Genomic DNA, 70,638 nt, shown 5'->3' with positions numbered 1-70,638 from the left:
TTAACGTGAAGGCGCACAGGAAATGTTCTGTTTGCACACGCGCTAACTTAACTGCGGTAATGTGCCGTCTCCTTCCGGTTATTACCTTTGGTGAAGTTTTTATACGCTAGAATCGCTGCTCGAGCACAGATCCCGAGGACACATATCTTTCACCAGCCAAAGTGGAGGTGGACTCAATAACTTACTTGCCTAAGACTACATTTACCCCCATTTGGAGAGTGTTAATGTAGAGCCCTCTAAGCAGTGTTTTGCAGCGCTCTTCTGTGTTTCAAAGACAGCCTCTCCTCATTAGCAGCCTGTCGCACTAGTGCGAATGGACTTGTATTCATCATCGCACGCAGAGCCGGCCCGAGGCATAAGCGAACTAAGCGGTCGCTTAGGGCCCCTGACCGCCAGGGGGGCCCCCTCAAAAAAAAAAAATTTTTTTTTATTTTTTTTTTATTTTAGTTTGTGTGTTTGATATTAACATCATATTATGCAAATGTGAGTTATCATACAAAAAAAGGAATAAAATGTTTTGGTCTAGATCAGGGGTTCTCAACCTTCTGCAAGCTGGGCCCCCCCAAAGCTGGGTCATTGCAGTTGGGCCCCCCCACCGACCCTGACAACCCCCCCCCCCCCCACACACACACACACACACCACCCTACACAGATAGATAGATAGATAGATAGATAGATAGATAGATAGATAGATAGATAGATAGATAGATAGATAGATAGATAGATAGATAATCTATTATTGTTATTATCACAAGGGCTAGGCCAGTGGCGCACCTTTGAGTTGAACATTGGGTTTAGGGTTGGGGTCCGGAAATTTCTTATATTTTAACGTTAAATTCTGGTGCACTTTAAAAGCTAATTATGAGATTGTATCAATGAGACACTGAGGAAATGTTTTTTTTTAAATCTCCTTAGAAGAGAAGAAAATAGTAGCCTAAATAGAACATACACAGAATAAATTCTACAATAGGTATACCTGTTGTGAAAAAGCTTCACAAAACAAAGTCTATGATCAATGGGAAACACTGCTGTCTGACAACCCAGTTCAGAGAATGTTTCAACTATTGAGTCTTGGATTTGGAAAGTGGCCAGATTTAGCTCAAAATGCTACCTGCGATTAATGTGCTGTGCAGCCTGAACGCGGAGTTGTGTGTGTCTCAGTGGCGATTCCAGGAAATTTTGACTGGGGGTGGCCAAGGTGGGCCACAGAGCTAGAGTGGGGTGGCCATCGCACCCCTGAATGAATAGCATGTGATATGCTGTACAACCAATTCAAAGATGATTTATAATCCCAAATGCCCAAATCATGTTAGTATCCATTGTAATGTTTGTCAGAAAACTAAACCCCTGAAGGAGGGTCTGGGGGCATCCCCCCCAGAAGATTTTTTTGTGTTTTTAACATGTAATCTAAGCATTCTGCTGCATTCTGGCGAAGATAATAAAGGAAAAAGTCAATATTCATTTCAGTTCAGATGAATAGTAAAATTAGCAAGACAACATAACTTGCTAGCAGCCAGATGCCTAACAACTGGACAGAGGGACGGATGACAACTAGCTTTTGACCAAATATCTTGCTAAAAAAATAAACCTTTATTTATGAAATTCTGCCCTAAGAACATGTTACACTTGCTAACTACAAACTTAAATTTTTTTATTCAGATTTCAAAAATCTGCTGGGACACGTGCCCATACACGTGTATGGGTGGCACGCATGTCACAAGCACACTTATGCTGTTTTCAAGACCTTTGCTGACCAGAGACCAGTTCTAGTGGCCACAGTCCTACCATTAATTCAGTACTTGAAAATTGCAAACTGATCTCATATCAGTGGATTGGAGTGTTTGTGTGATGAACTTGGCAACTACCTATCAAAAAAAGTTAAGAAAGAAAAAAAATACATATCATCTCTGAACTAGGCTACATATCAGGAAAAAAATTGAAATTACAAAAAAAAAAAAAAAAAAAAAAAAATTAAGATAATTTTTTATTTATTTATTTTTTCATCCCCCTCGCGCCCCCCCGGTAGAGTGTCCGCGCCCCCCCGGGGGGGCGCGCCCCACCGGTTGAGAACCACTGGTCTAGATAATTAATAGCCTAAAAATGTAATCAGTTCATCTGGGAGGTAATCCGAAATGATCTGATCATGTCACGTTCACATCCATGCACAGTGTGTATTGAGTTTATTTAAAAACAATTGGAAATGGGGCTGCCCTCAGTTGCCCATGCACTGTGTTTAGTCTATAGCCTATTTCAGCCTTGTCTGTGGAAAAAAAGATACAGTAGCTGGACAACAGAGTTCTTCTGCTTCGTTCCTCTCACTGCATTTAAATGCATTCATTATATTACAGAGAAATATGTCCCGTAAAAGAAAAAGAGCTCCAAGCCCAACCCAGAGGACCCTCCATAATATTTTATATTAATATTTTTATGGAAAATCCATGTGTCCTTCTTCAATAGCTTCTAATTCATCGGACCCAGTGTCTCCAAATTATTTGTTCACACAAAATTTCTCAGATTTAGCCTCTTAATTTTCCTCTCAAAGTGCACCAGATTCATGCATTTCACTTTAAAAAGGTTAAAAAAATCTCCCGGGGGGGCATACCCCCGGACCCCCCTAGGAGGGTCTGAATCTCGGCTGTCTAATATTTTCGCACAGCTGCACAGTGGAGGCACTAGCGGAAAACACTGGCTGTGTGAATGATATTTAACAAAGATCTATAGTTTCAGCAGCGCTAACATTGGAGAGGGGCCCCCTAATCATATTTCGCTTAGGGCCCCCTGAAGGCTTGGGCCGGCTCTGATCGCACGTGATCAATTTCAGTAGCAAATGCGATCAAAACTGTCGCACTGTACAGCCCTGTGTAAGAATTTAACTTACTTAAATTACATAACGTCATGCCAATAACAAAACGTCAGTGAGGAAGATTTTAAGCACAAACTTAGAAATGGATTGGCGAAAACCCAACCGAATGCATAAGCACATAAGTAGTTTATATTTACTTGATTGTTATTATGATGACGTTATGTTATTTTGATATTTTTGTTATTTCTAAATAATTAATACATCATTTTGAAACCATCTTTGTGTTAAACCTCTCCTTTCAGAGGAGCAGAATTGGACCAAATGTGCTTGTCGCTATAATATGTCCACTGGTGAATCTCCACCTGAACTGCTGTCTGTGGCCAAAGAGGTTGGAATATAATTATACTTAAATTCTCATCATAGTGGACACAAAATATATCAGCCGTTAGTTTTACAAAGCATAATTGTATTAACTAGTCTTCTAAATCACTTTTTCAGGGGAGCAGCAGCAAACTGACTGAAGAGTATCATGCATTGGAAAAGCTTTCGGATGAGCTGAGGGAGATGGAAAAAACACTATCCATGTTACTTAGCAACAGGATGGAAGAGGAGAAGCCCGGCTACTGGACCAGAGTGGCTGTAAGAGTCAACAGAGTATTCTTTATTTCATATGTAACATTGGTCGTTCTGTTTTTAATTTATATGTTTCTAGAATGGAACACAGAATAGACATGATCATCGCTATGACATGAAAACATTATTGAGTAACTTTTTCTTTTAAGCTTAAAGGCGGAGTCAGCGATTCTGGAGAACGCTTGTTGTCAAAACACTTTTTTGTCCAAATCAGTGAATATCTCCTCATGATACGCTACCTGTCAATAATGTGTGTGCACTGAAATAAAATCTGGTGTTATTACACAGCTTAGATTCTGTAAACTGGTATGAAAATAAATGTTGTCTTAAAAAAAGGGGCCCACCATAGCTAGCATTATGCCCGTTTATAGAGCCTAGCCTGTGTATTAACATTGTGAGGAGATATTCACTGATTTTGACAAAGTGATTTTGACAACAAGCGTTCTCCAAAATAGCTGACTCCTCCTTAAATGCCTGCTGTGCAATGGTAGGCCTGTGTACTGTTTGTAAGAAATGTGTATTACCAATATGATTACCAACAATACATACTGTATAAGAAAAATTTAAAACTTAAACTATGTTATATAGAGGCTTGTAGACGATGTGGACATAGTCATGTAACAGCATTTAAGCTTTGCTGCAAATGTCACTTTGGTCAATGCATAACATTAAGCTTGTTTCCTTACTCTTTCATACAGCTGCTCCCAAAACACACAACACTACCTGTTAGCATGTACTCTTTTTGCCTGTGAGGCTTACAAACCTCTTTTTTTAAGGATTTTTGACTGCAGACAACGACCACAGTCCGGATTCGAACCCGTAGTCTGCTGCTTTTGCGAACTCAGCCTCTATTGGCAACTGCTCTAACCACTACACCACGAGACCCCCCTTACAAAATGTAAAAATACGCATCTCTTCCATTCAATGGATTTTATGCATCGCCTCACCTAATCTAACAAATATACACAGTGTGAAATTGGTGTTTATGTATAATATGTAGGCCTACTAACCTAATATGACATCTACTATTTAAATGGCTGAGCCATTTATAATGCACAATCTTATTTATTGTATATAAAAACAGAGCACACATTTTCTAGGTTATTGCAGGAAACCAAAAGAGCTTTTATTATTTATTCCAATTTGTGTTTTCTTAGGAAATGCAGTGTAATGTGCTGTAAGGCTGTTATCTTCAGCATATGTTATTTCATGATGTATTTCACGATGCAGTTCGGTTAACTTGTTTGTACAGTAATGGTTTGAGAACATGTATCAGTGTCTTTGTGTCGCACAAATACAACTACAGTAAATGATGTATTTTCTCAGCAGTATACAGTATGTGGGGACTTGATTTGGGAACCGGAGTGTGGGTGGTTCAAGTCACATTGGTTTTGGAGTGTGTACTGGTAGCTGAAAAGGTGCCAGTTTTCTTCCTGGAAATTACTAAACTAATTTGTTGGAACTAATTGGACTTTTATTATTATGGATTTCTTCGCAAATTGCCTAATGGATGAATGGGGAATGTGCAAACCACAAAAGTGGGTGGATAAACTGGGAATTACTTCGGGCCCTTGCACAACACTGAGAGTGTCTGAAAGCCATAAAGTCATGGCTGAAATGATCAAACAAAGCTGATATTGATTAAATATCACAATTGAAATAATAAATCTATTAACAATACACCAGGATCCCCAACTGGGCAGAATCATATATGTGTTGTGTGAACAAATTAATATGGAAACGTTCTTTTATACCTCTCGTTAAGACTCTTTACTTTCTTTAAGATTCACACATACTGTAGGCTATAAGTGATAATGTATCATACCTTAAAGTTTGAATAAATCTACTCTTATTTAGCCAAATGTACCGTATGTCCGCAAAGTATAGTTGTTTGTGTGTGTGTGTGTTCCATCTGTAATTTTGTGTTCTTTCTTTCACTGAGTAAGGCACAATCCCTAACTGCTTGGGGTTCCATCCTACGGGGCAGCCACCCTATCTCAGGGTGTATTCACACATGCCGTGTTTAGTTCGGTTGAAACGAACTCAGATGCACTTCTGCCTTCGGTGCGCATCTTTCAGGCAGGTGTGAATACAGCAATCGCACTCGGGGGCGGACCAAACAAACGCTCCGAGACCCAGCTGAAGAGGTAGTCTCTGCTGCAGTTCGTTTGTGATGTGAATTTGTCCGAACTCGATCGGACCCAATTGCAGGACGCACTGTGCCTTTTCTTTCTTTTCTTTTTTAATAAATTGCAGTCAGCTTCACATTATGGGAAAGTGTTGTTGTCGCCATTGTTAGGACGATAAGTTGTGGTTTGACCGGGAGCCCAGAACAATATATTACATTTGATCGAGAGGACGCGTAAAAATGCTGAATGTGTTCAGCGATCAGATGCAGGAGAGGGGAGCGTCTCCTGCACAGTGCCAACAGGTTCACGCTGCGCAAGCCGCGCGTCCAGCACCAAAAATACAGTAAAAATTATGTTTCATATCGTAGGCTACAAGCCACATAACGTGGCATTGACATAGGGCTACATATTATAACCATATGAAACAACAATAATTTGATGTTTTTCCTCTTTATTTATAGGTTAGATGTAGGCCTTTTTATTATTTTTAACCCCATATTATATCAATGATATATTTCACAGTTTTAACTTCGTGCTTCCTGCTTCTCTCCACCCCAGAATGTCTGTCCAATGAATGAATGACCTCAGCTCACGTGTGGTTTTGCTTCGTAATGCTGGTTCACTTGCAAAAGGGGCAATATGAAAGTGGACCACACCAAACAAAAAAAATCAAAACTCAATTTGGTCTGGACCAAAGCAAGTGAACTAGAGGACTTTCCCAGTGTGAATACACCCTCAGACATCTCCATGACTGAGTGTTTTTCGGGCCTGTGTACACTATTCTTGTTTTTGTCAGATGTGGGGACCACTGTATTTGTGGTCACTTGTGGGGAACACCTAGCCACAATCAATAAACCTTCCCAAATCAAGGGGCAGCACCTACGCGTGCATTTCAAATACCACTGCACGCAATTGTATAGCACTACAAACAATCAGAGCAATGAACAAGGTGACGTATTAAGCCCCATTTGTTTAGTGAATAGCGGGTTAACTGTTAAATTAAACTTTTGCCGCGGTCGGTCGGCAAACCAGAACATTCCTCCTTCTTGCTAATTAAAGAAAGAGTGCCGTCTTCCAAATCGTTAAGTGTCGAGGCCAAAGACGTCTTAAACTCAAAAAACATATCCACAGCCATCTCTGTTGCAGAGCTTTGGGTTCTGTTGTTAACAAGTAAAAAATATGTAAAGACCTTGGTTATTCTACTTACTCTCAATTGTATGATGCATGTGTTTCTCCCATTGTCAATTATGCTGCTGGGGTATGGGGATTTAAAGAAAGAAGGATTTCAGATGCAGTACAAAACAGAGCTATACATTGTTTTCTGGGTATTCATAAATATGTTCCCTCTTTGGCTGCTCAGGGTGACATGGGTTGGATTCCTGGTACAATAAGGAGAAAGTGTGATATGATTAGACTGTGGAATCGTTTTATTAATATGTCAGATGACAGGATGTCAGAAAGTTTTCCTTTGGAGTAAAGTTCAGAACTCTCCATGGGCTGCAGAGATTCATGCTGTCTTGGAAGAAGCCGATTTTCAGTATATCTATAGAAATAATTTATCATGCAGCATCAACAAAATTTGAAAAAAGTTACTTGTTGCGTTCAATGAAAAATGGTTAAATGATATAATGTTAAAACCAAAATTACGGACATATATCCAGATCAAGCATAATTATGAAACAGAATTATATGTTAAAACTGTTTTACCAAGAAATCAGAGATCCTTGATTGCCCAATTAAGAATGGGAATCCTTCCCCTGGCACTTGAGGTTGGCAGATTTAAGAACATCCCAGAGGAACAGAGACTGTGTGAACTGTGTGACCTAGGAGAAGTGGAGAATGAATCTTATTTTCTTTTATACTGTCCCTTCTATGATGAACTGAGAGTACCTTTTGTAAATAAACTGTTTGCTCAAAACCCTGAAATATTTTGGAGTAATGATGATATCAGGATGGAATGTTCGTTTACCTTTAATGTTTATAAGTTGGCCTCTTTTGTTACTAAAGCCTGGATGAAACGTCAGGATGGTTTATATCGTTAATGTTAGTATTGTTTAGCATCTATTTTTGGTTTTTGGTCTGTCTGTGTTTTATAATGGTGTCTTGTAAGCCCTTGTGGGCTGGGCATGCTAATGCATGACACAATAATAAAATATTCAAATCAAATCAAATCAAAATCATGTTTACCATCACGGCTTGGACGGAGCATGCACAGCACTGTCGCCATCCGGTTCCGTCCGCCCCAGAGCACCATATATAGGGCTCTGGCCCGCCCATATCAGATAGAACCAATTGAAACGTAGCTCAGAATTTTCTGACATATTTAATTAGCTTCAATGGAGCGTGCCCTGACTGGATTTCGATTTAATTCCACTGTGTCAGTTTTCAGTGTGCTTGAAATTAAATGTTATTTACATTATAATTATTGTTATTAGCAGATAAGTGCAACTGACAGTGGCCGCATTTCCCAGATTCGATCGTTCTTTGGGACCAAAGAAGGGTCGAAAGAAGGGTTCGCCAAAGAAGGAGCGTTAAGATACGGGTGTTTCCCAGATGGCTTCTTAAGTGCCTTCTTTGGAGAACGCGTAAGACGAAGCGAAAGAAGTACTTTGGTGGGAGCTGTCCACCGCGGTCGTGCTGAAACTGAATAAATCGATGCCAGGCGAATCGATCACCCACCTCTTTATCAGCGCATAAGTCACACACAGTGCCCCGTGGTCACCCCCACACAGGTGGAATTAGGCTACGCATGTATCGTGTGTGTGTGGGTGCGGGGGGAGGGAGGGGGGGGGGGGGGGGGTGGCAACAAGTGTATCCAAGTAGTAATCAAGCCCATTGGGCGACTGTGGCTCAGTTGGTAGAGTGGGTCGGCTGATGATCAAAGGGTTGGAGGTTCGATCCCCGCCCTGCCACCTGTGTCACAGTTGTTGTGTCCTTGGGCAAGACACTTAACCCACCTTGCCTTGTGTGAATGTCGATAGTTAGCCTGCTATCGGTGTATGAATGTGTGTGTGAATGGTAACGTGGGAAAGGAAAACAGGTCTCCCTTGCAAAAGAGTCTTCGGTCTCAATGGGATTTACCTGTATAAATAAAGGTTAAAGAATATACCCCGTGGATAGGCACACACATGTGAGAGTGGAAGAAAGCGGCAGCAAAAGAAACAAGCGGGCACCGTCGTTTACCGCGGAGGAGATGGGCGTCTTAGTGGACGAGGTCTGGCAGCACCGGGCAGTTTTATTCGGGGGAACAAGGGGCAAAAAGAACATCACGGTGAAGAACCGTGTTAGGCAGGCCATAGCCGAAAATATGTCCCCCTCCATCCCATGTGGCCTGCGTGACTGGCGTGCTGTGAGGAAGAAGTGGCAGGAGTTCCAGAACCAAACAAAAAGGAAGAGTGCGAAGGTTTCACTAATCAATCTTCCTTCGTTGCAGGTGATGCAGACGCCCAGTAAAGACAGCGCGGAGTAACCCCTCCCCCATATGGTTTCAATAAACTACTTTGGTTTCCTTTTCAACCATGTATTGTGTGGATCATTTTGCATTGAAATGAGAGTGTCAAACCTATAGCAACAAAAAGTCCCAGGCAATTTGTAATTTATCTAAGCGTAGGTTAATGACGTGTGCGTATTGTGCGCCCTTTCAACAGCATTCCAGTGCCAGACTTTCAGGTAAAGCACTCGGACACTGCAGAAATACTCATAGTGTGCAGGACGTTACATGTAGCCTACATCTGCTGGTTCTGTTTATTTATTTCAGCCTACAGGCCTGAGAGTTGATATGGGTGATGTGGTGGTTGTGGGTTTATGGTTTAGTGATCAGTGCTTGCTTGGTGACTGGTGGTAAAGGGGTAGGGGCTGGGGGTTGTTGGACCTCAGAAGAGGTTGATATGTTCTTAAAAACGCAGCGCAGCCAGAAGCTGCATCTCCGGGCTGAAGGAAAAATTGCATGTGTGTGGAGACACCAGAGTGATCAGCCGTTGGATCTCCGCACGGCCGGGGCAGTCGGTACTTTGCCTGGACGGCCCGGTCTGATATAATAGCACGTCCAGTGGGGAGAAGTGCCGACGCACGTATGCATTTATGTAAACCGTCTGGCTTCGCGCACGGCGAGGCTGTTGTATTGCAGCCATGGTTTCTCACACGCGCGGACTTTGGCAACGCCTTTAAAGCAGGTGGAGCCGCTCTGGATGAGGTTCAGCTGAGTTCAATTAAATCTGTTTCTTTGATATCTGTCAAATGCCACAGGGTTGTGGATGTTTTTTTATGTGTAGTACTATAAACTCTTGTGTGTGGAAAACGTAAACGTGTAATTCATTAAAACATTTTTTTTCTCTACTATTAGTTTATGTTTATTGCGCCAGGTCCGCATTGAACATTGTTTTATTATTTCGAAAAGTGGAGGAAATAAATTTCCCTGACGCGGCATGATCACTGACGATTTGGTCGCTAAGAAGGTTGAAAGAGTGGGTCAGCGCCGTCGTACAGTTCCATCTTAGTGAAAGAGCTACTTTCGCTAAGAACGAATCTGGGAAACGCATTCTTCTTTCACAGCGTTCTTAAGAGCGCTCCAAAGAAGTACTTAGCCCAAAGAGGCTCTTAACTAATCTGGGAAACGCGGCCATTGGCGTTCACCCACATTTTTCCACCAAAAACATTTATTAATCTACATGGACTAAATTCCTGAACCAGGTACAGCTGTATGGAAGAGGATAAGTGAAAACATTGAAAATGTTTTATTCTCAGGCCCTAATCCTCTTCTGTACACCTGATATTAATTGTATATTTATAATAAATTCATCTGTACTTTGTTGGTCTATGCTTGGTATACTTTACATCTCCCTTCAGATGCAGCTCCTCCCTTTGAACTACTTCACTTGGGAAACTAAACCAGATCCAAATCAGAGGAAGTGAGAAGTAAACTGCTTTTGTTTAAATGGCAATCTTGATTTGTCTACAGGCGTGTCAAGGGAGTTGATAGTTCCGGCATCTTTGTTGCATTAAGTGAGTTTATTTAATTAGACAATAAAACACATAAACAACAGAACAAATGGTTGGTCATTAAATTGGCCCTGCCCTCCTCTGGAATAAGAAGTTATATATGTATTGCATCACACAATTCCAGAGAACAGAGAGAGGACCGGGAGGATTATAAACTGTACAGACCTCTCAAAGCCACCATGCTTGCTGGTTTTCTTGTTCTACTCCTCTTCACAGGTAAGCTTAGCTGGGACAATTATGCACAATGCATGTAGGTGTGCTCTGAAAAAACGCTATGCAGTTTGACCAAAACTATTTATTTGTTTACTTTGCTTTTTTTAAAACTTTTATAAAAACTTTAAAAACTTTTTTTAAATGGCATATGAAATGTGAGCGTTAGGACCAGAAACAATTGGCTGATCATCTTACCAAGACAGTAGCAACCACAGGCTTCAATTCCAGGGTTTTCAAGGTTGTACCAAAATCAGAACTGTGAAAGAAAAAATAGCATACAAATATAAATGGGACAGGAGGACACACAATTATAGAAAACAGCATAACTGTGTGAAACAACTGTAGCCACATTGAACAGAAACATTTAACAAAAATTTAAATAATAATAGCATACTTGCCTGTCTTTACAAAAATGTTGTGGATAGGATAACTGTTCTTGAAAGAGTTTTTTTTAATGAATAAGTAGAGCAGGAGAAAAGGTGGAGCTGAGAGGGAGTGCATTAAAAACAGAAGTGTTTTCTGAGGAAACTTCAGCTAAATTAAGGACAATTCCCAAGTTAAAAACCTTGTACATTTCAACAACAGTTAATTTAGCTGGAAAGCAGGAGTTGTGTGTGTGGAAATAATATTAAGCCATTACGAGTAACGTGGTCCGAATGAACGATAGACGGCAGTTAGTGTGGCTCACGATGAGGTAATGTGTTTATGTTGTTGTAAATAATGACTATTTCAGATAGTTTTGCTTCAGTGAAGCAAAGCAAACTTTGTGTTAGTACCAACTGCTCATTAATTTAGGAGTAAACACTGCAGTCTAGTTCGCTCCCGTGAAATTGTATACACGTTGCTTGGCAACGCCCTCGTCCCGCCCGTAGCCTATATCACTCTCCCTTTTAGCTTTTCTTCATTGAATTCTCATTTTTTTTTCTTTGATGGTTCAGCCCCGTTATCAGTCATTATGAAGACAAATAACTGTCTCAAACAAGGCTCCCGCTCCCCTTCCCTCACCTGGAGGGATAGGCTTCTCAAATCGCGTTGCTGCGCCACACTGAAATCTGCGACCAATACGGATATGTGACCATAGAGCCTGCACGCGCAAACCGAAAATCGTACTAGGTGTGCGACCAGACCAAAAGCAGTAATACAAACTATATAAAAACTTATTTCTTTGCACTGATGGTCTCGTTTGCTGTTAAAGGTAATTTATGTTTATAAGAGGAAACATGAGGCTGTTTAAAAGATATTTGAATGTTACTCGTAGCTGCTTTAAAGGTGAAGTAAGCGGTTTATTTATGTTAATATAATTGTTAAATCGCTCTGTATTGATACAGTGATCACTTACATAATGTGCGCGTTTCATAAAGCCGATCTCTCAGTCAGCTGCTTTGCATGTAACCAGCAAATTAACTTATTGTAGTATCCCAAAATTTTTATCCAATCAGAAGAGAGAACGCTACAAACCAACACTCGTCTCACTCATATATAGTATATACACTCCATGGTCTCACTGCCGGTGCATGCCAGAGCAACAGATGGGTGAATGTGTATGCGCCTACAATGGCGGAGCAGGTAAAACTCCTTCCCAATGTCTGTTTTGATGGTTTTTATCATGTTTTATCACACTTTTGGATCTGAGATGATGCTAGATAACTCACTGCTTGAAGACCGCAATGCATTAATGTGGTGACATAGGGACGAGCGAGGGTACTGCTAACTGCAGTAACTGACAGGAAGTTAGCTAAAAGAACCATTCCGCTTATAGCACCTTTAAATATAAAGACCTGTACACTCTTTCCTTTAAGGTTGGAGTGCCTCCAATGACATACAGCCTCTTGGTGATCAACAGAAGTCCAATCAATCCTCTATGGAAGGTAAACGCAGTACACGAACACTCCAAAGTGCATGCTTAATAAATGTATGCAAATTTAGTCTTGTAACTTGTTACTGTAGCGTTAATTAATTAAAGAAGTCTTGAGTCTGAAGATGCTCGGTTAATGTTGTTTCAAGCTATATTAGACATCATTTGAGGCAGTTTTCGTGTGGATTTATTCAACTTAAAGATATATTACTGGTACAAACAGTAAATGGTATATATACTGTACATGGTCTGTTTTGAATGCATGAAGACTGACGTTTGGATGAGCTGATTAGAAAAAATTTCTTGAGTTGACTTGGACAATTCACTTGGACAACTTGTAGCCGATTGATCTACACCCGAAGAGGTCTTTTCAAAAAAATATTTAAAAAGCTCACATTTAAGAATAATTCATCGACTGATGGGACAAAGCCCAAAGGGTCCTGCCAACGCCCACCTCATTATGCCCTTTCAGTGACCACAATCATTGGATATTACTGCGGGTGATTGTTTTTTAATGCATTCAGAGACAGCGGATAACAACCCACACAGACTAATGTTTGTAATTTCTAAATTATATTATACCAATTCAGAGCACACAGGGCAATCAGAAGTTTCTACAAATAATATTGACTTTTTTCCTTTTAAGAATAAACTGTGATAGAAAAGTGTCTTTAATATTTTACAGAAAATCCACAGAAAAACTGCAGTTATTGGGATGTTATAAACCACCTGAACATCATCAAAAACAAAGATATGTACACCCTAGTCCGGCCTGTTAAGAAGCACAACAAGATTACCGACGTATACATCCAAATGGAGATCTTTGGCATTCTAGATGTGGTAAACTTTAATTAAAGTATCACATTTTCTGTCAATGTTTTATTTAAAATGTTATAGATTATATCCTCTGCCAAGGTGGGTAGCCTATGCTTTCATTTTTAACAAGAGACACCAAATACTGGAAAAATGTTGACGCCATAGTTACGCTATAAGCTATAACCCATATTGATCCGAGAGTCAATGCAGCTTTATATTATTAAAGTATTTTCAGGTTATAGGTGGAGTCAGCAATCTGGAAAATGTCTGTGAATATTCCATACTGTGTGTGCGCTGAAAACAAATTCAGCGTTGTTTGGGCATGTTGCGAGCTTTAGTAGGCCCCTTTGTTTACATACCTATTTACAGAGTTTAGGCTGTGTATTGATATCAGATTTTCTTCCCCCAGCGCACACAGTACTGTGGGATTAGGTCAGGTATTTGAGGAGATATTCGCAGATTTTGACAAAAAGGAAATTTGACAACGAGCATTCTCCAGAATCCCTGACTCCACCTTTAATGCAGCTGATTCCTAAATGTCCAACTGATGTAGCACACATAGCTGAAGCTAATCAGGATGCTAAAATAAACAATTTAGAGCACTGTGCACCCTTGTGTAGGTTTGTCCATTTGTGCCCATCAATTGAAAATTATATATCAATAAACATATTTGAATCTGATGTTTGTGAACCTGTTTTTCATATTTAAACCATCCTAGTGCAATATTTTAAGTTTTGCTATGTGTTTGATCAGCAACAGCATTTTAATTGTGCTGCTTTTAACATACTGTATTTATTTGCACATAGAGAGAGATTGACCAGACTTTGGTTATGTACATTTGGGTTTATATGGTAAGTCCTGGGTAGCACATTTTGATCATTCTTACCTGGTCATTTTTAGTGGAAATTGCAATTATATACTTTGTCGTTTCATTCTTTCTTTTTGTCTTCCTGTTTAGAAATGGGACAATGCATACCTTTTTTGGGATTATGATGAATTTTGTGGACTTAAACATGTCTCAGTTCCTACTGGAATGCTGTGGAAACCAGACCTAACTATTGAAGAGATGTAAGTTTGGATGAATATTTCTTTGTTATTTCCATTATTTGGCTGCAGAAGCGCCAGCAGAGCTGATGCGCAAGATCAGTAACAAGATTTCCCTCGAAAAGGCACCTTTAAAGAAACAGGATGTGTTTCAGCCAGAATGTGATTTTTTTTTTAACAATACATCATGAAAACCGTTCCAAGTTCCTAAAATACAAATTTTGAACCTGAATACGAACATAATAAGAAGTCATGTTAAAGCATAAAGCTGTTGTCATAATATGTATATGTTTGTTCTCCTGCAGGATAGAAAAGGATAAGGCGCCTCCGAGTCTTTTTCTTACCATTAATTGGAAAGGTGACATCATATTTAGGAACGAGCAGGTGGTAGCCACCACATGCAAGATGCAAGTTTACAAATTCCCCTTTGACATTCAGACATGCAACGTCTCATTCAGGTCTTCTGTATACTCTGGTAAGACCGCCAGCCATTAATCTAAAATGGGTATGTTTTGTGTATGCACATGTGTACTGTTTTTCACTTTAACAATTGATTGCCACATGAACACACACCAGCATATACCACCACCTACATTCCTTCCTCTGATAAAAAAAAACCTTGCCATTTTATTTTTTTATCTACCAACCCAGATAAGGAATTAGAATTGTATGCCGTCACCGACTCTACAAAGGTCACAGAGTGGGTTCACCAGTCGATGCGGACCCAGTTCGAGTGGCTGTTCATGAACATAACAGTCGATAAAAGAACTGTCAACATTTTTGATTTCAACCAAAGCATGATAGTTTACACCGTAAGTATATCTGGATCTGAAGTACTTGTACTTTGGGTAATTGAGGACAGCTGATAGGCCTACCTGTTTCTTTCAGCAAATATCTAAATAGTTTTTCTATCAACCTGCACTCACTCTTTCGTTTAGTTGCACACCCTTACCAATATCCACACCTTGCAGGGTGGAGGTGAGCTGCAGATTCAGGTGGTAGTTCTCTGTAGGTTCTTTAACATGAGTACTGCCACTTTGTTTTGAAAATGTCATTTGATGCAATGCACGGCAAACATGAATAGAACACCCTGTGTTTGCAACCTTCGTAAAGTTTCCTTTGTCAAAAGTCAAACCACTTGTCCAATTGATATGATTTCACAGATTACCATGAAGAGGCGGTCCGTCCTCTACATCATCAACTTCTTGCTTCCCGTCATGTTTTTCTTGTTAATGGACTTCGCCACTTTCATGATCTCGGACGCCGGGGGCGAGAAGCTCAGCTTTCAGATCACTTTGCTGCTTGCCGTCACAGTGATGCAGCTAATTCTCAATGAAATCTTGCCTTCCTCTTCAGACAGAATTCCACTTATAGGTACAAAGAGCTCAGCATCTTGACTTCATTGGAATGCACTCCAAGCAGGAATACCACATACTGACTCAATGTGTAGTTATTCCACAATAATGATGTTGTCTTTTACATCTAGCGGTCTACTGCATCGGGATATTTTCTTTGATGATGATCAGCCTCATGGAGACTATTTTAGTGATGTATCTGTTGGAGAAAGACAAAAGTCAGAGTGAGGACTGTGGGGAAAAACAAGACAAAGTCAGAACCCGTAACTGTTTAACAGGTGATAATAAGCATATGTTCCACAAACCTCTGGACCTCAGTGTTCTTCAGTTTGCTACTGATCTTTTTCTATTTTAGTGCTATAATGCTGTACATCTTTGGTTATGATTTGAATGTTCACAGGCATATTACAACTTATAATACAAACTCGTATATCATTTTGAAAATGCCACAACCGTATTTGTGTCCAACATATCCTTTCAGATGTGAAGAAATGGACTCGCTGTGGCTATGATGTGTCAACTGGTGAAACTCCATCTGAACTGCGGTCGGTGGCCAAAGAGGTTAGAATTGGGTTGCAATTTAAATGTACGGTTAACCTTATTTAAAAATCCCCCCCAAAAAAGGAAGTATAAAAATGTGTGATATATTTGTATTATTCAGAGTGACAGTGATTATTAATAGTTTTTGGAAATTGGCTATTGTTATTTAATTTTTCAGATAGAAATTTCAGAGATGGACATCTCAAATGTGACAACTAACAACAAATGAACCAATCCCTTTAATTTGCATTATAAGGGACACACAAACCAGGATGTCAAATGTAGAAGCGTGCAATCTTGTACTGTCCATAATCTAATTTATCACCAATCCACTGAACCACTTCTGCAGGGAAGCGGCAGACAACAGATGGAGGAGTCCGTTGCTTTGGAAAAACTATCAGATGATCTGAGAGAAATGGAAAAAACCCTGTCCCTGCTCTTCAAGAAGGAAGAAGGGAAGCCTGGCTACTGGTGTAAAATGGTTGAACAAATTAACAAAGTTTTCTTTATTTGCTATGTCACAGTACTCATTCTGTTTTTAGTGGTTCTCTTTTCACTATGGATCCCTGCTGCAGACAAATAGTGCTAATGAGTAAACACATGAACATTACTCTACTTAATTCGGCATACTAAGCAATTTAATCTATAACACTTTTTGTCAAAATCAGCTTATATCTACTCACCATCCGCTACCTGTCCGTCGTGTTTGAGCGCTAAAAAAAAGTTGGGTTTTTACCAAGCCCAACCACAGCGATTTATACCAGCATCCAATGCGGAAGTGACACAAAGTGCAGTTCCCTGAGTGGCCACTAAGGGCAGGTATCAAAACAGAGCAATTTCTCATTGACTGATGTTAAATAGGCCGTTTTCCCAGCATTATTAAACCTATTCAAGGCCTGGTACAAAAATATATTTTGGTCTGTTTGTTTAAGTCATATCTCCATGACAACAATGAGGGGGGTGATTTTTTTTTTACCAGGCAAATTTTTATTCTATTGGTTAACATTTACGAATACTTAGGGGCGTGGCCTCTTGAGTTACAGCTAGCCGCCTGCTGGCCCTCACTTCGCTTTGGAGGTATACATCAGCTAGATGGGCGTATCTCCCTCCCCCCAACGGCACATCAATGCCCTTTTACGATAAGAGGAAATGAGGCAGAGTAAACATCTGACAAGATGGCGACCCGCATAGGCCAGGACGATTGGATGCAGTTGGAATAACTGAGGTCAGCAGATGCTACATCCATTGTATATACTATCTATCGCTTTTAATCACAGCTATGGTACCGCTAATGACGATCTAAAAAGCCTGGCTCAGAGCCAACAGCTGTTTATGTTTATACTAACCGCGTCCAGAACGTAACAGATTGACGTTTCGGGGAACAGGCCGGGCACTCGCTCTGAGGGTCATATAAACACGTTTAGTATAAACATATAAAAACGTTCGCCAAGCGTTTGCTGGAGATTAGGCCTTTAACCTGGACATTAACATTCAGTGTGTGCAGTTTGTGTTCACATCTGTAGTTCAGCTACATTGTTCTGGACCATTATGTTTGCAATCCATTGAAGTTCTATAGATCATTGTACAGTAGCCCTGAGAGCTAAATTCACTGCAACTGAAGACAACACATACAACAAATAAATTAAAGCCAAGTAAATTAAGAATACATCATCTAAAATTTGACAAGGTGGAGATTGTAGAAAAAAATGCTGCAAACTGAGAATACAAAACCAAATACAGAAAAGTGAAATGCACTGCAAACGAAGATGAAAATGGAAACTATTAAAAACTAAAATGTGATGCTCACGCGCGAACACTGCTTTCATCACAGCATGACTGTTAATTGTTTTTATTTCAGTATTTAGTTGTGTTTTCTGCATTATTTTCTGTATTTATCTTTATTTGTTTGTTTGAGGTTTGACTGCTTTGACTGAATAAATGATTTAGATGTGCTCTCTTCTTGTGTAATGGTGTACAGGCACCCAAGTGAAGAATTAGCACCATCAGTTGTGAATCCCTCGGTATTACTGTTTGCATATTTTACTCACTACTTCACACCTAACATGTATATTCTGTAATAGCCTATGAAACCATACTGGTCTTATTGTAAAGTCCTAGTAATATGCCTTCGATGTGTGATATCCACAATATTCAATGATACACTTTTTTATTTAATTTTGTATTATCTTAAAATTATTTTTCTTTGGAATTGCAATGTAAAGTAGTGCACCTATGTGTAAGTGTTGTTCTTTGCTCATCCATTGTACTAAGCATATAGACTATACTGAATATTTCATGAAGACATCTCAATGTTCTTCTTGGTTTGAGTAATTCAATGTTTTCCTTCATGGGGTTGTTTTACATCTGCATCTAAACTACATTATGTATTCACATGTTGGAATAAAATCCCTGTTATCTGGTGCTGAAAAAGTGCAGCAGATATTGTAATGCTGAAATAAAAAAAGACAATAATTTTATTTTGTTTGTGTGTGTGGCTGATTGAGAAAGTATCTGAATCATAGTCATTGGAATATATATATAGGGGAGAACGGGGTAATTTGTCACATGGGTTGGATGTCACATTCGTTATATCTCGCCACCAGAGCGCGCTAGCTCTGAAATGTTGATATAAAAAAGGTCCAGAATTGGGATAAGAGGTCACATACATAGACTTCCTTGGAGGAAGACAGCTGCATTTCAGGTGAGAGGATGTTTTGTGTTTTTCATGTCAAATTCAAAATATTTTGCTTCTCAGTATTTTTCTTCTAGGCTTTTACACAATGGGTTTATAACAAAACACTTGTTACCCTCAGAAAGTGTGAAGGGTAAACTATAGTTTAGATTGTGGTTAGCAAGCTAATTAGTTGTCAGATGGTTGTTGGCCTTGATGCTAGCAAGAAATTCAAGTTGGGGTTGGTCGTCAAATTTTTTGGGGGGTTGGTTGTCACATGTTATCTCAAGGCTGCAGCCAGAAAAGGAACCCAATAACGAAAGAAATTGTCAAGCTGTATCCTCACTGACACCCCAGAGAAGGAAAGAATAGAGCAGGAAAAGGCAGCTAGCAAGCAAAAGAAAAAAGGGCAACAAAATCAAAACAACCCAGTGCATCCCAAACTAGACCAGCTGCCAAGGCTACAGTAAGTTATGTAGGCCTATTTGTCAACTTGACAATGCAATTAAACATTCAAATTTGGTTCTGCCTCCTTGCCTTCTTTTTAAGATTTTTCCCATTAAGATAACATTGTGACAAACAACCCCATAGTGTGTGACAACCGACCCCTTGATGGGGTTGGTTGTCACAATGTGTCTGAGTGTCTTTGATGGTAAATTACTTCTTCATTACAATAAGTTGGAAAAAAAGAGAGACACACATTTCTAGCCAACACCTTAAGCTTCAATTTAATGTAGGAATGGCTATTGACAGATGTTTTGGTGATGAGCAATTCTCACTAGAGTAAAAAGTGTGCCTACTTACCCCGTTCTCCCCTATAGTTTTACAGTTAAAACATTTAGGCACATTAAACAATGGAAAACTGTTTCAAATGAAGATTCACGACCACTGCAAAATATGTTTGGGGGTAAACTGACTTTTTTATGGAAAATATAGACAAATATTTGCTGTGCAGTTGCACATGGAAGTTACTCAATAAACAAACTGTGACGGTCAAATACATGTTAAAAATTATTGTTACAGTCCCTACCAAATTATCTGCCGTTGACTATAAGGTCTCCAAAGGTGTGTGCTCGCTTGTGTCACTGTACTGCAACTGAATTAAGTTAATTTTAAAAAAAGACTTCAGTTGAGGACTTCAAATCCCAACCTAAAACTCATCTTTTTAACTTATCCTTCGGTAAGTTGATAATTCTTTGTTAAAAAAACCTTGTGTAGCAGATAAGGTGATATGATTGTCACGCCCAACCTCTGAATTCCTTCCAAAACAAGAAAAAAATCCGCCTAGGCTCATGCCCCAGGTGTGTTTTGTCAATGACTCATTTGTGATGAAGATGAATCTTTTCCCATCAATTGTTTTAATTAGGTCAGTGTAATTTACTTTTTGCTTTAAGTATAACGAACAGGCTTGGCAGGAGCCTAAGGAGAAAAACACCCACACATGTGTAACCATGAAGTGTTTTATTAACAGAAAATGTATTGGCATATATTTGAGTTCTACTTAATTTTGAAACTTTTCATGGTTCCAGATTTTCAAAATATGAAACATTTTAACTTTCCCTTAGTAATTATTACATTTAAATGTATCTTTCAGAAAATGGTAGTTTCAGCCTAAAAAAATTAAACAATCAATGAATTAATAGAGAAAATCATCAGCAGAGTCGTTACTTTTTACTACTATAAGACATGAGTAGGCAGCATACACTGCTCAAATGTTAGATGCTGTGATCACGTCTGCTCATTATTATGGTTCAAGTGGTGCCTGGTGCATGAGTGCACATGTTTGATTAAGACATTGGTGGGGACATAAAAGCAGTCTCCAGGCCTCCTCTGAAAAGCTTTTTGCATTGTTTACAGACTTCAGACTAATGTCATGACACAGATTTGATTTAAAAGAGCTGAGAGTTGCAGCAGACCTCAAGTTTTCTGGGAGTTTGTTCCAGATATGCGGTGCGTAAAAACTGAAGGCTGCTTCTCCTTGTTTAGTCCTAACTCTGGGGACTGTAAGTAGACCTGTCCCAGACGATCTAAGGGCTCTGGACGGTTCATAACGGTCAGAAATGTATTTTGGCCCTAACCTATTAAGGGCTTTATAAACCAACATCAATATTTTGAAATCAATTATTTGAATGACAGAAAGCCAGTGTAAAGACCTCAGAACTGGGTTGTTTGGTCCTAATGAGGACTCGAGCAGCAGCGTTCTGAATTAGCTGAAGCTGACTGATTGATTTTTTAGGAAGGCCTGCAAATACACTGTTACAGTAGTCAAGTCTACTAAAGATAAATGCATAGGCAAGATTTTCTAAATTCTGCTGAGACATAAGCCCTTTAATTCTTGATATGTTTTAAGGTGGTAGTAGGCTGACTTAGTAATTGATTTAATGTGTTTTTTGAAATTCAAGTCTGAATCTATGACTACACCAAGATTTCTGGCTTGGTGTGTGGTTTCTAACATAACTGATTTAAGCTGTGTGCTGACTTTTAATTGTTCATCTTTGGCACCAAAGACAATTACCTCAGTTTTGATTTGTTCGATGCACTTACTCAGTGTTTGTATCAGACTATACTCTCCTGGTGGTTATGTACATTTCTGGTTTCGTCTGCATAATTATGGTAACGTAGTTTGTTCTTATTGATAATCTGAGCTAGCTGGAGCATGTATATATTAAACAGAAGGGGCCCAAGAATGGAACCTTGGGGGATCCCGCATGCAATATGTGTTAGCTCAGACGTGAAATTGTATATTGACACATAGTAGTCCATGTTCTTTAAGTAGGATTTAAACCAGTTTAGTACACTTCCAGAAAGTCCAACCCAGTTTGCAAGTCGGTCTAGTAATATGTTGTGGTCAACTGTGTCGAACGCAACATCAAAGCAATTGTTCATTGCTAAGCAGTTATTTAAATGTTGATAAACAGCTTTTTCAACAATTTTGCTTAGAAATGGAAGGTTAGATATGGGCCTATAATTGTTCATTAGGGATGTATCTAGATTGTTCTTTTTAGGAGTGGCTTGATGACTGCTGTTTTTGGAGCCTGTGGGAATACACCTGTGCAAAGGGACATGTTGACAATTTCTCGAACATCTGAGGCCAAACAGTTAAAAACGGTTTTAAAGAAGCCTGTGAGCAGAATGTCAAGGCAACAGGAGGAGGTAGTTCAGGTGTTGTATAATGTCCTCCAGGTTTTTTTAAAAGTGGGAACACATATATTGAACCCGGTTTTTCTGCGGTGACAGCTACACAAGGGATCCGGGGCTTCAGCTGTGTGCCATATTGTGAGACAAGGCCAATACAAAGGACTGTCGGACCACAAGTGGCTGGGGATTTTACCCAACTTTTAATTTTTCTAGGTGGTGTTTAACATGTATGTTAGTTGTATCCTCTAACCTGCCACACAAGCAATTTACTGCTGAAGGAACATGAACAGGCATGACTCTCTTTTCTGGGAAGAGCCACAGGAGGGAGAGCGTGGCGGGGAGGGGTTACATGAGCAGATTGGTAAAAATTACCCTGTAAACCTGTGCATCAACCAGCTCACCCTTTAATGTGATTTCACAGATTACCATGAAGAGGCGCTCTATCCACTATACCGTCAACTTCTTGCTTCCCATCCTGTTCTTCATGTGTCTGGACTTGGCCTCCTTCCTGATCTCAGACACCGGCGGAGAGAAGCTCGGCTTCAAAGTCACAGTGATGCTTTCTGTCACAGTGATGCAGCTGATTCTCATTGACATTCTGCCTTCTTCTTCAGACACGGTTCCTCTAATAGGTAAAAAAGCTCAGCATCTTGCCGAGTTGGACTACCACATACTGACTCAATGTGTAGTTATTCCACAATAATGATGTTGTCTTTGACATTTAGGGGTCTACTGCATCGGGATATTTTCTTTGATGATGCTCAGCCTCCTGAAGACTATTTTAGTGATGTATCTGTTGGAGAAAGACAAAAGTCATAGTGAGGACTGTGGGGACAAACAAGACAAAGTCAGAACCCGTAACTGTTTAACAGGTGAGAATAAGCATATGTTCTACAAACCTCTGGACATTAGTGTTCTTCAGTTTGCAACTGATCTTATTCCATTTTACTGCTTTAATGGTGTACATCTTTGGTTATGATTTCAATGCTCACAGGCATACTGAATATACAAACTGATATAATTATTTGTGTCCAGCATATCCTTTCAGATGTGAAGAAATTGCCTCGCTGTGGCTATGATGTGTCAACTGGAGAAACTCCATCTGAACTGCGGTCGGTGGCCAAAGAGGTTAGAATTGGGTTGCAATTTAGGCGACTGGCTGCCCATAATTTCAACGGCCCATTATTCTAGCGACCGAAGTTGCCCAACAGATTTCCAGCCCTGTGAAGACAGTTTTAAGTTGACATCCATCAGCAATGTCTTTTTACTATATTTTGGATGGTTAGCGCAACCACCTCGCACGTAACCGGCACACTAATTTAGAGGCAGTCAATAAAGTACTATCAAGTTTACACAAAACTGATGAATGTCTGTGAAATATCCAACTTGAGACTAACTTCCCCGCGATGGAAATATATGGAGAACCATTGAGCTGTTGGAATAATGTGTTATCGGACAATGGCAAGACACCTGCACTTTAAAGGGACGGTTAACCATAATTAAAATTTCGAAAATAAAAAGTAGAAAGAAAGTATAAAAAACATGTAATGTATTTGCGTCATTCAGAGGGACAGTGATTCTGTTTTTGTAAGGATAAGGTGCTATTAAATATGTTAGATATAAATCAGAGATGGACATCTCAAATGTGACAACTAACAACAGATGAACCAACCCCTTTAATTTGCATTATAAAGGACAGAAGCTTCTAACCTTATATTTGTCCATAATCTCATTCTTCTGCAGGGAAGCGGCAGAAAACTGATGGAGTATTCTGTTGACTTGGAGAAAGTCTCAGATGAACTGAGAGAGATGGTAAAAGCCCTGTCCCTGCTCCTCAAGAAGGAAGAAGGGAAGCCGGGCTACTGGTGTAAAATGGTTGAAAAAATTAACAAAGTTTTCTTTATTTGCTATGTCACAGTCGCCATTGGGTTTATAGTTGTTGTCTTTTCAATATGGCTCCGTTGATGGAGATGAAAATGGGAACTGTTAAAAACCAAAATGTGATGGTCATGCACGAACACTTCTTACATCACAGCAGGACAAATACAAATACAAAATGTATTGTTTATATTTCTGTATTTAGTTGAGTTTTCTGCATTATTTTCTGTATTTATCTTTTTTTGTTTGTTTGAGGTTTGACTGCTTTGTCTGAATAAAACATTTGGATGTGCTGTCTTCTTCTGTAACGGTGTAAAGGCACCGAAGAAAAGAATTAGCGCCGTCGGTAACTTGAATATTTTACTCACTACTTCACATGTAACAAGTATTTTCTGTAATAGCCTATGAAACCAGACTGGTCGTATTATAAATTCCTAGTAATATGCCTTCGATATGAAATACCCACAATGTTCAATGATTAACTTACACACATAAAATATATATATACAGTATAGTGTATGCAAAAGTATTCATACCCCTTGAACTTTTCCACATTTTGTCACATTACAACCACACACGTACATTTATTTCAAAGGGATTTCATGTGATAGACCAACACAAAGTGGCACATAATTGAAAAGTGGAATAAAAATGAAACATGTTTTTCAATTTATTTTATAAAAAAAATTTAAAAAAAAGTGTGGCGTGCCAAAGTATTCAGCCCCCCTGAGTCAATGGAGAACCACCTACAGCTGCAAGTCTTTTGGGGTATGTCTCTACCAGCTTTGCACATCTAGAGACTGACATGTTAGCCAATTCTTCTTTGCAATATAGCTCAAGCTTCAGATTCACTGTCAGATTGGAAGGAGAGTATACTGTATTTGTGAATAGCAATTTCCAAGTCTTTCCAGAGATTCGCAATTTGATTTAGGTCTGGACTTTGACTGGGCCATTCTGATACATGAATATGCATTGATCTAAACCACAATGTATGTATGGGGTTGTTGTCCTGCTTGAAGGTGAACCTCCACCCCAGTCTCAAGTGTGTTGCAGACTCTAACAGGTTTTCTGCCCTGTATTTGGCTACATCCATCTTCCCATCAACTCTGACGCTTCCCTGTCCCTGCTGCCACCACAATAAAAAAAAGAAATTAAAACCATGTATCATTTTATTTATTCCTTCAAAATTATTTTCTTTGGAATTGCAATGTAAAGTAGTAAACTTATGTGTAAGTGTTGTTCTTTGCTCATCCATTGTACTAAGCATATAGACTATACTGAATATTTCCTGGAAACATCTAAATGTTCTTCTTGGTTTGAGTAATTCAATGTTTTCCTTCATGGGGTTGTTGTACATCTGCATCTAAGCTACATTATGTATTCACATGTTGGAATAAAATTACTATTATCTGGTGCTGAAAAAGTGCAGCAGATAATGTACTGCTGAAATAAACAAAGACAAACACATTTTTGTGTGTGTGTGTGTGTGTGGTTGATTATGAAAAGTATGTGAAACATATGCTATGGCATTCAGAGTGACAAGATTGTTACCAAACTGAATGCTTGCAGTAGATTTTAGACCTATGACTTTATGCACTTTCACCATGATAATCAAAGGTGTTTCTTCTAAAAATCTTCCTATCTTGTTGAACATCTGTATCGTTGATATTTTTTTGTTCAGTGAAACATTAGAAACATTTATAAGATATGATGTGACCTGGTTCATAGAGAGATTATTTTGGGAGAAGCAGCTTAGAAACATATGTCATAGTACTGTACAAGTGTCAAAAAATGCATCCAGTCATTAATTCCCTTTTTTACCCTGCATTTCACTAACCTCTCTGTCATTCCGGATTTCTTTTTTTTAGTAACTACTACATAGTTTAAAAAGAAACTGCTACATAGTTATGCATTGCCTACCAACTACATAAGTTAAACAAGTATAGTAACTACTACATAGTTATGCTTTACCTACTACAAAGGTTTGTATTTATGTATCTTTTTTAGTACAACATAGTTATGCATAGTTATGCAACTACTACATAAGTGTTTTTTATATAAAAAAGAATAATACATTTTGCTAAAGTAAGGGCATGAATGCTCAACTTTTACTTATAGTGAAGTATTTACACAGTGTTTTATTATTACATTTATCTGGGTATCTGAACAGTCCCTGTTCTGGCTACAGTGCTACAGTGTAGCCTAAAATGGAGATTTATTTTAATAGTGCTCTGTCTCCTCCGGTACTGAAGGGGACGCTGCTCTCTTCAACAGCCTCGCGCTGTGCTTCAGTCAGTGACGTGGATTTTCATTGAGGCAGTCACTTCTACCAAAATCACAGACTAACAACGTCTCAGAAGCCTTTTTACTCTAACTTTATACACATTTATAAGTCGGACTAGTCGTCTTCTCTGCCTCTTTTGTCACAGTTGAACGAAGCGTTCACAACAGGTGAGTAAAACATGTCAAACGTCACCGTTATAGGCGAGTTCCTGCTCTCTGCTGCTCTAAAGACAAATTCAAAACTGTTCAGATTGGTTCAAAATCTCATTATTTCGCACGTGTGTTTTCCCCTCAGATTCCAGAATGAGTAAAAACAGCAAAGTGTTGAACCTGAAGGATAAAATCAGCGGTAGAGAAGCGGACCTGAGCCTGTGTAACCTCACTGAGGTGCCTGTCAGAGAGCTAGTAAGTTACTGACGATGTGAAAATATTATCAAATTTATTCGTTCACTGCCCTAAATTAATAATGGAACCTCAAATAACATGTCATGCTGTGCTCACATGTGTCTTGGTTAAAATGCATATTTAATGTATGTACTATGCTATTTATCCCAAACAGGCTTTATACACCAAAGCTACTTTTGTGGACTTGTCCTGCAACAACATCACCTTTCTCCCTGTGAGTACAAACACAATGATGTTGCACTTCAACACAACATTTCACCTCTTAAATGTCTGCTGGTTCCCAACCTTTGTGACCCCAGCGTCTAGTGACCCCCTCACCAACTGTTACGGCCTTTGTGTGGATTCATGACTTAGCAGTTCAAACATTGAGTGGTTTTCTTATTATTTTCTTATTTTGAATGACTTCAGTAGCCCTAATTTTTATCTCTAGGCCCTAGGTTGAAAACCACTGCCTTAAATCTTATAATATCTGGGTTTTAATTGTGTAGCTTTTAAGAATAAATTCACCTGCGACCACACGCAATTATGGAATTCAATTTTAATGGGTTTGACTTTAGGTGAGGCAAGTTTATTCATAAAGCACAATTCAAACAAGAGGCAATTCAAAGTGCTTTACAGGGGCACTTTCTTCTTTTTTTGTGCATCATTGAAGAGGGATTTGTCCTCTGTTATTCTGAAGTTTCCCTCACGTTTTTTCTTGATAAACTCTTCTTTAGTGGCAATTTCCTTATCTGAATCAAGAGACTGGATTGTAATATTTAAAGGAAAGTCATAAAGGATACACAGTGATGCTGATATTCTGTATTTCTTACCCCTCTGCCTGTCACTGAGCTGTCGAACCATAAACTTAACCTGCAGTTTTTCCAACTTTGTGACTGTATAAATATATATATACATTTTGTTTCTTTCATGTAGCCAGAGTTCTGCAACCTGATTCACCTGGTGAAGGTGGATCTGAGTAAGAACCAGCTCACCTGTCTGCCGGACGAGCTGGGGAACCTGACCAGCCTTCAACACCTGGACCTTTACAACAACAAGCTGAGTGTGCTGCCCGTCAGCTTCTCGCAGCTCAGGGTGGGTGTAGCACACAGACACACACACTGTTTGGCTCATGGTTAAAATCGTATGCTAGTTTTAATTGTTAATTAGTAGTTTGAAAAAAAATGCAGGCTGCTATAGCTGTAGTTTCACACTTAACCTACAGACAAGAAAGTGGTAATCATCAAACTATCAACAAGAAAGCCAATACCCAAAAAATTTGAACAATTTATTCTAAATTGTGAAAACCCTGCGATATATTTGGACTAAAGCTAACCGTCATAAATCTATTCATACATAATGTTAATATATATAATATAATGTAGGTGTATATAATGTCATTTTACTCAGTCTGAGTGTGTGTGTGTGTGTGTGTTTGCTTTCAGAGCCTGAAGTGGTTGGATCTGAAGGACAACCCGCTGGAGGTGGAGCTGGCCAAGGCAGCAGGAGACTGTCTGGATGAGAAGCAGTGCAAACTGTGTGCCACCAAGGTGAGAGAGAGAAATATGATTAAGAGAAAGAGTTAAATTAGGAAGTTTACAGTATAAAAACTAAGTTCATTCTCTTCCAGGTTCTGCAGCACATGAGAGTTCTTCAGGATGAGGTTGACCGTGAACAGGAAAAACGCCTTTTGAAGGAAAAAGGTGGGTGTCGGGAAATCTTTTTATTTGAACTTCAAAATACATTAAGGAGACATCTTTTGATGGAGTTGATCAACTGCATTTTACCTCAACACTTGGTACAGTACCGACCAAAATCTATCAGTGGATTCAAGTAAAGAAGAAATGTCAAGAAATGAAAAAAGGAAAAATGTATTGGCAAAATGTACTTACAGTATCAAAAGTAAAAGTGTGTTCCACAAAAAAAAGTGGCCCCAGTGAATGATATATTGCAATTTGACACAATTAATTTGTGAATATCGTACCTATGCATGATTAATTGGATAGGAAGAAAAAATAAATTTCTTTTATTAAATTTGACGTAAACACAACCTAATATCAACTCAGAATCTCATCATTGTGCATTCATTTCTTGGTTAGCTTGGTAGTTTTACTTGCAGAAGTAAATCAAACCTCCTGAAATGCAGTTTTATTAATGCGTTAACACAGTTTTTATATTTCCCCCCTCAATCAGAGCTAGAAAAGAAGAAAGAGGCGAAACAGCGGGAGCGGGAGGCCAAAGAGAAAGAGGCTCGTAAGAAGGAGAAGGCAGAGGAGAAGGAGAAGAGGAGGAGAGAGTACAACTCCCAGATGGCCGTTGCCGCCAATCGGGAAAAACAGATGAAGAAGAACGAGGAGAGGAAGAAAAAGAACGGACAGGCTGCAGGTTTGGATGATGACTACCTCAGTCCATGATCAGCTTTTATGAGATTGTTCAATGCAGACTTGAGCATTTTCTTTAACAGCAGGAACAACTTCAGACACAGCCCTTTTTGAAGGGAAGATATTGGAGAAGAGATGTGTGCCATGTTTATATTGATGAACTCACACTTTATCGATATTAACACAAGTCTGCAGGGTTGAAAAATTCCCAAATTTTTAGCCCCATGGATGACATATCCATTTATAGTAAGGTTCAGATAATGTCCAACACTAAAATATTGACTTAAAGAATAGTGGATCAGACTGATGTAGTCCAGGAGGATTTAGTGTCTGGTATTTGTTAAACAAATCAAACATGGGAAACAAACTATAAAAAAAAGATTAAAACAATTTAAGCAGAGTGATATTTTTTTGTATGTCATGCACTTCTTGTATGTGGCAGCTGAGCTCAGTTGGATTGTTGTCCTCAGTCCCCATAGCTAATATCTGTACTTTATTAACGCATTTGATTCTTTGGTAGAGTGCCAAACAGGCAGTTTTTAGTGTTTTCCTGATGTCAGCCTCTCTCTCTCTCTCTCTCTCTCTCTTCATCTCAGCAGATAAAAAGGCTGCGATGGAATCGGCTCCTAAACCTGGCCGCTCTCTGATTGGCCTGCTGTTTAAGCTCCTCCTCCTGCTGCTTCTGGGATTGGCCGGAGTGGCCGCCGCCTGTCACCTGACCGACCTGCAGAAAGAAGCCATGTGCGTGCCTGTCAACGTCGCCGTGGACTACGGCCTGTCCTGGGCCAGAGAGCAGCAGGGCGTGCTCCGACAGCTGCTGCAAAATCTGTCCGCGGCAGCGAAGGAGTTTGTAGAATCCCAACACGCGTCCAAGAACTAAACTATCCTCCTGCCTCCATCCGGTTTTCCAGAGCTGCAGGTTTTTCCACTCCCACCTGTGAATCCTGGGATTTTTTTGTTTTATATGCTGATGTCATGAATCTCATTAAGACGGGCAGCCCTTGCATCCCCCTCACCCCGTTTGTGGTGCTGGGGGGGGGGGCGGGGGAGATAGCCGGAGGGGGATGGACATATGTGTTAAAAATCATCTTAAATTCCTATGGAATTGTTGTCGCTCTTGTACCCTCTTTGTACTACAGCCTGTTTAAAAAAAAACTCATAGTCTTAAATGTCTCCCTACCGCCGCTGACCATGTTCTGCACTTTGACTCAAAGCTGCTTTGTGTTTTCGGAGCGTGGGTTATGTTTAAGAGATGCAATGTCAGGTGACCCCTGTCTGTGCTGCACTGGAGAGTCCAGTCACATGTGAACTGCCAGTCTGAGTTGTGCATGAGCCAGAGTTTAGACGTGGCGGTCTGAGCTTGTGCAGTGAAGGCCCTGTGTGAATGTACAGCTGTCTTTATCTTCCTACGTCGGTCAACCCAGCTAAATTTCACAGTTTATAGACACACGATGCAAACCACAGCCCAACTAAGACATGAGCAGATTTTTTTTCATTTTCACAGATTTCATGCGCATGTGTCAGAACTGTACAGAAAATGCCAAAGATATGTTTGAGGTGATTTAGAAATAGTTGTCATTACATAGTTTGTCCACCAGAGATCAAAATGTCTCACTCAGTTCTCTGTATAGAACTGTAACCTTTTTTTCTTCTTCTGTTCATCGACTTATCGATTAATTTCCTACTCATTTCAACTTTAATTTATGTTTTAAAAAACAAATATCGTCAGATCTTTTTAAAATTCTGAAATGTTGACATCTGTTTTGGCCTTAAAAAACCTATATCAGCCTGGCTCTAATGTTCACCCTTCCCAGCTCATAAACTGTATGAAAAAAAAAACTGTACAGATCATTTTGCATTTATTGTCCTTTTTGCTACAAATCCTGCATCGCGAATATCCATTCTACAAATCCTGCTGTTGTCTTTTGGACCTTTGCATATATTTGACTTACTTTCCCTGCACTCACTGCTTTACATTCATTTCCATACAGTCTGTAAATGGATTATTAGTCTTTTAAAAAAGAACATTTGAAAGATGTGGTTAACACATTTCAATTTAAATGACTTACCACACAAAAACAAAGACACTTTAAACAGAAATAATCCCAGACTGTGATATGTGATGGATTATTCAAGATACCAAATTTAAAATGCTTGCCAACTGATATTTAATGATAATGCAAAGAGAACATGGAAAGCAGTGGGTGCAGAGAAGATGTTTAAAGTTCACTCCGGTTCAGAATCTCTGAAGTCATCCAGTGAATAAGGACAAAGTGTTGATTTTGAATTTGATGCCTTTCATCTTCGAATACGTCAAGAAACGAAAGGCGACTGGAAGATGAATTCACTGTTGCTTCAGTTTAAGTGGTAACTTGAAATGAAAATTGCTTTCATTTGTCAGGGCGTCTTCATGCACAAAAAATAAATAAATACTTGCCTTTGCTACTGGGTTTCTTGTACAGCTTTGTCCATGCTCAAATGTCAGTGTCAATAAATGCCTATGCATTGCAAAAAAATACGAGTGTTTTTTTGATGAATTGACACTGATTGTATTCTTGTGCAAATAAGAGTAATACGAGTGTTTTATTTATTTTTAACAGGAGAACAACGGTGAATTTAGCTTTTCAGTTATCAGATAAACATATCAACATAAAAAGTACAATATTTCCCTCTGACGTGAAGATGGAAACGTAGAATATCAATTTAAATACTCCAAAAATAAAAAAAACTCTCAAGACTGTACTTTGATTCAGTTCCACCTCTGCAGCGATAATAGATCATCTGGTATCAGAGACCAGAGTCAACGACGTGTGTGTGTGTTCAGTTTGGAGTCTCAGATTTCCCCTTGTGTGTGTGAGCAGTGATCTCCTTTACATCTGAAAGTCTTGTGTGAGTCCTCAGCCCGGCTCCTCACTGTGAAACTGTTCCCTGCCTGTCTCTACAGCTCTGCCTGTATTCTCTCTCCTTCATGTCCCCCACATCCCCCTGCAGCCGCGCCCGGGCCGACTCGTCCACCGCCATCTCCAGGGTTACCTCTTTGAACACCTTACACACAGACTCCTGCAACACACACCAGGATCATGGTTAAACTCACTTTCATATCAAATGGTAAATGAACTTTACTTATATACCGCTTTTTTTAGTTGTACTTGACAACTCAAAGTGCCTTAAACTGCAGTCGCATAATCCTAAATGGCCTCATCACACATGTTGAGATTATGTTTTATCCTATTCTTACCTCCTGGAAGTGCAGTTTCTTGAACATGGCGATGCTGACTTCGTTGTCCAACCCGATTTTCGCTTGGAACTTTTTCACCCCGAGTTTGGTGGCTCCTAGTGGAAGACGACACAGTGATCACTACCACAGACAAAGAACTATTAACAAATCGTAACCATAGTCTACTAAACAGTGGTGGTTTCAGCTCTAAGGCGAGACACTGAATGGAAGATTTTTTTAACTTATAGATATCATCATGAAACTTTTCCAGAAATGGTTTGACTCTAAACAGCGGCTTTAACCGTCTGTCTCCCTCCTTTAAGTAGCAGCACGTTTGGTCTATTTGCACTGTGCTCACCGTAGCACATCATCATGCGTGTCACCTCTTTCCCGATGCCCTTGCCTCTGTGACTTGGCTCTGTTAAAAAAAAAAAAGGAAATTAGAAATTAGAAATTCAACTAATGGAACATAGTATTGAAATACAGAGAGTAAAATGTGGGTGAAATGGTTAACGTGAAAAACCCAAAGCGCAGGTGGATTGTATTTGTAGATGTTTTCTTTTGGATCTTTTTGGGCGTCACCTGCTATCATGACCTCCAGCTCGGCCAGAGAGAGGTCCGTGGGGTCAGTCAGGAAGATGTTGACGTCTCCCACCATGCACTGCTCCTCCTCCACACTGGGATCCGCCCAACGCTGCTTATCCAAGATGATGAACGTGCACTCTGGAAAGACAAAATTAAAAATACTTTTCTCAGTAAATAAAGGTTGAATATGATACAAGCAAACATCTGAACCACGAAGGCCTGTACGTGTTGACAATAGTCATGTTATACAGGCAGCAAAGCTTTCAAAGGATTTCTGCTTATAAATGCTGGCTGAAATGTAGCAATGAAAGCAGTTCTTTAGAGCATTTTTAAAGTGCAAAATCCCTTACTGTCATTATCTTCCCTCCAGCTCCTTTGCATGTCATACTCCTGTTCCAGGGTCAGAGGCTCGGAAGCGGTCAGCTGCTGCAGCTCGGGAGACTTCATCCACTCATGATACCTGGAAACACAGGCGGTTAAAAGACAGAGGAAAGAGCTGACGTTGGTTTCTGTTTGCCGGTTAAAAAGAATGTACAAAGATTTCATAAAAAGAGCTATAACATTTTATGAAAATATTGTTTGACATTTGTTAAAGCAAAAAAAAAGAGGTGAATTTATTGTTTATCTTGAAAAGGACAAACATGAATGAAAAACGTTGCAACTGCATAACATAAGTGCAATCTGTATCAATTTACAACTGTCTGACTTGCATTTAGACTATCTAAAAGCACATTGAAGACTGGCTCAGTGTTTCACCGTGGATATATTACAGTTCATGACACACTAGCAACGTTTTGTTCATGCCTACATGCCCGATGCATTAAAAATGTATGAAAAATTATATTCAATTGGTTTTAAGAGGCACACTTATTTCAATTGCTTATTTAACCTCATTTACTCATTTAGCAATAATAATAATAAACAGCTAGGATCATTCAACATCAGTAAGGGAACTTAGAAATAATCAGAAAGAAAAACAAAACAGAAGAAATGAATGAATGAATGAATGAATACATTTTACAGACAGAGGATGACAGTGACTATCAGCTTTACCTGGGCACGTGCTCTGCATTGTAAGGCACCAACACGACTCTATGTCCCTCCAGCAGAGTGTTCTCATTGATCTTCATGATGTTAAAATTTGATATATTCCACCGATGTGACAGAATATTCACTTTTAACACAGCTTCACGTGTACGTTCATAATGTCAACACACAGCCGCTTCCTGTTTAACACTCGGTGGTTCGAACTGCGGCTGCGCAAAGAGACAGAGCCGAGAGTCGCCCCCAACTGGACAACATCAGTAAGTAGTAGGCCTACTGAAGAGCTTTAACTGAATTATTGAAACAAATATATGAATGGAAATTCACATTAATATGTAGGAAAAGAAACATCAAATATTTGATATTTTTAAGGAAAGATATTAATTCGAATGTTATGTTGTAAGGTCATTTATATGAATTAGGCTACTACTGCAGCACTGAAATTCCCCTTTGGTAATAAATAAAGTACTGAACTAGCTTAGATAATTCCACCTTTTCAAACCTATATTCCTAGTAACATTTTTACTCATATTTGTATGATATAGTGAAATGCTGAAAAAAGTGCAAAATGATCAAGGGTATCAATGAAGACAAACAGTCGCATTAATGATTGAGAGAGGAGTTGTATTCCCATGTGTAAATATAATTATTTTGGCTCTGAATAGGGAAATAAGAAAGAAAGCTTGTGAGCCATAGATCTAGATGATGATGATGATCTAGATGTTTTTATTATTTCATACTTTGTGTGTTTATATACAACGCGTGTGTGTGTGAATGTGATTAGGGCGTTAGGAGACCCTGCCCAGTCCGTGCCACAGTTTAATGGGCTCCTGTGGTGTGTTGACCATGTCCATCCAGTGCTGCAGTTGCGGGCCCCTGGCGTACATGAAGGGTCCCAACACCAGCACCCCTAGCACGGCCGGATGCTCTGAGGGACAAATGAACACAGAGCGTTATCTTTACTCTGGAGCTGAAAAACTTATACCGAAGTTTATATTGTCGTCGTTTTTGCTGACATGTGAAATCATTGTTCACCTGAGCGGGCATGGTTGGGCTGCTGCAGCTCAAATCTTAGACAGGCCTCATCTAGGTGCTGGGGCCGGAGCTTAAAGGTCATCCTGTGGTTGAAGTAAGGGTCGTTTTCATCTTTCACCACACTGCTGTGCTTGATCTTCACCACCTGAGTGTGTATCCGTAAGCTCACCTGGACACTCACACCTGGGGTAAAGACAGAGGCTGTATTACCGATGCTTACAAAGTTAGGAGGTCAGACTTATTATGTTTTCATTCCTGTGAAAATGTCCCTGTTCAAAAGTCCTTTCCCACGACCGGACACTGGCAGATCTCTTACCTGTGTCAGTGAGCAGCTGTAGACCGCGGGCCCTCAGCACCACCACAGAGAGGCGCTGCAGAGCTGGACTGTAGCTCAGAGAAATCTTCACATCACCCAGCTCGGAACACTGAGAGATGATGAAAGATGAATGGATGATTTGCAATCTTCATGATCACCTTTGTGCACATGCAAACTGTGTGTCTATTTGAGTGAGTGTGTGTGTGTGTGTGTGTGTGTGTGTGTGTGTGTGTGTGTGTGTGTGTGTGTGTGTGTGTGTGTGTGTGTGTGTGTGTGTGTGTGTGTGTGTGTGTGTGTGTGTACCTGTGTGTGGTCCTCCGTCTCCAGGTCCCTCCATAGCACCCTGCCTGCCTGACCGAGCTCCCCCTCCAGAGGAAACAGCACCCTGCCCACCGCTTGGCGTCTGCCGTCCTGCTCTACACTCAGCACACACACGCTTAGTGTGCTCTGAGACACACACACTACTGACACCTGTGGAGGCAAGATACAGAGGGGTGTGTGAGACATTAACCTAAGTACTTTGCCAGTAGTTGACTCTGACTCTAAGATGGCATATATAATTTTTTCGGATGGTCCGTCCGTATGTCCAGGCCATTCTTGTGAACTAAATATCTCATAAACGCTTTGAGGGATTTTCTTACTAACTTCTTTCTAACTCAAGGATGAACTGATTGGATTTTGGAAGTTATAGGTCAAAGGACAAGGTCACTGTGACCTCATGACACATGAATACAATATCTCAGGAATGCTTTTAGGGAATTTTTTATCAAAATTCGGCACAAACTCACACTTGGACTCGAGAATAAACTGGTTACATTATGTAGATCAAAGGTCAAGGCTACTTTGAACTCAAATCTTCAGAGGCCGCAGTGACCTTGTACCATTTTGTAGCTTCTTAGGAGCTATATCTTCTTTAAAGCATTGCCTACCACCACTGTACTCTAACAGTTCGGCAGAGATGAAAAAGTCCTGTAAACTTTTGCGTGTCCTCGCCTGGAAAACAAAGCAGTCGTTGAACTCCGGGTCGGGCCCCGTGCCCCGGGCCTTGGCCTGGCGAGGTCGCCGGTCGTCGGGGAGAAGCCGGAGCTCCACCAACGTGGCGTTGCCATGGAATCGTGGAGGGAGGTTGCCAAGGCGGAGCAAGGAGACCGCCAGCTGCTCACTGCCGGGTCGATACTCCACAGAGAAGCAGAGGCGTGTGGACATGCCCGGTGGAGGGGCCACCACCTCATTCAGAGCGGGGACAGAGTACAGACCGGACAGCACCGTCCCCACTGGGTACCATCCTGATGGAGACACGGGGTACTGTATGTGAGAACTGAGCTTAAACTTATTGTTATACCTTTAATATTCCTGTGTCGGTTCCAGATTGAAATGTATCAACAACTATTAAAAGGAGTGCCATATGTCTTTGCATAAACATTAATGCTCAGATAAATCTTAATGACTCTGATGCTCCTCTGACTTTTCCTATGTTGCCAACTATTGGGTGTTATCCCATGGAAATGTGTTCATTCAAAGTAGATTTATGACTCAAAAGTCATTTTTTAAACAATGAATGTCAATGATGTATAACATACTTTTTGTCAAAAAGAACTCTCTTTATAGGCCACATTAGCATTAGTATTATCCTTAAATTTAAGATTCAAGAGACTTTATTTCACTGTGCAAATTCAAAGGGACAATAACCCCCATGACATTATGTCAATTAAAGTCATTAATGACCTACTGCTTACTGAGAGTGAGCCCCGATGGTCTAGTATGTCCCTCCGGACCTCCATCCTCATCTCCTCCTCTATTTTCTCCTCCTCATTTTCCAGATCGTCGTGTCTTTGTGTCATGAAGCGTGGAGGTAAAGTGAACGGGATCTCACCCGGCCTTTCAAACACACACGGAAAAATGTTATTAACTGTGCTGCATTATAAATGTATTGATTTAAAGTTGATAGTGATCGCTCTCTTAAAATCAAGACTGCTGATTCCTGGCTATTCTTGTTCGTTGTTATATCTGTCTTTATGTATAGCACATTGTGTTTAGTGTTTACCATTGAGGCTGCAATGTGCTACATAACTAAAGCTTACTTTGCCTCTTTCAGCCAGGACTGAATTCAAGTCATTAGTTATTTTTAGGTATTTGGAAGCAGTAATGATTTTTCCAATTAAAGAAATCAAATTCTTTTAAAGATAGAAGATCTATCATGATAGTTTTAGTGGTTTATGATGCTGAAAATAAAACATATCCACCCTTTTACCTCGTCTCACTTTTTGTACACCCCATTACAAAAATGGCAAAATACTTAAAAAAAATGTTTTGTTTCTTCAGTTCTGACACGAAAAATATGTCTGTTAATTTGTACCACATGTATACACAATGTAGGACCGCGGGCATGTTTTCATGGTACTAACTTGATCCAGGATCCCTGAGACACCAGGATCACCGGAGCAGAGCATGCTGGCACTGCAGGCGCCGTGGAGAGCAGCTCCTCGTATTGACTCACACTCTTCTTCTTTCTTCGCACATAGCACACTGTTAAACCCAGCAGCAGCAGCAACAGAAGGCCCACACACACACCAACGGCTGGCAGCAACACCTGGTCTGAACAAACAAACATATTAACAATGAAAATAATAGCTTGTGGTGCCCATTGGATCTAAAGCAGATTGGATCTTACCTGCCATTTTTTTCCCCAGTGAACTTGTTATTGTGAGCAGAGAGAGAGAGAGTTTGACTCAGCTGGCCCATTCTCACCATTTCATGCTGTTATCTGGCGGCGCTCAGACCTCTTTAAAGGAACAGACCGCTGATTTTGGATGCTTTGTCCCCTCCAAAACGTACATATACTCTGCATATAGTATAGAATATAATTTGCAAACCATGATGTTGTGTTTAATGGCGCGACGTCAGGGCATCTCAGCCTCTGCAGTATTGCCTTCAACCATGTTTTTTATTCTCAAGTCTAAAGTGTCTCTCTATGAAAGTGCCATACTAAGTTGCTGCAGTACCTCCTTAAGGAACACAATCTTTTTATCCTGGCAAACTTGTGAAACTTTGAGTTGTGTAATCTAAAAGTAGTTTACTCTTTGGTTTCTGACCTCTGACCTGATTTCAATTTACAAATAATACACATGTAATATGGCTGCCCTGACAACTGATGGGATTTGAACTCAGAATCAGAATGCACTTTAGCCTCTCATCCCCCCTCGTATCTACACATGCACACAGTCAGTCTTTTAAGAGATTGGCCAAGCAACTAATGAGATGAGAGCTAATCCTCAGAGCTAAAGCTAGGGTAATGGCTCTCCCTCTTTCTCTCTCTGGGTCATACACATGCAAACACACACACACACACACACACACACACACACACACACACACACAAACACAAGTTACGACACACGCAGTCATAAAGAGAAACCCTGATGCCAAATTCACGTAAGGTCAAGTTATGAGAGAAGAAGACAAGTCACAGCAGAGGAGTGTCTGTTTGAGGCTGCGGTGTGATTTTCTTAAGGAAAGGGTTAGAACTACCTGCTCATAAGGTGAGCACTTAAAAGGTAAGTCATTATTTTTCTCTCTCATATCTGATATCACAGTGTATTTTTGTATTTTGAAATAACTTTAGGTTTATTCTTCAACTTCAAAGACATTGTAAGGTATTCTGAGTGTCTGCAGCTTAATTGTGGTCAAAAAATTAATCGGTCAGTTTGTGATAGAGGAGGATTCGACCGTTTAGTTTCATTTGAAGTCCAAGATTAATGCATTTTTTTTGTGCCACTAAAGCGTTGATTTTCATCCAGTGATGGACTGAAAAACCAGCAGAATCTGCCTTTTAAAGGCATTAAAACACGGACTAATTAAATCAGGCACAACATGCTAACTAACTCTGCATGAAGATCAGATAAAATGTTGTAATTGTAACTTCTTCTAACCTCTAACCTCTAATCTCTGTCTCCGTCCTTGATCCCATTTGCCGCTTTGTCTGCTGTCAATCAAAGGCCAAATGCTCTCTTAAACTGTCGCCATTAATCTACAGTACATTTTGTCTCAATAAGGAAATGATCTGGATTGTGTAATCCCATTAGGCTAATCTGGCCTGCAATTGTGTGGGCATATGTTTGTGCTCTGACCGACTGTGTGGAGGGACTATTATAAAGATGGAAAAGATTAAAAGAATAGTGAGCAGATTCGTGTTCTTGTAGAGTTAGATAAGAAGAGCGATACCACTTGCAGCAGCCGGTTAACTCAGCATGGTATAACGGGACGGGGGATAAAGGCTTGTTTGTAAAAAGGTAACAAAATCCCCTACCTGCATCTTTAAAGCTCAACAATTAACATGTTATATATTGTGGAATGGTACGTTTAAAAACTAATATTACAGTGTTTTTATAATAGCAATGTATCGAATTACAATGTGAAGAGTCAAGAGTCGCCCTTAGAGATAATTGTAATGATAAGTATAACCCGAATCTGTAGCTCCCCTTGGCTTTACAGAGCTTTGTAGAGAATTTCAGCTCAAATCCTCTGAGGGGGGTGCTCTTGGTGTAGTGGTTAGTTTGCCATATAAACTTAAAAGGTGATGATGATATTTCCATTTTGTGTGCACAGCTTGTTTCTACTGCCCCCTAGTGGCCCAAAAACTCAGTTTTGCGAATGGGAGCGATTAAATACTCAAAAACGTGTCTTTCTTTTCAGGTTGGTGTTGTTGCCATGGCGAGGCGCGGGCGCCCTGCTTCTGAGAGCTACCAGCCCGTCAGTTACTCAGGCAGTCAGTCTCTCTCCTGTTCCAGTGACGCTGGGATGGTGGGACTGGAGGACGAGGACGAGCAGGCTCCCATCTTCTCCCTCTCTAAGAGCTCCATGGACGTCATGATGACGGGGCCGCTGCACAAGCGGGACCCGGCCTGGACCAGGATGGACCTGAAACGCAGCTCCAGCACCAACACGCACTCTGAGCCGAACGCCGCGTTGCTCCAGCACCAGCGACCTCACCTGTGGCAGCGCATCCACAGCACTAACAGCCAGCAGAGCGCGGGCGTGCCGAGCCCCCCGGCCTTCAGCGAGCGCCTGATCGCCATGCAGCGCTGGAGCGAGTGCAGCGGCAGCACCATCAGCCGCAGCAGCACTCCAGAGACAATTATATGGAGAGATGGGACCTCAAGCCCCTCGAGTCTAACCAAGGAAACCCCTTGCTCTGCACTGCCGGACTCCCCCATGTCCAGGCCAACCTCTCCATCAACCTCACACTCTTCCTTCAACTCTCCCCTGCAGACACCAGATCAGACCAGATCTCTGCAAGATTTTTTAAATTCGGAATTAGCACAAAGCACAGATCAACAGGAAGACCCTCCTGTGTTCTCGCCCACACATTCTCCACTACAGTCACCCCTGCAGCCTGGCAACTCCTCACCTTTAACGTCCAGCTCCTCCACTCTCACAGCCCTGCCAACGGGCACAGAGGACGAGGGTTTCCTGGAAAACAACTTGCATTGTTTCACATTCCCTACCCCGATCATATCATCTGTTAGCCTAGCGGATGGAGCTGTGTCATCAGATCCTGAATGCCTTGTTGAAAACATAGAAAAAGATCTACACAGCCCAGAAGTCACACAGTTATTGGGGGGTGAAGTAGACAGAAGCCCAGTAGAAATGCTGAGCAAACTGGCATGTAATTCTTCAAGAGGAGGGCAGGAATCGGTAAGAGGCTATTCAGTTTGCCATGAGCTACCATGGGACAGCCGAGTTTGGAGGACACCGTTGGTTTGTTCCTTGAGCGACTCCCAATTGGTCGACTCTTGCAGATGCAGTATGAGCACCAGAGTCGACTTCATCAAGGCTCCACAATGTGAGGAAGGTACAATGACGTCGCAACCGCAACTGGTAGACGCAGCGGTGCAGACGGTCACTCCAATCGGCTCCTTGTGGGGCCTCTTCAGGAACAATTCCCCTTACAACACGGGCTCCCACTCCTTCTTGGGCTCGCCGCCTGGCTCGAGACTGAACCTGAAGTCCTCGATCGGGTCCCACTCCAATCTGGTGTCCCCGTCATCCAGCATGTTCCCGGTGAGCAGCGGAGAGGACGAGGAGACACCAGGTGAAGACCTGGAATGGGGCGTTTTGCACGATCCGGAGAGGAGAAGGTCGTGTCTGAAGAGCCACGGGGAGAAACACCAGCAGGGCAGGAGGAGCAGCATGAAGCAAGTTCAGTGGGACAAAGACGGCATGACGTGGGACATTCACGGAGCGTCCATGGACTCCCAGGTGCTGAGCATAGCCATAAGGAAGCAGTTGGAGCTCCAGAACAGCCCAAAACCTCAGAAAAAACATTCCTCAAGCAAGAAGAAAGCACCAAAACCTCCTCTTTTAACCAACGTGGTCAAGGCCTTGGCCCCAGAACTCAATCCGCCTGTGATGATTATTACGTCGACTTGTACCGTGGAGGGTGAGACTAAAGAGAAAGTAGATGGGGACAGATTGACGGAGGTGGGCGGGGAAGGGAGAGGCAAAATGGAAGAAACGGTAGAAGTTCCTCGTAAACTAAGCAGAGCAGAGGGAGGCTATGTAAAGGAAATAGAGGAAGAAGTGTACAGAAGGGACGCCGGCAGCCAACCTATGTCGCCCGCTCGTGGGAGTGTTCAGATCCGCAAGAAGAGTGTGATCAGGTCACTGAAGAGGCCTGGGTGGTGTGGGAGCTCCAGAACTGTAGATGATTGATCCCAGAGACTAATGTAATGGCTTTGATTAGCACATTGATTATAAATAGCTGCTGATCAAGTCCTCAGTTTTTGCAAAAACGCACTAAAATAAACTCAAGAAGCTGGGAGCAGTTCTCACATTAATGTGGTTTATCCTGCTGTGGTCTAGACTTTTTCATTGGTCATTTGGTGATACAGTGTTAGAAAATGTTTTCTTCCATTTATTAGATGTTGAGCAAATGAACTTATCTTTGTGCTGTTCCCCTCATTTGAATTGTTTCAGCTTGATTTTAGGAATTTCTCTAAACATTGTCATCTTAGTGTTCACTCACCATAGAGAGGAATGTGGATTCAATAAAACTGTTGTTGAACTAAGTTCAATTAGTGTTTCAAAAAATGCTTTATTCACTCTATTTTGTACAACAAGTTCTTATCTCATGATAAACTTACATGAAGCAATGTTACTGTGTTTTTCTGCTTCTCTACCCTTCACAGGGAAATGTGTATGTGACAACTAGTAAAAGTATAACATCCTCAAATATGATGCACTGTTACCAAGTAGTACATAAAGTAGTTGAATATAGCTACAAAACAATATCATAACAGTTTTCTCATGGTACTTTAATAATTTTGTATTTTTACTCCAGTAAAACATTGGTGCAATTTTTGTTTTTGGACTCTTTTGTATCAAGTTTCTTGAGTCTTTATCTTTGAACCCATTTGAACCCGAGATATGAACCCACATTCTTCTTGTCATAAGAAGAAGAAAAGGGCAAAATACTCTACACTGATAATTGAACAATGAAGTGACTCAGCTCAAACATGTTGTTTGAGAGTAATCCACTCCCCCCCTCCCTCTCTTCCCGTACTCGCTCGACTCTTTCACCGTGGAAAATATACAGTACACAAAGTTGAGTTGTATGTAAACTTGGTGAACCACGGTGGTGAGGTTTGACCATTCAGGCGCTGCCATTCAGATGAGCGGGCACATTCTCTCTCATTCATCACGGGGGAAAAAAACACAACTCACCAGTGGCTTCCATTGCAGTTATTGTTGTCATATTTTCACAGAGGTGTGTGGTGTGAGCAGGATGGCTTTTTTTAGTTTATTTTTTCTGCACTGTACTTAATTGTCACTCAAAATAATCCACCAATCACACTTTCAAAAGTTTTTGACTCCAGTAAAAGGCCCAGGTCGGTTTCGAACCTTGGTCTGCATGCGACCAGGAATGAGCCTATACGGTACGCACTCTACCCTGTACGCCACAGGAGCGCCCCTTAGATTATATCTTTTTAACCCTAGAACAGAACCCTTTCTCCCTCTCATTTCACTCCTTTTCCCACCAGTTTTTTTCTTCTTAAATAGTTTTTAGATTGGGTATCAATTACACATATAAACATATTTTCCACTGAGTCATGTTTACACATGTACTGTTGTGGAGTGTACACGTGATATCAGAGATAAAGGTCATTTCCAGGTCACTATGTCAGTGTGGCATGATGCGATGTTTGTTTGTGTACAGTGCTGCGTTGCCTTTGTCCCGTGAGCATGTTGGTGTACTGTAAGCATACTATATGTATGTGAAAAGTGCTGATGGGACTCCCTGAAATCCCCCTGGTGGAAACTCACAGCTAAAGGAGAACCATCCAGCGCTCAGCCCTTTGTTGTGACACTGCTCATTCTCTCTGGAGGTGTGCCATTGTGCGTGTGTGTGTGTGTGTGTGTGTGTGTTTGCATGCTGTATGTGTACCGAAGTATGTAAATCTCCGTGCCCTTGCTGCCTGGTATAAATATGGTGGGACGTGTGCCCGCCGGTGATTCTCTGACGATGGCTTTACCTGGACCCCCACTGCTGCTCCTTCTGTCTGTGCTGCTGCCGCTGCTGTTGAGCAAGGCATCTCTGCCTGCAGCTGCATACACTATCACCCCAGGTCAGCAGCCACAGCACAAGCTACTCCAACTGGGTGAGGAGACACACACAAACACAAACCATTTACTTTTTCTTAAATTTCTCTGTTCATCATTACTTCATGGTGTTTTACGTGTGGTGTTTATCTCCTCCTAGACTGGCCTAGGGATTGCGGTACGGCTCATTTCAAGCCCAACATGGCTGAGAGGATTGTGTCTGGCAATGAGGCCAGACCTCACTCTTGGCCCTGGCAGGTGTCTCTGCAGGTAAATATATCATCTTTGTAATGATGTGGTTCAGTTTTCAAGGGAGTGGGAGGCTTGACTATCTTACACACAAAACTTCCTTACACTACCACCTATACATGAAGCATATTTGTACATTTGCGTGGTCATATTCTTATCTCCTCTGAGCCTTTGTGCTGGTTTTTGGTTTTGATCGCACACTAAACGGGATATGATGTTTCATAATCATATGACAGTACAAATGTTTTCATCATTTGTGTGCAGATGTGTCTTGATTTCTCACCAAGTAATGTTTGGCAATTCTGTGCTGCATTGTATTGTGACTTATCAGCGGACTTATGGTGGATATCTTTGGTTCAAATAGGTGGTTAAATGGTGTAAATTGCTCTACTCCAACATAAATCCCATTCTAGCATAACAAATAATAGAGAAACATGTGGGAGGATTTCTGTGTGATGTACTGTATATACATTTTTAAATGAGCATTGTGTCTCACAGGTTCGTCCCAGGGGAAGTAAACATTACATTCACGTCTGTGGTGGAACTCTCATCCACAAGAACTGGATCCTCACCGCTGCTCACTGCTTCCAAAAGTAAGAAACTCATCCACAACACAGAAAAACAAAGATTACATAACGACAGTCCTTTACTTTTAAAGGTGCACCATGTAACTTTCGGTGTGTCTGAGAAGTGAACCTTTGCCCACAGGAAAATTGGATCCCTGGAACGCTGTTTTAAGTTAGAGAGCTACCTTAAAAGTTACTGTTTTACTGTTGTTGTTTGCAGCAGCAGGGCCCACAGTTTGGTTTAAAAACACATTCTTGTCTAACGTTTGGTTCCAGGTGCCTCAAAATAATTTTGTTCCGATTTATGACGATAGAATCAATACTAAAAATTTCATGTAGAGAATATAGGTTTTGTAAAATAACTTCAGGCTCCGCAAATGTAAACAAATCCAACCTCCCCTGAAACTGCATAGTGCACCTTTAACTTGCCCCATTTTTTCGTCTGTCAGGGGTAAAGCTGAGGATGCTGGGAGCTGGAGGATCGTCCTGGGGAAGCACCAGCTGAAACGCTCAGAGATGGCAGAGAGGATTTTCCCCGTGAAGAGAATCTACCGGCACGAGAACTTCCGCTACCCGGCTCACAGCGAGCTGGACTACGACATCGCCCTGGTGAAGGCAGCAGCAGATATCATCCCTTCCAACTTCATCCGCTACGCCTGCCTGCCGCGCAAGCAGATCAGCCTCAAACCAGGACAATACTGCTGGGTCACAGGCTGGGGGGACACCCGGGGTGAGTGAAAGGCCATAATAATTTGAATCTTATAAGTAACTTTAAATTTAAACACAATGTAACATTAAACTATGAATGAGTCAATTATTTTGAAATTTGGGTACAACTTAAGTTAGCATTCAAATATCGTATTTATTGAAAACCATGCTATCCTTTGAAAAGGTCTTTTCTAGTTTTTCAATGAAAAAAAAACACTTCTAATTTCTCAGAAGCAATTTGTAATGTTGACATCCAAACATTCATCAAAAGTGAAATATTTAAATTCACGGTTTATTTTTGTATTCAAATCATTATGGGATTTCTTTCCCTAGGGTAAAGTCAACATTATAACCTGTCGTTTAAAGCTTAGCACTTATAACTTTCACATTTGCCATTTACATATGTTCAGCGTTTGGTAACATTTGGCACTAAATATAAAGTAAATCTGAGGCTGATGGGAATAGTTTGCAGGTATTGAGTCATAATCCAAAGTATTGGACAGTTGAAAACTTTAACCTGATGATGGCCAGGGCCAGATGGACCAGTTACTTGATGGTCCAAAGAATAAGAAATCAAAATCTGGAGTTTTTAAACTTCTTAAATGTTGTTTCAGGTGGCAAGGAGAACGTGTCTCTGGCAGAAGCCCTGAATCAAGCCCGCCTGCCCATCATTGACTTCAAGACCTGCAGACAGAAGAAGTTCTGGGGCGATCGTGTCCGAGACTCCATGATCTGCGCCGGGTTCAGGGACACCGAGGGCCCACCTGCTGCTTGCCAGGTAGGCCTGACATTCACTTACATTACAGACAATCTCTTCATTTAAACGACCCCCTTCCTTACCCACAATCCTCTGCTCCTCCTCCCTCCCACAGGGTGACTCTGGTGGCCCTCTGCTGTGCCAGCTGGGCAGGGACCGTTGGGAGGTGCATGGAGTGGTGAGCTTCGGCCCCATTGGCTGCACTGTGGAGAACAAACCCAGCGTTTTCACCCGCACCGGCACCTACATCCCCTGGATCGAGGCCACACGCATCAGGGACTTCTTCCTGCACTAAGCAAAGTCCACCAGCGCTGAAAGCAAACATAAGCTGTGCAAGGTGTCACGTCTGATCACAACAAACTGTTTTTTTTTTCTAGAATTCTCATACACGCTGTTAATTTTTTTTAAACCAACAGCCACTATGAGATGTAAATACATGTTCAGAATGTGCAATAAACTGTTTTCTAACACACCGCATTTGACAGTAGACACTATGCACTGCTCTGGTTTTGAAGAGCAGAAAGTTGCGACAGAGCACTGCATAGTAAACACTGCCCATGACCTTTTACACCAAGACTAAATATGTGCAATAAAATGGGTTAAAAAAAACGAATTTTGTTAAAGTTTTCAATTTTTTTATTGTTTTATTAATGTTTTTGATGGAGACATGTTGACGGCACTTCCAGTACAGCTTTACAGTGATTTCTTCAATAAATACAAGAGCTGTTCTGTTTGTAAATCGTAGTTGAAAATCTCTTTGCTCTTCAGCAGCAGAAAAGTCTTTCGGTCCAAAAAAAATCAGAGGGTGAATCCACGGCCATTCATCTAGTGAACCACGCACACACCAGATTGGCCCATTTAACCAAAATGTCATGGGTTGATTGATTTCAAAGAAGAAGACTAATACGTCTCCCATAAACAATGATATAACAAATGACACATCTATATTTATATATTGAACATCCTCATTGGCTCTTCTCCCATCAGCGAAGGGATTACCTCAGAGGATATAGACAAATGAAGAGAGGGGTGTTTTAGGACGGTGTACATCTGGATATTTAGTGAAATTCAGTCCACTTTTTCACATCTTCTTGTTCGAAGCATTTTTTTTAATTCCGAGAATGCTCCCGAATGGGACAGTGTGGGAGGGGGAGGGGGAGGGGGTGGGGGACCAGCGAACTGGGACCAACTCGCTCCCTTGAAAAGCACACTGCATTTGACCAGAGTCTAATTCCTCTTAGCGCTGTGGTGAAAGGCTGTGTCCTCCAGAGATTATATTTGGCCCTAATGACGAAGCAGATGTGTGTGTGTGTGTTAGTTAGTACAGCCTGGAGGATGACGAAGAGGAGCCAGAGATGTGATCCCAGTTGTTGTAGAGAGCGTAGGCACCGGACAATGCTAAACCTGCCAGACCTCCTCGGGCTACACCCTTTATGCCACCTGCAAACACACAGAAGTAGCACAATGAGTGACTGGGAACTGGGAATGGGAACAAATTCATTTAAAATGTATTAAATTTGTCTCATAGCATTTGTTTTTTTAGATGCTTTCCAATGATGATCTCAATATCTGTGCATGTATTTTCCTGTGCTTCGTAGGTCACAACTTGCGTACTGAGAATTTACACAATAGAGATACACACAAATATACAGTATAAGTAGCATTGCTATGATTATCATTTTTATGTACGTTTTTATTCAAGCAAAAAGGCTCTTTAGCTTGAATTAGATAGACAATCAATGGAAAGTGGACGATTGGTCAAACAAAAACAACTTTTTAAGGACAAACTGTGGTTCTGTCACATACATACCGTAGAATAACCAGTATATTAAGAAAATAACGCCTGTATTAATAAATAATGACAATAATCATTTGCTGCAGCCTGACACTTATGTGAAGAATTTGCTAATCAAAATTCTAATAAAGATGTTGCATGCTGTGGTCGCATGTAACACAACACATTAATGGCTGACAATAAAGCAGAAAAAGACACCTACTGCCTGATTTAAAGAGCATCCCTGTTAGCGTCCCAGCAGTCACTGTGTTGATGTCGTCTTCTGCTCCTCTGGCCTTCTCTATCGCCACACCAAACACACTATATAACAAGGCTGCAACGGAGAAGAGAAATGCACATACTTTTATACAAGGCATGAAAAAATAGCTTATAACACATCTCACACAAACTTGAAAAGGATAATATTTCAAATAAACACACACACACAATAGTAACAAAATCCTTGAAAGAACACCACTATTATGTTTGAATAAGTTTTGCTTTCCTACATGTTACAATATGATTTTCATCCATGACATTTTGTCACCTGATGCCATTATGAGTTTCCTGTATATTTGGAGGTACATTATAATTGTCTTACCAACAGAGCCCAGAGTGTTGGCCCATGACGCCCCCTGTCTTGTCACCATGTTTATAAGCCTGAGGAGAGAGAGAGCGCGAAACATTTAGAGGAGATGTCAAGTGATCCAAGTGTAATATTAGGTGTAATAATAATAATAATAATAATACTGGTAAACTGAAGCCAGTCTCCATACTCACTGTACGTTACGAGGTTTGGTCCATCCCATGTCTTTGGTCTCCTTCAGGCCCATCCTCAGACCGTTCACAGCCCCAAACGCTGCTCCTTTAGCGGGAAAGGTGAGTGAGGTGTTAGGGTAAATCGCATTCACTCAAATGAGAACTTTCAGCGATTAGATTTCTGCTTACTTAAGTTACATTGTACGCCAAATGCAAAGGACATCCTAATTCAAAGGATGAAAAGCATCCACACAGGATTGTCCACATACTTGTGACAAATAGTACTAATTTTGACATAATTTACAATAAGTTAAAGTGTGTGTCTCAGGTGTTATTTTGCTCTTACCAGTAATGCAGGAGCCTCCGATGGTGAAGAAAGCCAGTTCAAACCTTCCTCTGGTTTTACTGGCGCCCGTGGGCAGGATGAACTCATCGTTGTCCTAAAACAAAACACCAACAGCTGTGACAGGCAGCTAAGAACACACATAACCAGGGATCCTACTGCTAAAGGCAAGGTAGACTCATGGTTTTAATGTCACTAGGAATGAAATTAAAGAACAATTGTAGAAAAACCAAAACTGTAGAGAAAAAAAACATGGTGAATTCCTTTAGGATTGGGACAATTTGACATAAAACATCATGACTTCTTTGATCCTTAAAAAGTCAGTAGATGTACCCGGGTCAAATGATGAAATATGATCTTAAATTTGGTGTGATATTATTTATTTGAAATGCATAAATAAAAAGCAAAAAATAAGATAAGACGAAAAGTTGAGGAGATCCATTTTTTAATTATTTAAAAATAGATTTAAGCAATGTCATAACCTTCAAGGTTCTGAAAAATGTACTAAAGACATTTTTGTATAAATTAGGTCCGTATTTTTAGATAAATTAATTGAATGCCTTGTTATACTTTCTGAGGATATGTAGGGACCCTAATTAACACAAAACACTTATGTATCATCATCCCCACAGCGAAAAACCCCAGCTCAAATTCAAAGTTTCTTCTTACCTGAACCAGGTAACGAGGGTCCACATTCAGATACGGGGACAGAGGACTCATCCCAGTCACTGAAATTACATTTACAGCGGAAATGTTAAACAAGTCCTTAAATAATTTCACATACTGAGAAAGCTGTATTATGTTATGGTGAAACAGCGAGGTTCTTACATGGGACACCGGCCAGCTCTGTGTTGGAGTATTCCGGTGCACCGCCTCCAAACATACCCCCGAAACCCCCTTTCATTCCTCCGGATCCTTGTGAGTTGTTGTCCATGGCTGACAGGTACGAGGGGGTCACCTGTCGAGAACTGGAGCCAGGTGTTTGTGTGTTGGGGGAGATGCTAACGCTGTTAGCACGCAGTAGCTACGCCTCAAATACTCACAATCCAGGACAAACTGATCAAATATGAGCCGCAAGATTCACAGCCAGGAGCAGTCAGGCTCCTCTGAATGTGCCTGTCAAATCCTGAATTCGTTTTTTCGAGTTGTTACACCGGTTTTTTGTTTACCGAGCTCGAGCCCTCTTCAAGCCCCTGACCTCCAGCAACACGCTCTGCCGTAAAGCGACTTCCGCTGTCGAGCTGTCGTTACGTCAGCAAAACACACCATTGCTAGTCCAACAAAAATACTCCCATGAAAATCAGTTAAGTATAACTAATTATGTGCCTTCACTCATTTAAACCAGTAAACTAAAGCAACAACCGCGTTTTGATAACGTTAGTGAGCCCCGCGACTTTACGACAGCTCCACAGACCTGGGACCAGTTAACTAACCTACTATCTATGCTGGAGATAGACGTCTCAACAACATCAAAGAACTGACCGCAGACCAGCTTGACAGAAGAGATTTTATACTACAACCCTTATATTCTATAAGCAACTTTTTTATTGTATTTTTTATTTTTGGGGAAATAATAAAAGTAGGCTTAGAGCTATAAAGGACGATATGAATCAGAATAACACATTGTATTTTAGTACAAGCATTCATTGTTTTATTTGGATAAATATGCTACTGAAAAAACAATCAAGCGAAGTGTCTAGACACATTTCCTCTCCCACAGGCATATGTGTATTTCATTTTGTTGCACTTGGAGTGTGTGAAATCAAAAATTACAATATAATTTAACTGTTTAGAGTAGGCCTAGTGACTTTAGACTTTCTTTTAACTATTTTTCAATTTGCCTACAAGAAACAGTAGGCCTATGTTTAGTGGTGTCAACGTCTATTTTGTAGAAAAATGTGACATTACTGTTGAACATGACTTTTCAAACTGGGTGGGTATCATTTGAAACGGAGCTTGTTTTGCGTTGAGCAATATGAGCTAAATAGGCTACAGTTGTAACAATCTACAGGCTACAACATCTTTTCTGTCTGGAGCAGCAACTAATGTATGTTATCATTATTGATTCATCATTGTGTAGCCTATATAACATGTCAGAATATTGTGAAAAAATTGCCTTTTGTGATATCTTGAAATTGCTCATTTGTGTAACCTAAAATAATCCTACATTTAAAGATATTCAATTCACACATGAAAAATGTGCTGTCTGATTAACTTTTTTTTACACCTCTCTTATAAAGGCACACAAATCCTCTATTCAGGGTCAAAGGACACATTCACATTTAAGAATCTGGTACAAGCAAATGTTTGACATTAGTATTCTGTGGATGATCAATGGTGGAGTTCCTCACATGCTCCACATGGTGGCAGCAGAGAGCAGCTGCAGAATGGTCCAACCTGTTGGTCTCTGTCTAATTAGACCTGATCTAATTGACAGACTGAGTTAAATTTGTTCCAAGTCCCGACTGATACAAGTTGGATTTGCATGATGCTGTTAGTTAAAGCAGAGATGTGGTGTTGAGTGAAATAACTTCCATATGACGCCCATCAGGCTTTTAAATTGAGGAGGGTCCAGCTGTAGCCTTGGAGAAAAAAGCCACCATGTTTAAATGCTTGATTTTCCAACTTTCAAACCTGCTGGTGCTCAGTAATTTACCCATGATGCAACAGAGGAGAGACAGGACCATCCCACACGCGCGCACACGCAACGTGCACATCCTTGCAGGCAGTGCAGTGCAGTCCCTGCCATCTGCTGCCGGTCAAAGGGACAGAGGCACTGAAGGAATTTAGTGTGTTGAATTTCACGAATAACAGAGCATCTTATTTGGATTCTGCCATTGTATGTGTGTATTCAGAAGGGGCCAAGTGGAGCGATGAAGTTTGCCATTGTCGCCCAGTGTGGGTGTTTTCAGCCTCTCTGGCATGATCTGTGAGTTAGTGTTCTCTGTGCTACTGCCCAGTGTGCCCACTGTCTTTCCCACAATGCCCCATTGAGCCCCGGGCCCCCCCCCCTCTCTCTCTCTCTCTCTCTCTCTCTCTCTCTCTCTCTCTCTCTCTCTCTCTCTCTCTCTCTCTCTCTCTCTCTCTCTCTCTCTTTCACCCATTTTGTGCCTGTGGCTAATCATCATCATGGCCATCACCATCATCGCCGGGCTGCGAACCAAATTTTCAGCGGTGGGATAAAATAGCCGTGATGTCATCTTTATTATCTTTTTTCAGCCACTCTTGTTTTCGTCTTCTCCTCCTTCATTTCCTCCTCTCCCCCTCTTTCCCTCCCTCACTCACACTCTCTCTCTCTCTTTCTTTCTGTCTCTCTGAGCCATGGCTCTGAGCTCCCAAACACAAAAGACAGAGAGGCCACGACAGGACCCCAGTGTATGCTGGTTGTCAGGGAGACTGGGGAGACAGTGTTGGGTCTTTAAACTGCCTCAGAGGGGTGTGTGGAGTTAGGGGAGTTGGCCTTATTTACATGGGAAGAGGAGGACAAGAGGAGAGAGAGAGAGAGAGAGCGAGAGAGAGAGAGAGGGTGTGAGAGAGTGTGGGGTTTGAAATACAACTTTTGAGGCGTTGCAGGCCCTGCAGCTTATAGGACTGCACTGTTATTCGGCTAAAATCATTCTCGGTCATCAAATATTTACCAAGCGGAGGAAATCTGGAGCTGTTCATTATGTGCGGGTGCATACATAGTGATGTAAATCAACCTGTCTTTTCCTTCCTCTCACTTTCTTCCTTTTTTCTCTTACCCCCCTACTCCCCACCCCAGACCAACACACACACGCACACACAAACCCAACACCCCAAAATCCACACTCACACTCACACACACACACAACCAAGCTTTGATTGTAAGCGCTGGGATCTCCGGGCCCCAGTGTTGGCAGTGGAGAGCTGACTGCAGAATACATTACCAGATGCTTTAGGAGTGTTTCATACTAACAAGAAGAAAGAAAAGGAAGAAGAGAAAGAAAAACGGCACGAAACTTGAGTAACAAAACAAGAAAAACAGACACAAGAACAGTACACACCCATTCCAAACACACACATCATGCACCCCCACCCATCCATATCCACAGGCAAGCACGCACACACACATATACGCACACACACACACACACACACACACACACACACACACACACACACACACACGCACACACACACACACACACACACACACACACACACACACACACACACACACACACACACACACACACACACACACACACACACAGTCTCCCTTTTATTTTCTCTCTGGTGCTATCTCCACTCAGTGCTTCTTCCTGTCCAGAGGATTGTCTGCAGCGGTCACATTATGTCCCCTGTCTCCCTCTCTGTCTCTCTCTGTCTGTGTATCTCTCTCTCTCTCTCTCTGTGTCTCTCTGTCTCTCTCTCTCTGTGTGATCAGGGGGGCCGGGGTTTTGTGCGGCCAGCAGAACAGGCTCAAATCCAAGCCTGAAGTTCAATATCAAGCCCTCAACTCCACAATGAAAGCAGGAAGGGCAGGGAGAGGACGAATGAGCCACCCACTGCTGCATTCACCACGGAAAGCCCCATGTGATTCCCTTCTCTCTCTTTTTTTCTCTTTAATTTGTGTTAAATGTGCGGTTTTAAAAGGGAAGTTTTACTCTTAACTTCAAGCGTTAATGGCTCAAATAACCCTCTTAATGTTCCTTTTTCCTTTTCATTTTTAATGAATGCAACCCAATTAAAACTATTTTATAGCCACCGTGGAACAAGTGTGTTATTAGCGGTGGGGTTTTCAAGAGACTTCGTTGACAAGCTGTGTTTCTGTGTAATATTTCCTCTGCAGATGTTTGAGGGCGAGCTTGCACAATCAATTTCCCTTAAATTCCCTAGCTATGTAGACCTCTAAACCTGAACCCCCCTCTCTCGCCTGTTTTTTCTTTTCTTTTTTTTTCTGTTATACATGTGCATGCCTCTGAGAAACCATGGTGAGATGAGTGTGTTTCATTTTCTCTTATTACCCACTTGGATGTGTGTAATGTCCACTTAAACAACATGGAGTACGTTGAAAAATAACACAGAAAAAGGAGAAGTGGGAAAAACAATGTTGTGGCCTTTTCCCTGCATTTTGTGTTAAGCATCCCCGGCCCACTTCCTCCCTCCCTCCCTCTGTATATCTAAAGGAGTGTTTGGTGATTAGTATGCAGAAAGGAAGCTGATTTGCATCATTAAGTGCTACAGAGAAAAAGCAACAAAGTTTGGTTAGTTTTACAACTAGGAGTTTAATAGTGTACAAAGAGTTATTTCTGCTCAGAAAAACTTTTAAAAGTTAAAACGTTCATGGTTCAACACATTTATCTTTCTCATTTATTTAGACACACAGTGTAATTGTTTTTTTTAAAGGAATTCCAAAGCAGAGACAGATACAATTAAAGTGGTTAATAGTCACAGAAGTTGTAACAGTTAGTAACCTACACTTGGCACCGAAGAGTAGATTAATGTTGTGTACTACACTGTTAATTGTCACACTCATAGTATACAAAAAGGCACAGAAGGCAAGCAATGCTGATCTCAAAAGGCTCAAAGAGTTAATACAGAGAACATCAGTGACTCCAGTTTTTCAGGACATGGTTACAAATGTGGCATTTGTAAAGGATCGTCAAATTCATCAAATTATTCTCCACGTAATAAGGCATGGTGTTCTTATCTGAAAAGGTCATTTTAATGTTATTTCCACGTACAAAAGAGAATATAAAAATACATTATAAACTTGTTACAGATGTTTACGTCTCCATGATTTTCCTCGTTTTTTCTCTCTCTCTCTCTTATGTATAGGCATCAGTTGGTTTGTGTGTGCGCATGAATAAATCTGTACCGCGCCCTCTGAAAAAGCAGATACACATGCAAGAAAAAAATAATAAAATATATATATGGACGTATTCATCTCTAACAAAACAAACACAAATAATAGATACAATATAACACTGTTCTCCTGAGGTATATCCAAACCTCACATAGACATATTAAACATTGTAGCTGCTGCTGCTTCAATACTGCATTGCACTTCGAAATTCAAATCTGCCCCTTTTTTTCTTTTTTTTTGTAGGCACTAAAATCTGAATCGAGAGAAGAGTTATGGATGTAAAGCCATAAAATGTAGACGACTGACAATAAGGGCTGCGACACATATCCTGGAGCCCTTATAATAAATCTGCATAAACCCCCAAATGATAGAATAATAATTTCACGCTGGGCACAAACCCATCACGGTCAATAAATAAAGGCACTGCTGTTCTAGCTCGTACAATACTGTAGTGTTATAAAAGGCACCGTTTGTGCAAGAGCAAACCTTCCCCTCTGTGTGAATCTGGACTGTGCAGACTTGGCATTTACGCTGTAGCCTGTACGTTGACTCATCAATGGGATGTTTCACCAATTAAGAGCAACTCAGAGATACTTTGGCATTTTGGATTCCAGTTTTTGTTGTTTTTTTCCTCACTGAGCGCCTGCTGCTTGATGCTGAAAAAGCTTCTGTGCTGGCATTTAAATTGACTGAACGATGGCTGTCTCGTTGAAACAACGTTTCAAGGAGAATTAGAAGTAGCTCTAGCTCATCCTAAATCTGAGAAAAATTAAGCGCAAAGTAATACGCTCTTTTAAAAAGCGACATTTCAAACACATTATTGGAACCAAACGTTGCTGTTACATATCAAGGGAAAGTGTGTTAATATATGAATATTCCAACATCAATTATTATTTTGTGTTATAATGAAATGAATGTTTGTTGGCCCAAAAAAAGGAAAAAGCAGTCCCTTTAAAAAAATATAATGTGGAAAAGTCTATGAAAAATAAACAGAACCCGATGAGGAAAAAAATATCGACATGTCTCCCTTTAGTTTAGTGTTAACCAAGGGTTTTCTGTGCTGGAATATGTGCAGTTACCAACAAAATCAGTATGGTTCCTGTGTTATTAATAGAAATATTATTATTGCATCACATGGAGTGAGGGGCAGGGGAGCTCAGAGACACAGTTTGGCACAGCCAGGGATCAGTTATGGAGCCCTTAACCAGTTTGGGGCCCTTCCCAAAGAAAGTCTACTGGGGATCTGCTTGTTATGTGTGGCAGCAGCTGTTACAGATTGGGATATAGACTCAGACTGGCTTTGGACTTTTTTTTTTTTTTTTTTGAGGAAGGCACGTTTGGTAAAGTTTTAAGTTAGGCCTTGGAGCTGGGCGGGGTCCTGGGGGGGTCTAGTATTTCCATGATCGCTGTCGTCCTGTTGGTTGGCTAGACCGAAGCAGCCGGGGCTTGTTCCCAATGTGCTGGTCTGGTTGGCTGAGCCAGGGGATTGGCGGGGGCCGAGGGCCAATGAGCGCGCCAGCAGGGCAGAGATGGGCGGGTCATCAGTGGGCGGAAAGGTCAGAAGGTCAAGGGGTCATGGGTTAGTTGCCGTGGCAGCTAGAGTTAGACAGACATAGACGGACAGACGTGGAAAGGAAACAAAAAGGGCACATAAAAGGGGACATAAAAAGAAAAAAAGATAGAAGAGAGATTAGTGTCAGCTAGTGGCGTCAGGATGACAACAAGGCAGATCTACTGCAGTCGCACAGCAGGAGGGGCTCCAGAGAAGAGCTGCACAACACCTTCATGAACCCAGCATAGAACCATTCAGAAGGACTTAGATCAACCACCGGGTGGTGACATAAGGAATGGCTGGTTAGCGATGCTCCCAGGGGTTCATGAAGGTGCAGGCAGGGTTAGGTTTTAGGAGACAGCCCTCCTGTTGAGCGACTGCTGCTATAGTGATACTACTCATGCTAGCCGGGCTACGACTAGCACAGACAGACAGTGAAACCATGGACAGAGAGGGAGACAGCATGGTTTCGTGTGGGTGAGAGAGTGACCTTTATGTCCAGACAAAAGCGTCTGGGCCTCGGACATACTTTCGCTTATACTGACAAGAAGAGCTATTGTTTAGCAGCGGGAGCACAAGATCTGGGTGATTAACAGTTGTGATTAACAGATTATTGATCATGGTTTGATCTGTTTGCTATGAAGTATTAGAAGAGCACTTAATGGCTATACAGTGAGCAGAGAGGCCCCATAGGAGAGACAGTGATGAGAGGTTAAGAGATGGTGATTTTTTAGAAGGAATTTAGAAAACAATTTAACAGATAGACAGACTAACTACAAGAATTTAGAGGCTTTGGTTTCCTTTAGAGATTTTTTTTCAATAGTCATCTTTATTGCCTTTTAGTGTTTTTTGTCCATCGTGTACAACAAGAGCGCCACCGCTCACATACACACATATATTGTAGCTAGCTAGTCCATTTCTATTGCATAAAAACAGTCACGAGGCCTGTGAATCGAGAAGGTCACCTCATCTTAAATAGACAGAGCAAAACACTGCCTTCATTGCCACCGGCGCGGTGGCTAAAACAGTAGTAGCTACACACCTTGAATAAAGTCTGAAGTTTACATGGAGACACTTCATCTATAAAAAGCATATCGTAAAAACAAAAATAAAAATGTACAAACTAAAAAAAAACTAAAATAAAAATAATAAAATACTACAAGTATTTTCAAGCGATCTTGTTCCATAAGCTTCATATAAGCACTTAAATCCTTAAAATCCCCTATATACAAATTTATTTTGCAGCTAAATACATGGTAACAGCACCACTCTGGCTAGGAAATATATGAAAGATGTAAACAGCCCCAATGATATAGTCCAGTGGGCGACTGATAAGACCACAAACAACAGTTTTTCATACAAAAGAGCTTGTAACACAGTCTTCAGTAGTTATCACACGCTGTGTTTTAGTAGTAATAGACCAAAGATCATGTTGAATTGAATGACCTCCAGAAAAAGACAATCACTGTTACTTTAAATGTCATATAGTCATTGGGCACAACACAGGATTTAATTAATAATAATATATAATAAAAAAAAAACATTTGTGGAAATCTACTGGAATGAATGTTGTTGTATAAATAAAAGTTTCCACAGTTATTCGTAGGGTCAAACGTAGAAGAGAAGAGCTAAACATAAAAAAAAAAGTTTCTGAGAGAGGACTCCAAGTCCAGAGTCACAAGGACCGAGTCACATGAACGGAGTGATCCATTCTAATTGAGAGGGTCCCGGCCTGCCAGCCGTCCAGTTAATCTACCAGGGCAAGCAAAGATAACCGCTGCAGCTGTCACCCATAACATGGTTCCTCCCAATCTGCTCACTTATTTCACTTTCACTGCAACAAATGCCGTTTCACATTTTTTACACCGGAGCTGCTCTTCTCAGCGCGTGACCTTTTTTCGCCTAATACAGTTATTTTCTTCTCCTTTTTTTAAGGCATGCCGTGTTACAGACACATGTAAACTGAAATTGGTCCATTGGTCTGCATGCATGCACGCACACTGACACACACTCACACACACACACATGCACGCACGCACACATACACATAAAGTGGCTGGTGAGCTAACTAACCTCTGTCTGGGGTCACTACCCTTTGGTAAGGATGGATTCTCTTGTCGTGGCGTCGTACCTTAGTGGTCATGGCACCTGCTTACAGCCATTGACATTCGCCAAAACAGAACACAGAAGGTTACTCATCAGAAAGACATCAGACAGTCCACCCATGGCACCAACATCAGTCAAACCAGGATTTTTTTTTACAAAGTGTTCAAGGCTGAAGGGTGAAGATAAGTAAAAAAAAACATCTCGCTTCTAAGAGACAGAATTGTTGTTGTTTTGTGGTCTTTCTGTTCTCTAAAGAAAATATTAATCCAAACCACTAATTTCTCACTAAGCTTCACTAGTAGATTCAATATCAGCTGTAAGCAAAGTCACTCTATAGCTCTGTGATTAAAATAAGCGTATGAACATATATTAAATCACAAACAGCGGCGCTAGAATATCTACGGGTTCACTAAAAAACGTGTTAAAATTACAAGCGGAAGCCGAACTATTAAAAAAAAGTTAAATAGCTTTGTCACACCACAACACTAGTCTGCTAGTACAAAGAGGAAAATGATCAGGAATGGACACTTGACTACAGAATGACTGTCAAGGAATCTGTCATCCTAAAGTATGAGCAAATGTTGAGTGTTTGCTCTGTGGGACAAGTATGTTTGTGTGTGTGGGGTAGGGAGGGTGGGGGGGAGGGAGGGATGTGTGTGTCTCTGCAAGCCAGTCCGTGTGTGTGCTAGGAAGGGTTGCTATCGCTTAGCCTTTGGTTGGGAAAGCCATACCTGCAAAAACACAGGAAGAAGGGACTATTAACCCAAAATAAGTCTCAGCATTCATTAGCATATGTCGACGGTGTATTACGAGAGCTGGATCCGGCTGCCAATCTGTCCCCGTGACGAATCGTGGCCTCGACTTCTGCTACCTAACCCGACGATTAACACAAAATATCAAATCTTTGGATGCAAATGGAGCGCTGTGCTTCGAGTTTGGTTCTTTTTTCAAATGTAACTTGTAAATAAAATTATCAGTTTTGTTATCTGACACTAGATATCAACCGTAGATCTTGCACTTTCCCGTGGGAAGTCAAGCTTCTTCTCTCATTCATGTCTCTCAAGTTTTATTGTGCTGTGTGCAAATGTTAATGCCAATTAACTGTGTGCGCTGTGTTACTTATCTCCACACTGCTTTAGCCTGAAAAGCTAATAATAGGAATGGATGATTAAATTTGGCGGGCAGGGTGGAAAGATAGCATACAAAGTCGGCTGTCAGTTTGTGCAAGTTCAAAATGTTTAAATAATACACACTTAAGAAGCGAAAAATTCAAACAAATAATGCACACACACTTTTATAGATTAGGTTTTGGTTCAACAGTGTCGGTGCAGAACTTGACTGTGGCTCTTAATCGTCCATAAAACTGTTGACAGTAAGCGACGTACGACGTAGACCAATAATATTGACATTTTTGGTGTGGGATCTCATTGGAAAACAGGCGAGGACGGATGCAACGACGCGTAATTTGGCGAGTCCAGTATCCAGCTCTCATAATACATCCATTGCCCATGTACGACAGTGATGAACGTTTGATTTTTAGATACCTAATACTCCGGTCGAGTCCATGGGGTATTCCAATATGGAGGGCGTGAGTGTGTAGGGGTAGTCGTAGGGCGTGTAGATGATTCCGGACTCGGGCCCTTGCTGCATCAGCTGGTGCGGGTTCCCTCCCGGCATGAGTTGGGAGCTCTGGATCTGGCGAATCAGAGGCATGAGGGTCGGCGTGGAGACGGGGGCGGGGTTTCGCAGGCCTTGTGGCAGGACGGACGTCGGGCCTGTGATGATCCGAGGCGCCTGAGGGGTCCCCAGAGGGAAGGCGCCACAAGCTGTGTGGCGCACATTCGTACAATAATGCAAGTATGCGCACACACCCACCCACACGCGAGCACACACACACGTACAATAGACAGGGAAGGAGAGCAGAGGACAAACAGACTCTTTAACAGGAGAAACAGAGGCATTGTTCACATATACAGTGGACTCCTGTACCCAGACCCCTCCTCTGTCACCCACCAACCCTCCTCCACATGTTAATTGTGATGTCATCCTTACGTGTCTTGACATTGGCGTCTCTGTAGGTTCCATTGAGAATGGCCAGCTCCATTAACTGCATTTTCTTCAGGTTGTCTTCCCCCTCGGCCTACACCCACACGCACGCACACACATGCACACACACACACACACGCATACACACACAGAAGTAGAACAAGACAATCAGCTTACTTAGGCATTCAGCCATTCGACAAGAGAATGAATGAACTTCTGTGAGACTCTGGTCAACACGTCAGCAGATGTTACAGTATGATATGCTGTACCTAATTATAATTCAACTGGATTGATTTCCAAAGGGGGTAAAAAAAAGGTCAGATGTATTATTGTTCTAACATTGTCTGAAATGGAGTTGACCAGACCTTGAACACACAGCCGGTGCTCTAGTCTACGCAGGATATATTCAGTAACAAACATGTTAGCGTCCTAGCTCCAGTTACAGCTCGGTGAAAAGCTTGACTGATTTACAGTCAGACGGCAAGGTCGCCAGGGTTAAACTAACACATATCATTAACTTCACCCTCGACACACACCCTTACAAACATAGATTAACAGGTGTTGAGCTCCTGATTGCCAGTACACGCTACTTGCATCCTTTTTACTTTTAGGAGGCTGGCTGATACCGTGCTGTGATCGGAACGGAAATGACGGCTGATTGCCACAATAGAAATGGCCCTGCTGGTCCTTTCAGTTCAGTGTTCTATTGTTGCAAATAATGCAAAGACGAAAGAGGAAGGAGTCTTTTGATTTTTAATATATGTGCTTTGTGTGATGTGTCGTGTGTCAGGGGATAATTTGTCCCTGCGTGTATATATATATACATATATTAATAATTTCCTATTTGTCGTCATGATTGTGCACATTTATGCATGCATGTGTGTATGTGTGTGTGTCTGTAGGGAGAGGGGGTGTAGGTGGGCAGGAGAATGTGAGAAATGTTGAGGAGCGCAATCAAAATGTCCCCTTGTGTGAGACCACAACAAGAGGAAAAACCTCCCAGGAGAAAAAGGAATACTGTAGCCAGTAGTTTGGGAATGAAGTGAGTTGTGAACGAGTGAAAGGAGTGATGGAGTGGGGAGAACAAGTGAACAGACCCTCCATTCATTCCCTCAGCCTTTCAAACAACCCGGGGTTACCATGGAAACCCCTTTATGCGTGTTCCCTAATTACCCTAACCCCTTACACATACTCTCTCACACACATTCACACATACACACACACACACAGAAACACACACAAAAAAGACACAAACACACACTTTTTTTGGACTGACAATCCCCTTCCCCCTTCCATGCATACCAACACAGTGAAACCCTCACTCATTCACACACACACACAGCTTTTCTCCGTCAGCAAAGTCCATAATGTCCTACGCCCAAAGGGATTTATTTATTTATTTTTTCGGGGGGGTCTGGTACTCACCGCGGGCACCAGGAGCTTCTTGACTTCGTTGATGGCCCGCTGGAGCTTGATCTTGGCCCGGTTGTGTGTGTCTTCCACCGTGATGAGAACGTGTAGGTCCTCACTGAGATGTTCCCAGTTGGGCTTCCCTCGGTTCATCTCCTCCTGAAAGAAAGAAAAAAACACACAAAACAACACCAACTTGAATAAAAAGCATCTCCTCGTTTGAATGCGTTTTTTGAATTCACCTCACATTGCTTGCTGCTTTCGGTTCCATCACCCCCAGACAGAACAGAACAGAGAAGGAACAGGACTTGTTTTTTTTCTCGCTTTCTGGCTCAGCGTTTTTTTGGATCGGCTTCAAACTACGCACAAACACACACCGTGCTCAAGGTCGTGGAAAAGCGGCTTCGACAGTCCCCTAATCAAACTCATCTTGTTGCTCTTCACTGGTTGTTACACAAGTTTGGTGTTTGTTTTTCGAAGGCCCCTCGAAACCTTTCTGTAACATTTCCCCAAACATCACTGTTTAAATGTTTTTTTTTTAAAATCTATTCCCCCATTCTCTCCTTGCACTAGTTCTAACTTGATCAGAACTCATGCTCAAATTATTGGTCGATTAATTGATATTCAGGTGTAGATTCCATGGTAATAACAGCAAAAATGGCTGAATAATTTTTTAGCAAGCCATCTAGTAAAAATGCTACACATGGTTACACTTGCAGTAGCTTGTTTGTGACTTTGGATCATACCAAACTCAAAGCTGGATGAGTTGCTTTTCTCTCTTACAAAACCTTGTAATATATATTTTTTAAATTAAGCATTCAGTCTATTTAGAATCTTGGAAACCTGTGACAAGCATTACATATTATTTTCAGTAGTTAAATTTATCTTACGTGTTTATTTCAGAACACATTTTGTTGTGAGATAGATTAGACTGATATAACTCATATCTCTGTTAGATATGAAGCTACAGGCAGGAAGGAGACAGGTTATCTAAGCCTAGTATAAAGATTGAAAACAGCTAGCCTGGCCTTTTCAAATGATAAATAAAACATATACTGTACATAGTATATTTAAAGCTTACTTCATAACAAATTATATCTTCTTTTTTAAAATAAGTGGTTGTCAGAGTGTCCAATTGCTTCGGAAAACCCCAAACATCTTTCCAGTGTTGGATCATTGGGATCTGTCTCCGAACCTTTTTGTGACTTTCCGAAACCTACAATCTCACATTCACTCTAATGCAAAAGGTGAACAAAGTAAGCTGGGTTAGACCTTCACTCCAGCACTATTTTTCTTAAGCTACTCTCATCTATTTCTGTCACTTTGAATGTCTTCCAGGAGATAGTGTCTGAAAATAATGCGGGCCTGTTGTGCCAGTGTTTAAACGACATGGCGTCTCTCTGTCCTTGTGGGCCAACTATCATCAACGCTTTTAATTTGCAACATCGGATCGGACAACACAGTAGTTATGTTCCGGCTTAACCTGACCTTTATGTGCTGGAACTATTTCTTGGCTCGGCGCAGCGACTTCCAAGCCAGGCTATTTGTTCCCCCTACTTCCAGTCTTTGTGCTAAGCTAAAAACCAACCATCTACGGGGCTGTCACTTTATATTCACTCGTTTATCTTTTCATCTAACTCTCAGCACCAAAGCCAATACACGTATGCTCCCAAAAAGCGGTGGGGCCATTTCATTCCAAGTGGAGTTTACGGAGCTGCTTAATGTGGTTGTAGAGTCTTTAGATAGTATCAGATCATCGGAAAATCTTTTAAGATGAACCTATAATGAAAATAACCACTCGTCGCTGCTGGAACCCCGGTTAAGACTGGGGAAGATACTGAAGAGTCCTGTGTGCGGCTGGGGAGATAGTATCCTCTGTGAATGTTTTGTCAAGTGAGAAGTATCATTCGGAAAAACACCAAAAGTCAACATCTTTCTCTCAGTCTCCCACTGTGCCTCTGTTTTCCTTCCTCCCTGTCTCTGTGTGTGTCTCTCTCTCTCCCTCCGAGGGGCGTGCGGGGTTGGGAATGTTCTGGAGAGAGAGGGTGGGCTGGAATGCTGGACTTGCTCCACCTGCCGTTTGGAAAAGCTCGATTCCGACTCCGTCCAACAGCAAACACCAGGGGAGAGGAAGGGAGAACAGATGGACGGAACTCCAGGGAACGAGAGAGAAAAACTGAGCCCCACAAAGTCATTGTGAAAGAAGGCTGGATAGATATTTAGATTTGAAAAGCATTCTATAAGCTAGCTAGATAGATAGATAGATAGATAGATAGATAGATAGATAGATAGATAGATAGATAGATAGATAGATAGATAGATAGATAGATAGATAGATAGATAGATAGATAGATAGATAGATAGATAGATAGATAGATAGATAGATAGATAGATAGATAGATAGATAGATAGATAGATAGATAGATACATACATACATAGATACATAGATAGATACATACATAGATACATACATAGATACATAGATAGATACATACATAGATACATACATAGATACATAGATAGATACATACATAGATGGATGGATGCAGGGAGAATGGTGCATTGGTTTGCAGCAAACGTCTAAGTGCTGGAGCTCTCAAACTAATTTCTCAATCAGTGGGGAACATTTGAATCCAAGTAATTTGGTGTTTGAAAGACATTTTTCGGTGTGCATGTCTCAGTGCTTGTTTCACACATTCCATAGACTCCATATTACTGTTGAACATTACCCAAAGAAACCCTGGTAAATGTTTGAATGTACGTATCCTTCCTAGGCTGCAGGTGGTTACAGGATTTCTTTCATTCCAAAGCTTCTGAAGAGATTCTGAAGTCCAACGCACCTAAACATCATGTCCTCGTTTGTTTTTTCGCGATTTTGTTATTGCTGGGTGGCAATGCATTGCAAAATGAAAAGTTAAATTGGAAGCATCTTAAGTTAAGTTTCGGTGTGACAGACTATCTGTCTTAACCAACGTTTCCACAAGTTGAATTTGGTTGAATGTTGAATGGAAACCTATGGCTTAGATGTTGGCCAAAGTACAAAAGTCATTTTAAAGGAATAGTAAACGCTCATTCGCTTATGCGGAGGGTTAGATAATAAAGATAGACACCACTCTCGTATTGAGGGGTCAATTCGAGGCTACAGCCAGAGAGCCAGCTAGCTTATCTTAGCACAAAGACTGGTCACCGGGGGAAACAGCTAGCACTTGGCTCCGTCTGAAGGTAATAAAATCCACATTGCAGCACCTCTACAGCTGACGGATGAAGTATTCTTGAACAGAAAATGATAGACACGGAAGCATATATATATATCTAGCGTGTTTTTGCAGTGTGTCTGAGTGTGTGCATTTTACCTTCTTCTTGTCTCTCATGGAGCCCTTTCCTCGCACCATAATCTTGCAGCCGGTCTCTGCCTCTAGTTGTTTTGCCGTCAGTCCGCGCGGGCCCAGGATCCTCCCCACAAAGTTAAACTACACGAAACAGCAAAACACACTCCTTAATGAAACAGGCCCGAGGCAAAACAGACACATATCACATTTTGCAACGTATCTATTTGCGTGTGCATGTCTGTGACAGTGTGAGTGTGCTTTTGAGGTTTGTGCTCCTGTGATGTGTTTGTGTAACTAACAGAGACCAAAATAGCTCATTATATGGGTGCTGGCCTGTGCTGATGGCATGACACTACAGCGCCGCTCTCTTAACCTTATCTGTCACTAAGGCTGAGTGATTAACTAGACAGCTGCCCCTCTGTATGTGCATGTGCATGTGTGTGTGTGTGTGTGTGTGTGTGTGTGTGTGTTTGTCTCTCTCTTTCTTCTCTCAAACCTTTGTCTGCCCTCTTCCTACTTTTAACCTAATGTCTACTTCTTCAGTAACAGTTGCGACATATTCGCTGCAGCCTCTCTTTGCTGACCCTCGTCTCTGACCAACACACACACACACACACACACACACACACACACACACACACACACACACACACGCAAACACAAATCCAGATAGAGGAACTGCTCTCTAAATTTAACCTTGATCTCAACTGTTTTCCAGTGCCCTCCTGTGTGTGCGTCCTGTTAGTCTTCTGTCATGTGAGTGAGGACAGCCTGTCATTGTATTCGGTGATTGGCGAGCTGATGCATGGAGACAAATCATGTGAGCCGTTCAATCTGGATCAACGCAACTCATATTGAAGTGCTTAACTGTACTTGGCGTGAGCTGAGGTACTGGACCGGTCAAGGCCTGTTTGTATTTTGGGGGAAGGACTAAATGCATCTTTTTAAGCTCTTGTCAATATGTACGGTGTAAACTTATGGGTGCAAAGTGATGTCGCAGTAAGGGAATTTATCTATGAATGTGCCTTTTTGAGTACAAAAAAAATCGACTATTCAAAAGTGTTCATCTTTCTCTTATTGGAAAACACCGCTCAAGGTTCAATATTGATCTATTTTTAAGTCCCGACGGTTACATCATTGGGGTGGGATCAGAGATGATCTCAGATAAATTCAGCTGTTCAGATACATTTTTTTTTAAAGCTGGCCATGATTAACAGCCCTGACTCGCTGGCAGCCATCGACTGTAACTAAGAGGAGATAAAGTGACAACACACAGAAAGTAAACAGTAAAAAAACTCTTTAAGGGAAAGGGTCAAAGGTCGGGGATGGGGGTTATTCGTCCACCACAGACACACTCACGTCGGGGAACTCTTTGACGGGCACGTAGAGCTTCTCCTGCAGCTGGGCCACGGGGCCGGCCGCCTCTGGGAGCTCCTCCATGTCGCGCCCGTTGAACATGCCACCGTTCACCGTGTCGTTGTACATGTCCTTGCGTACCCGGCCGATTTCTGAGGAGGAGGGAGAGGGGGGAGGGGGGGCATAGACAGAGAAAGAGAGAGGGTTGAGTTGGGGCAGATTCAACCGCGGAAGAGCGTCCATGAAAATGTCAATGAGGTGCCGCCAGGTGTCACGTTTCGACTTCAGGGCCATTTGGTTTATTAGGACTATGACTCAGTGCCACTAGAATGACAGGACGCAATTTGAATGAGTGACAGCAGACAGTTAGACAAACGGACAGACACACAGATGGACATACACAGAGATAGACAGACAGATAGGGAGGCAGAGAGACTAGAAAGCAGACAGACAGAAAAGGGAGGTAGGTAGGGAGACAGTCACACAAGCATTCTGCACCACAATGTAGAATCTAACCACTGAATGCTTTGCAATCTGGCCTCCTCCTCTATTACTGACAATTTTCTATCCTTCCATTTCTTTCTGGAACAGTGTTGGAGACACACGGACGCACACATACACACACAAACACACACAAACACACTCATAAACACACACACTGTTCTTCCCCCGAAAACTGTGTAAATGCAAGTAAAAAAACACACATGACATTGGGGGTCACAGTGACCTGCTCTACCCACCACGTGTTTATGATATTCTGGTACAGTACTGTTTTTTCGACAACCGCGAAAACAAAAAATCGAAATTCTTAGAAAGGGACAGGGGGATAATAATGACCATTATCTATGATTGTTAATTCCTTTCGCAGATGGTTCATCTTGTGGTCTGTAAAATGCCTCAAAAATAGAGAAAAATCATATTTTCCAGAGAACTAATTCAACTCTTCAAATGTCTTTTTGTTAAAACCATAAGCCGAGGATAATCAGTTTCCTATGATATTGGAAAAAAAGATAAGAAGCAGCAAATTCTCACGCTGGAAGGAGACATTTTTTCATTCACAGATTCTGCTTTAAAATGACTTAAAACAGTCCAATTGTATTGTTGTATGGCTGAGGGCTGTTGCAGAAGCGCCGTAATAAATGAGACACTGTTTGTCTGAATGTCTGCTTGTGTAGTGTTGTCTCAATGACCGATCCTAGCCTCTGATGCCTTTGTAATGACACGCCAGCACAATAATAACTGACTACTGCACCACACAAATACACACACACACACACATAGACCCCCGGCTTCAACTCACTTACTCACTCACACACACAGCAGAGTAACTGCCTTGAAGCACAAATATCCTCTGACCTAAGCAGGCTGACAGGCATGTCTCCCTGCTCTGGGAGTGATAAGTCGGACCGTAATAACGACAGAAGGACTATAATTACAGGCAAAGCTACATCAACAATGATGATCCTCTAATAACCTATTCTGACCTGATGTTACGTACCCAAAGCGACAATCAAAAAACACACACACACACAAACAAACAAAATCTGCACAGACAAGCAGGGGCCTTTTGTCACACTTCAGTGGAAAAAGTTTGCAAAAAACGAGAAGCGAAAGAAGAACAACAGATTCTAAGGAGGGAAAGAGCTGCAGTAGACCTTATCTTAACACTTCAAACCTGTCATTGGGTTATATATAGTGAGAGAGAGACTGGACCTCCACTGACCAATTTCAGAACATGCCACAAACATGCAACATTACTGCAACATGTGTGAGAAAAAAAGTGTGTGGATTTTTTATCACCCCCCTCCTCGCATAAAACTTTTTGGGCTACGGTGCCCCCCCCCCCACATAACTCAGGCAGAAGACCCAGCCAGGCCGAGGAAACGGGGCACGGTTCAATGCCTTTCATTCTGACCGTGGGGTGTCACATTATCGCGTGGGCTCGGCTGTCAGGTCTATCCGACACACGGACGGGAACACACAAACACACACACACACACACACACACACAACTGGTGGAGATGTTAACTTGACCCATTTGTCAGGCTCCAGAGGTCGTCTGGTATGGGGAGGAGGAGGACAACCTTGCTGCGTCATGACTCTCTCTTGTCACAAAGTCAGGACCTTGGTGATCCTGATGTGCAACAACAACAGTAGCGACAACAACAGTATATAGGCCTTGGCAGCTAGTGGCAACATTTAGAAGAAAAAAAACGCAAAAGGAATGACAAAGAAATGATGCCACTTGTTGCAATGTTGAGGTGCCAGTTGACGCCCTTTTTTGTTACCACTGTATAACTGCTTGCAAAAATTGTTCAATATCAGACAGGCAGTGAGGTGATGTGCATTGATTAGTTGTACAGACAGCATGTCTGGTGAGAGGAGGGGAGAGGAGGGGGTGTGTGGGGGGGGGGGGTATATCTTACACAGTGACATGCTCTCGCTCCTGCTCAGGGATGGGCTGCTGCATTCACATAAGCCTGCGCATTAGGTCACTGGGAAAGACTAACAACTGTCTGTTTGTTCCCATCACCAACTGCCCTGTGTGTGTGTGTGTGTGTGTGTGTGTGTGTGTGTGTGTGTGTGTGTGTGTGTGTGTGTGTGTGAGAGAGAGAGAGTGACAGAAAACTGTGACTAAAACCAAAAGGACACAATGTAATTCGCAAGTCAATTCATTTTTTTTTCTCTTGTGAATTCGGCTTGCAATCACATGCAGCTTTAGGAGTGAATTTAATCAAGGGTTTGAATCATTAGCATCTCTCTGTGTTTCCAAGGAGCCGGGGAGGAATTCCTGCCATGCACTAATGACTGCCCAGCAAAGTGAGTCACTCAACTGTCACTTTTATGAGCACTGGTCATCAAAACTATGAAAGATTGACTTGTTTCCGCTGTAGTGTGACAACTGGTTAAAGTCTCAAGTGGATGGGGGATTGTTAGGGTGGGTTGGTGTTGGTGGAGGATTTAGGTTTAGGTTTAGGACCCTCACCAAAACTAGAAGCCGACTTTACCTTCATCCAGCAGCCGCTCCAGATGCGAGAAGATGCCGCTGAAGTTGGGCAGGGAGCTCATCACCTTCCGGTCGTTCATCAGCTGCATTAGGTAGTCCGGGTTGGACTTGGGTCTCTCCTTCACCTCTGTCTCCCCGACCATGGCGAAATAAATGATTGAACTTTAAAAGTCACCTTGCAACAAGGCGAGAAATTTAAACTCTGTGTTTGGGAGTCAAAAAATCAAAAAAAGAAAGAAGAAGAAAAAAAGAGGAGTAAGACCCCAGGGGGTTTTCCACCGGCCACGACCCGCTGACCGCCTCTGGAAGTTCGGAGGTCAAATTTTAAATCTCAGCTCCGGTCAAACTTGACTGTCCCTCGGTTACCGTTTCGTGCGTGTGTGGTGTCTGTCCTCCCTCTGTCCGACTGTCTCCAGAGTTTGAAAAAGTTCCCTTTTAGAGGGGGAGTTTGGCTCTGTTTGACACTTGTTTTCCCCTTTCTCTCTCCACGCACTTCTTCTTCTGCGGTTCAAACTTTAACCATCAACTGCTGTCCACCGCCCCGGCTCGTGCGCTTGTGTCCGTCCGGTGTGTCGGTATTCTGTAGCGGGGCTCGGCTCCCTATCATATGATTACAGTATAGCAGCAGCACGAGTGGGCTGTCAGGGGCGCGCCGCGCAGTCCCGCTATCAGAGTGAGAGTGGAGGAGGCTCGTGCTCGTCTGGCCCCCCTCCTCATAGAAGCCCCCGCCTTACCTCTCACGCGCGCACTTCTACGTACACAAACACATAAACACACGCGCACACACACCCTGTGCCCACACAAGTAGGCTATAACAATATCACAGCTCTGCATAGGTATGTACACCTGTTCTGCAACAGTCACTGTCCATCACTCGCCCTGTGAAGTGTGTGTGGCCAAATGCTGTGGGTCAATTGTTTACTTGAGTT

The 70,638-nt window shown here is 41.5% G+C and overlaps 6 protein-coding genes and 1 pseudogene across 9 annotated transcripts in view; 3 read left to right on the top strand and 4 right to left on the bottom strand.

Annotated features, from left to right (window-relative positions):
- Positions 1-4,617, top strand: part of LOC307267374 (5-hydroxytryptamine receptor 3A-like) — an 11,327-nt pseudogene extending 6,710 nt beyond the window's left edge. Inside the window, exons 8-10 of the transcript in view lie at positions 3,106-3,191; positions 3,302-3,442; positions 4,594-4,617. The product of the transcript in view is annotated as a 5-hydroxytryptamine receptor 3A-like (transcript). The remainder of the gene's footprint in view (positions 1-3,105; positions 3,192-3,301; positions 3,443-4,593) is intronic.
- A 21,763-nt stretch (positions 4,618-26,380) lies between these two features.
- lrrc59 (leucine rich repeat containing 59) lies at positions 26,381-31,616 on the top strand. Of its 2 annotated transcripts, none has more exons than XM_080049262.1 (8): positions 26,381-26,524; positions 26,652-26,761; positions 26,916-26,975; positions 27,677-27,835; positions 28,186-28,290; positions 28,371-28,443; positions 28,934-29,125; positions 29,721-31,616. In XM_080049262.1, exons 2-8 carry the CDS (start codon positions 26,660-26,662, stop codon positions 29,999-30,001), a joined length of 972 nt encoding a protein of 323 aa, XP_079905388.1. In that variant the 5' UTR covers positions 26,381-26,524; positions 26,652-26,659; the 3' UTR covers positions 30,002-31,616. The 2 variants fall into 2 exon arrangements, with proteins under 2 accessions (XP_079905388.1, XP_079905387.1); XM_080049261.1 differs by having other exon boundaries at positions 29,718-31,606.
- A 69-nt stretch (positions 31,617-31,685) lies between these two features.
- nat9 (N-acetyltransferase 9) lies at positions 31,686-34,149 on the bottom strand. The gene is made up of 6 exons (XM_080049263.1): positions 33,977-34,149; positions 33,274-33,383; positions 32,921-33,061; positions 32,697-32,756; positions 32,360-32,454; positions 31,686-32,181 (listed from the first exon to the last, which is right to left on the bottom strand). The coding sequence occupies exons 1-6, from the start codon at positions 34,051-34,053 to the stop codon at positions 32,032-32,034; spliced, it is 633 nt and encodes a 210-aa protein (XP_079905389.1). The 5' UTR covers positions 34,054-34,149; the 3' UTR covers positions 31,686-32,031.
- A 606-nt stretch (positions 34,150-34,755) lies between these two features.
- syt15 (synaptotagmin XV) lies at positions 34,756-37,996 on the bottom strand (the record flags this gene model as incomplete). Its single annotated transcript, XM_080049687.1, has 8 exons — positions 34,756-34,895; positions 35,003-35,185; positions 35,319-35,427; positions 35,622-35,789; positions 36,312-36,604; positions 37,048-37,196; positions 37,724-37,913; positions 37,990-37,996. 8 exons carry the CDS (start codon positions 37,994-37,996, stop codon positions 34,756-34,758), a joined length of 1,239 nt encoding a protein of 412 aa, XP_079905813.1.
- Positions 37,997-43,839: 5,843 nt separating this feature from the next.
- LOC307266498 (chymotrypsin-like elastase family member 2A) lies at positions 43,840-46,491 on the top strand (the record flags this gene model as incomplete). Its single annotated transcript, XM_080048536.1, has 6 exons — positions 43,840-43,975; positions 44,077-44,186; positions 44,664-44,758; positions 45,181-45,461; positions 46,054-46,217; positions 46,312-46,491. The coding sequence occupies 6 exons, from the start codon at positions 43,840-43,842 to the stop codon at positions 46,489-46,491; spliced, it is 966 nt and encodes a 321-aa protein (XP_079904662.1).
- A 352-nt stretch (positions 46,492-46,843) lies between these two features.
- On the bottom strand, positions 46,844-50,282 carry timm23a (translocase of inner mitochondrial membrane 23 homolog a (yeast)). The gene is made up of 7 exons (XM_080049703.1): positions 49,901-50,282; positions 49,742-49,800; positions 49,076-49,169; positions 48,751-48,835; positions 48,572-48,630; positions 48,194-48,304; positions 46,844-47,636 (listed from the first exon to the last, which is right to left on the bottom strand). The coding sequence occupies exons 1-7, from the start codon at positions 50,004-50,006 to the stop codon at positions 47,515-47,517; spliced, it is 636 nt and encodes a 211-aa protein (XP_079905829.1). The 5' UTR covers positions 50,007-50,282; the 3' UTR covers positions 46,844-47,514.
- Positions 50,283-57,313: 7,031 nt separating this feature from the next.
- On the bottom strand, positions 57,314-70,277 carry qki2 (QKI, KH domain containing, RNA binding 2). 2 transcript variants are annotated; one of them, XM_080049532.1, is made up of 8 exons: positions 69,711-70,277; positions 66,706-66,854; positions 65,371-65,487; positions 62,032-62,175; positions 60,613-60,700; positions 60,105-60,386; positions 59,292-59,315; positions 57,314-58,602 (listed from the first exon to the last, which is right to left on the bottom strand). In XM_080049532.1, exons 1-8 carry the CDS (start codon positions 69,850-69,852, stop codon positions 58,523-58,525), a joined length of 1,026 nt encoding a protein of 341 aa, XP_079905658.1. In that variant the 5' UTR covers positions 69,853-70,277; the 3' UTR covers positions 57,314-58,522. The 2 variants fall into 2 exon arrangements, with proteins under 2 accessions (XP_079905658.1, XP_079905659.1); XM_080049533.1 differs by lacking the exons at positions 57,314-58,602; positions 59,292-59,315 and adding an exon at positions 59,233-59,291.
- Between the last annotated feature and the right edge of the window lie 361 nt (positions 70,278-70,638).

Source organism: Ammodytes marinus (assembly GCF_949987685.1).
Source record: "Ammodytes marinus genome assembly, chromosome: 20".
Classification (NCBI taxonomy): Eukaryota; Metazoa; Chordata; class Actinopteri; order Uranoscopiformes; family Ammodytidae; genus Ammodytes; species Ammodytes marinus.
Note: the sequence above shows the minus strand (reverse complement) of the source record. Positions and strands in the feature narration are given on the sequence as shown.

Bases quoted from the DNA above. Each gene is read 5' to 3' on its own strand.
- nat9 (XM_080049263.1), bottom strand. From the start codon at position 34,053: ATGAAGATCAATGAGAACACTCTGCTGGAGGGACATAGAGTCGTGTTG. The intron at 33,384-33,976 runs GTAAAGCTGATA...CTGTGTTTCCAG, and splicing joins AATGCAGAGCACGTGCCCAG to GTATCATGAGTGGATGAAGT. The intron at 32,455-32,696 runs GTGAGCACAGTG...GTCTTCCACTAG, and splicing joins ACGCATGATGATGTGCTACG to GAGCCACCAAACTCGGGGTG.
- lrrc59 (XM_080049261.1), top strand. From the start codon at position 26,660: ATGAGTAAAAACAGCAAAGTGTTGAACCTGAAGGATAAAATCAGCGGT. The intron at 26,762-26,915 runs GTAAGTTACTGA...TATCCCAAACAG, and splicing joins AGGTGCCTGTCAGAGAGCTA to GCTTTATACACCAAAGCTAC. The intron at 26,976-27,676 runs GTGAGTACAAAC...TCTTTCATGTAG, and splicing joins ACAACATCACCTTTCTCCCT to CCAGAGTTCTGCAACCTGAT.
- timm23a (XM_080049703.1), bottom strand. From the start codon at position 50,006: ATGGACAACAACTCACAAGGATCCGGAGGAATGAAAGGGGGTTTCGGG. The intron at 48,836-49,075 runs GTAAGAGCAAAA...TTCCCGCTAAAG, and splicing joins CGGAGGCTCCTGCATTACTG to GAGCAGCGTTTGGGGCTGTG. The intron at 47,637-48,193 runs GTAGGTGTCTTT...GTGTGTTTGCAG, and splicing joins GATGCTCTTTAAATCAGGCA to GTGGCATAAAGGGTGTAGCC.
- qki2 (XM_080049532.1), bottom strand. From the start codon at position 69,852: ATGGTCGGGGAGACAGAGGTGAAGGAGAGACCCAAGTCCAACCCGGAC. The intron at 65,488-66,705 runs GTGAGTGTGTCT...TGTTTCGTGTAG, and splicing joins CCGTCAAAGAGTTCCCCGAC to TTTAACTTTGTGGGGAGGAT. The intron at 59,316-60,104 runs GTATCTAAAAAT...TTGGGTTAATAG, and splicing joins GGACTCGACCGGAGTATTAG to TCCCTTCTTCCTGTGTTTTT.